The sequence below is a fragment of the Schistocerca piceifrons genome, chromosome 7 (assembly GCF_021461385.2).
Source record: "Schistocerca piceifrons isolate TAMUIC-IGC-003096 chromosome 7, iqSchPice1.1, whole genome shotgun sequence".
Classification (NCBI taxonomy): Eukaryota; Metazoa; Arthropoda; class Insecta; order Orthoptera; family Acrididae; genus Schistocerca; species Schistocerca piceifrons.
The window spans coordinates 72,926,648-72,998,736 of record NC_060144.1 but is presented as its reverse complement, the minus strand read 5'-3'; the positions used below and the strand labels follow the sequence as shown (position 1 = coordinate 72,998,736).

The following is a 72,089-nucleotide window of genomic DNA, read 5'->3' as shown; positions in this document are numbered from 1 at the left end:
TCAATCCCGTCTCCAGCCATCCTGATTTAGGTTTTCCGTGATTTCCCTAAATCGTTTCAGGCATATGCCGGGATGGTTCATTTGAAAGGGCACGGCCGATTTCCTTCCCTCCGTCTCTAATGACCTCGTTGTCGACGGGGCGTTAAACACTAACCACCACCACCACCACCACCACTATCTGTAGATTGTTACGTTAATGTCATTAAATCCTCCTACTTTCTATTGCAGTGAGTTTCTGTCATGAATGAGATGGTATTTCGTAAGTAGTTGAAGGTATTTCCTCCTTCTATGTTCTGATCATTTATTATTATTTTGCTGGGAACTGGCTCTTCGCTCCTCATAGCCATAATTTTTGTTTTCTTTGAAGATACTAAGGGTATATATAATTTAAACCTAATAGGTAAAATACGAGCGACCAATGGAGTGTATTGCCGGTATCAGCGATCATAGCTTTATCATCAGGAAATAGTGAAATCGTAGAATAATCCCTTTCGTTGAAGTCATAAGTACTTACATAAATTTAATTTAATCATCTCTTAGTAGAAATAAAAAGAATCGGTGACAAATTTCATGCTCCTCTTATTCCCAAATTTGTCCTGGTTTTAGATATTCCATTTCCTGCAATGTCAATTTCACATCTGTAATACGTCTTCTCTACTACCTTTATAATGCGCAAAGGTATTCCTGTTCCATTATGTCCATAGCATTTCGCTATTTACAATATAGTAAGCTTTTAAGTAATCTATGAATAGTAAATGTGTCTCTCTACTGCATTCTGCGTTTGTCGATGGCTTTTCTAGTAGCGAACGGATTGTTTGTGCACGATCTTCCTGTACTAAACCCCATTTAAGCTTCTAACAAATATTTGCAATAATTACAGCTAGTCTCTGGGTTACTCTTTTACAATATATTTTGTGCCCTGTCCTTAGCAGAAAGATGCTCGTACAGTTTTCGCAATTACTTCTAACTACTTTCTTGTGAACAGCTATTGTTGTACCTAATTTCCAGTTATCCGAAATTTTATTATTCGTCCACTCGTATATGCAATTGATATGATAGAGAAATAAAGACTTCGGTGTGGGAGGTGCACATTTAATCGCTTCTGTGTTAATTCCATCACTGTCCAGAGTTTCTCTGCTTTTAAATTTACTCATTTCATATTCTAATCCCTTCATTTACTTTTTTCGGTTTCCGCAATGAGGGCAACAACATGCTCCTTGTAGTACATTTCAGCCTACCCATTACGCGATGTTCGCTTCTCGCAGGAGAAGGGCAGATTCGTCTATGCGTTTACGCCCTCATCTAACTGGTCGCCACATTAGATTTTTAATAATGGACAATACCGCAGTTCGCGGTTCTCACTAGACTTCTTGTTCTTCGCACTGTTACATCCCACAAACTAAAGAGTCCAACTGCATGCACAACTATTTCTGTCTCGTAATGTTATTCAGTGCTGGCACCAAAAGGCGCCATTTTAATATTTAATGTTTTAATTTAGATGTACCAAAAGAATTATCAATTTTTATTATTTTACGATTTCTTGTATTGTGGATTGCGCCAACGTTGGTCATACGTTACAAGAATTTCCCGTGTTCATATCGGCACTGATTCAAAGATATTCTTCGATCTCTTGTAATGTTATGTTTTCCGAGCGTCACAAAAATGGTTCAAATCTCTCTGAGCACTATGGGACTTAACTTCTGAGGTCATCAGTCCCCTAGCACTTAGAACTACTTAAACCTAACTTAGGACATCACACACACCCACGCCCGAGGCAGGATTCGAACCTGCGACCGAAGCGGTCGCGCGGTTCCAGACTGTAGCGCCTAAAACCGCTCGGCCACCCGGCCGGCCCGAGCATCACAGGCGCCGTTTTAATACTTACTGTTTTATTTTGGATGTGCCAAAAGAATTATCAGTTTTTCTTGGTTTGCTAGTTCTTCTAATGTGGAATGTGTCAGCGTAGATAATATGTTATATAAATTTCCCATTTCCATATAGGCGTTGATCCAAATATTCTCCTCTATCACTTTCTATGTTATACAGTCTTAGCACCAGAGGACGTCATTTTAATATTAATATTTTATTTTATATGTGCCAACACAATTATTAATTTTTCATTTGATAATTTTTTCCACTCTGAAATGTTTCAAAGTTGTTCATATGTCATTTAAATTTCCCATTTTCATATCGGTATTGACTCAAATATGGTCTCCGATCTCTTGCCAACCTTCTGAATTAATTCAGATTCATTTTGTGTTATATCAAATCGCTTGATAGTGAACATCGTAATATACCAAAAAAGCTAGAAATTGGTATGTGTACTCGTCAAGCGTACTAAGAGACAATAAAAACTTGTACTTACTGCCACCTCTTGTCTTCATTCGAATCACTGTCGTAATTGGAAGGATTTGTTCACCACTCACAGGTTTTTATGTTTACGTAAACGACAATCTCGACGTGTACAAAACCAGAGCCTAATGTGATATCCATCGATGAAGTATTATTGGGTATATTTCAATATTACCCTCCAACTGAACAGGCCAGGAGGTCTGAAGACTACGGTTAACTACATAATGGTATAAAGTTGGCGATTCTTATATCGCCGATATGAATTAAAAGTAATCACAATATAAACTGACAGAAGAGGAGGTCATTTCAAAGGAAAACTAAGAAAAATAGTAGACAGTGATGTTCGTAACCTAGACGTACGCTAGTAGCAGAAAAGAGGACACCCACCGGTAACCGCGATCCGGGATTAGGGAATTGATGGCTGCGGCCGCAGATGTCCACAAACAACAAGAATTAAAAGCACTCTCAAATTAAGATCCATTTAGACAAGCGCGAAACGGCAATAAGAAACTCCAACAAAGGGCAAAGAAGAAAAACGCAGAGAGAATACACATGATAATGTACAGGAATTAGTTTAATTTAAATTTATTAACTAGTATTTTACCATCCCCTTTGCTCTCTTTTTACACAAATCTTCTAATAGTTACTTACTAACAGCTGGAAAATCGGTAGTGACACTACTTACGTGATCCGGGGCTAAACCATATTCAGATTTTCCGTGATTTCCCAAAATCGCTTGAAGTAAATGCTGGGGTCATTCCTTTGAAGGGTTGCTGCAGATTTTTTCCCCATTTTTCCCTAATCCGAGTTTTTCCCCAATGCCTAATGAGGTTAAACGTTAATTTTTCTTCCTTCTGAGGCTAAGTAACACAGTATAATAGTTTATTTTTTACAAATATTATGATATCTACGAACCAAGGAGTGTAAGCAGAATTGTGTAATGTATATTTAGATACCCTATATAAGGCAGAAGATTTGATGGCAGCATGAGACAAAGAGAACAGGAAGCATTTTGAATGGGGCCGCAATCTCCCAGAAAGAGATTGACTGAGTGGTGTAACAAATGGTTCAAATGGCTCTAAGCACTATGGAACTTAACGTCTGAGGTCATCAGTCCCCTACACTTATAACTACTTAAACCTAACGAACCTAAGGACATCACACATCCATGGCCGAAGCAGGATTCGAACCCGCGACCGTAGCAGGCGAGTAGTTCCGGACTGAAGCGCCTAGAACCGCTCGACCACAGCGGCCGGCCCACAATTCTCACACTCTATGAAGCAGAGATGCACTGTCATCCATATAGAATATCTCAATATACGCGAGCGTTTCTGGAGGTGTTTATTAACCGGGTATTGGGTGATGGGATAATAAAAGAGAATAATAATTCATGGGTAGAAGGACTTGCGATTGTAGGAGTAGGAGATATTTCCATACAGTTATTAAGATCATTGGGAGAACTAAGGGACAATGGCATATCTGTAAACGTCATACTTCAAGAAACATGAATAATCTCAATACTGCTTGCAGTTGGAGCTACAACAGGACAACTAGTTTAATAATCCGTGGTTCTTACGGACTAACAAGACTTATCTACAGAATAGTGAAACAACAGATATATGTTGAACATACGATCTATCGTAGAAAACAGTTTGTGGATATGTCAGCCTAATTTTATAGCACTGTTAGTTTTAGAAACTCTGGCGACAACGTTCTCTGCAATTAACTCTTCGTAACTTTCAAGTTATAACGCATAAAACAGAGGGAGCGACAACGTTATCTTCACTTAGTACATAAATCAGACTCCAGTTCTAGGTCGAAGCACAAGAAGAGAGAGTGGTGATAGTAGAGAGGTAGCATTTTGCATCCGTGACTGCCTTGTGTCGTTCAATGTGTACACAGAGTAAACAGGAAAGGAAACCGAGGAGAAAATTCGAAAAGCAAAAGAACTCCAGGGAAAAGAAACAAAAACTTTGTATTTCGTTCGTGGCACTGTGTGAGATGGCCAAAAACGTGGAACATCTGCTGAGAAGATCGGATAACTTTTCTGCATACAGACCAAACACCTGAGGCTATACTATAAAACTCCATGTGGCTGGAACTAGTTTATAAGTCGACATCTGGCATACTTGGGCATAACGCATGTCAAGGCGCATCCGTTTCTGAAGAAAAAGAAAAGACATCTGCCTGTACAAAGCTGTAATCGTGTCGTATGGTAAAGTACTTTAACACTGAAACTTCCGTATACCACATATCCACGATCGCACGGTATAGTTAAAGCTGTGGAAACCAAAGGGCCTCTAAAAGCAAACTCAACATGAACCAGAATAGTAGTTTTATATATCAGCGACATCTACTTTTACCCTGAGTCACAAGCTACCTCGTGTATTGCATGACATCATCCAAGACCGGAATGCTACTGAACTGGGATTCGCCGATTATTTGTGTCAGACAGGCCGCTATAGGAGAGGGGGTGCCTAGAAGCTTCGATGGGTGCCTTTGCTTTAGTCAGAGTTTCTCACAAGCGCACAACACAGGTATGCGCAATGATGTAAATATTTTGAAACATACAAAACAAGCCAACAGCCAACATCTATGTCGCTGGCTTAGCATATCGTTCACTGTTGAGAGCAAAACAGCGTCCCATTCCCCTACCAGGACGCGACAGATTCAAGAACTAGAGTTGTACGTCAGCACGTCCCACTTATTTTCTTTATCTATGCATTTTAATAAGAGGTTGTTAGCAAGCTGACCGTTAAGTTTATGTTATGTGTTGGCGGTGTTGTAAGTGTTGATTGATGGAGCATAGATAAATGAATTTAATGAAAGTTATTTATTTCACTCCAAATTATTTCCTGCGGTCAAGCTGTGTAGTTATTATTATACTTTTATGTAAAACAGATTCGTTTCTTTTTGTGAGTTCTTTTAGTTAGATCTACTTTCATTCACTTGTACCACTCTCAAATAGGTCTGTGGTTGGTGTTGGATTCCAGTATTGTTGACTATATTCCTTCTGGATGTAAAGGGATTCTGTGTGTTTTTATAACTTTGTCAGACAGATGTCACGTGGAAGAAAAGTCTGATACGAATAATCAACTGGTTCTGTAGATGACCGAGCTGATGTTGTTAGGAAGTTAATTTCTTGTAGACTAAATTGTGTAGACTAATGGTGTAAAATATACTGTTCCGGTTTCAATGACGTTTGTGCTCATTCAGATTATTTATTTTCACAAACCTTAAAATTTCATTGAATATCAAACGAATGATAGTCCTTCAAAATGTCATGAAATGTGTCATATTTAAAGAAAATACCGTTGGTGAAAGAGGATAATTTATCGTCTGTGATTATGTTATGATTACTGTCGCTTTAACTACTCCAGGGTATCTGATACAATTAAATTTACCTTGTGACATTGGTGCCCCTTCGATAATGGTAGAAGCTGAGGAAATGAATTAACATTTATGCAACGTCCGGGATTTGAACCAGGGTCTCCTTGCTTACTAGGGAGGTGTGCTAGCCATTACACCGCCATAGCGGTAGAGGCAAAACAGGTCCCTAACACAAACTTCAATCCAAGTCTTCGGTTTATTTTCCCCTTCTTAAATCGTCACTATTATCAGTGCTCTTCGGTATTGGAGTATCACCCCAGTATTGCGAGTAATGGGGAAATCTTGCCTGAATCTCACGCGTAGGTGATCTGTAGATGATACTTTTTGCCACAGAAATTGACTGACTGTGGTAACTAACTTTACGAGCAAATACATTAATAATTACTGCTTAAACGTGTTTTCCTAAAAATCTGGAACAAAATGTAACAGTGATTTTATGTGGTATGTATTCGACAAGCCCATGGTAGTTTTCCGGATGTTATGTGGCACCACAAGGCTACACACAGACCACGAAAATGCAAGTTAGGGTCGGGTGGTTTCTGGGCGCAGTGTAGATGCTCACTGGCACCCCTGGTACATTCCGCAGTGCTCGAATAAGATGAATTTGCTGGTGAAGTCATAACAGGAGTACACTATCAAGTTCGTCAAACTAGACGCATAGTACTTCCCACTCCCACTCCCCCTCCCGCCTCTCACAAAACCCATCTCCTCACCGCCGACCCGCATCCATAGAACGGTGCCTGTTTCGAGCAGCGTCGATTCCAGAAAAGACCCTCGAATTAGTACAAGAAGATGTGTGACCCATCGAACAGGCGACGTGCACGTTTCCAGTGTTCCCCGGACGAGTCTCGATTTTCCCGCTCCCACTACAGCCGTAATCGACGCCTGTCGTTGAGTCAGTATGGTAACATGTGAGAATTGTCCGCTGCGGTGTCCACGTTCAACAATGAGCACTACACTTTGTCTTCCGAAACAATAATTTCTGTCTGCACCGAAATTGAACTCTGTCGACGGATCGGCCACAGATAGACGTCTATCCTGCTTTACTGAGCGGCTAAGCTTCCGATATCCAGTTTCTGTGGCGAGGTAAGGGTGTCCAGCACCTTGTAGACTAATGGCGGTTTCACCGCCCTTCAAATACTTTTCATAACTCAAAAAAAAAGAAAGAAAAACGAAAAATGAAATGGCTCTGACCACTATGGGACTTAACATTTGAGGTCATCAGCCCCCTAGAACTTGGAACTACTTAAACGTAAGTAACCTAAGGACATCACACACATCCATGCCAGAGGCAGACTGAAGCGCCTAGATCCGCTCGGCCACTGTGGCCAGCTTTTCATAACTCTGCACGCGAATAGCCGAACAGCTTTGCCGTTTCCGAGATTCCCGTTCCCAAGACCCGAGCCGTAACATTCCGCCTGTCGATGTTGCTAACGTCAGTGGATTTTCCCAACCGCAGCACTATCATCGCTAAAAGTACTCATCATTCGTTTCTCCTCCGCTTAGGTACTTTTATTACCGCTTAAGCCTTCACGCCACGAGGCACCACCGAGTCTCGTGATGGCCAGTAGTCATAATGGCTGGGCTGATCAGTGGTTACCTACAAATCCCGTCTGCCAGCTTCTGAGACAGAGTGAAATTTAGTGCAGTTAACGAATTAACTGTGTAAAAAGAGGATCAGTACAAGAGTTTTTTTATGATGATTCGTGTAACCAACTATCTACATCTACATCTACGTCCATACTCCGCAAGCCATCTGACGGTGTGTGATGGAGAGTTCCTTGAGTACCTCTATCGGTTATCCCTTCTAATCCAGTCTCGTATTGTTCGTGGAAAGAAAGATTGTCGGTATGCTTCTGTGTGGGCTTTAATCTCTCTGATTTTATTGTCATGGTCTCTTCGCGAGGTATACGTGGGAGGGAGCAATATACTGCTTGACTCTTCGGTGAAGGTGTGTTCTCTAAACTTCAACAAAAGCCCGTACCGAGCTACTGAGCTTCTCTCCTGCAGAGTCTTCCACTGGAGTTTATGTATCATCTCCGTAACGCTTTCACGATTACTAGATGATCCTGTAACGAAGCGCGCTGCTCTCCTTTGGATCTTCTCTATCACTTCTCTCAACCCTATCTGGTACGGATCCCACACTGGTGAGCAGTACTCAAGCAGTGGGCGAACAAGTGTACTTTAACCTACTTCCTTCGTTTTCGGATTGCATTTCCTTAGCATTCTTCCAATGAATCTCAGTCTGGCATCTGCTTTGCTGAAGATCAACTTTATATGATCATTCCATTTTAAATCACTCCTAATGCCTACTCCCAGATAATTTATGGAATTAACTGCTTTCAGTTGCTGACCTGCTATATTGTAGCTAAATGATAAGGGATCTTTCTTTCTATATATTCGCAGCACATTACACTTCTCTACATTGAGATTCAATTGCCATTCCCTGCACCATGCGTCAATTCGCTGCAGATCCTCCTGCATTTCAATGCAATTTTCCACACCTCAAATCACTCTTACTATGAAAGTTTTTTTTTTCTCCGCAGTTCGAGATAACTAAGATGAAGGACGGGCACATCCCCTGGTCAGAGACGGCTCTGTGGATGAACGCCCGCGTTCTGGCGCTCGGCGGCTCCTGGCGCCCTCCCGGAGTGCGCGGCTTCACACTGTACCGGATCTGGGTGCTCTTCACGCAGTTCAGCTTCCTCATCGGGCAGCTGCAGGGGCTCTACTACTTCTGGGGAGACGCCAACAGGATCATCCAGGACGTGTGCCTCCTGGTCACCACCATACTGGGCCTCTTCAAGTTCTTCGTCTTCGTCATCAAGCAGGAGGACGTCTTCAAGATCGTGCAGACGATCGACGACCGCAGGCGGGAGCAGGGTAAACTGGAGAACCCGCGCATAACGTCGATCCTGGACGCGTCGTACAGCTCGGCCAAGACGATCACGGTGTGCATGGCCGGTGTGGGCGGCACCGCCCCCGCCGTCTGGGCCATCATGCCGCTAGTCATGCGGAGCTTGGGCGTCGGCCCGCCAGAGCGCGAGCTGCCCGCCATGGCGTGGTACACCAGCCGCGACACCGTCTCCCCGGTCTACGAGCTGCTGTACATACTGCAGTACTTCAGCATGCAGTACTCCTACTTCGCCGCCATGTGCCTCGACTTGTTTTTCGCGTGTCTCATCATCCACGTAGCTGCCCAGCTGGAGGTTCTCAACGTCAGGCTCAGCCAAATTCGAGAAGACCTGTACTGTAAAGACCGTACGAGTGAGCCGCTAGGAGATACTAAGGACGAGGATGTAGGGGAAGATTCAGCGTGGAGGGAAGTCTCTGAGTGCGTGGAGCATCACAAAGACGCCATAAAGTGAGTCTATACCCAAATCAGTGGGTATATCTTGGCCAACGTCTAACACGATAACTGTCCTACACTTACTGCCTGCTGCTATAAATTCATGTCACTCCCACCACTACTGTATGTCGGAGAAAAGCTAAATTATAATGCCACTGCAGGGTGCCGGCAAGAGTGGCCGTGCGGTTCTAGGCGCTACAGTCTGGCGCCGACCGCTACGGTCGCAGGTTCGAATCCTGCCTCGGGCATGGATGTGTGTGATGTCCTTAGGTTAGTTTGGTTTAATTAGTTCTAAGCTCTAGGCATAGTGCTCAGAGCCATTTGGACTACTGCAGGGTAGAAGATGTCGAACCAAGTAACATGTTTCCAAATAATTGTTATTGTTGTCGTTTTTGTTGTTGCTGTTACGGGCTTCAGTCAGAACACTGGCTTGATATAGCCTCTTCAGCTTCATATCTACATCCATTTGTCCCTACTTACCGTAACCTTCGCTTCGTTTCACTCTAAAAATTTTAAAATAGTAGGAAAGCCACGATCGCTTCAGTCGTATATTATATGACCGGTTTCAGCACTCTGAAAGTGCCATCATCAGATCTGAAACATGGATTAACATTTATAAAACCATATGGACATCATGGCATATGAGGCAGACCACCTGATAAAAATCATTGTCACAACCAATAAAAAATAATAAAAAACTGCTCTCATGGTCGTTCTTTAAATAATACATAAAACTGAAGTCACCAGATGTTAATCCACGTTTCAGATCTGATGATGCCACCTTCAGAGTCCTGAAACCGGTCATCTAATAAACGATTGAAGCGATCGTGGATTTCAATTATTTTAAAAACAGAGTGATCGTCCTACGACACACCAGGTGTTCACTCCAAAATATTTACTCACCACGCTTCCTTTCATTATCAAGTTGACGATTTCATCATACCCAGGGATAAACACTATCAGCCCGCCTGGTTAGCCGTGCGTTCTAACCCACTGTTTTCCGGGTGGGAAGGCGTGTCGGTACCCGGCCCGAATCCGCACGGTGGAGGCCAGTCTGTGGGTGGTTTTGAAAGTGGTTTTCCACCTGCCTCGGTGAATGCGGGCTGGTTCCCCTTATTCTGCCTCAGTTACAGTATGTCGACGATTGGTACGCAATAACTTTCTCTACGTATCCTTACACCACAATTACTCGACCACACAAACATTGGGGTTGCACTCACGCTCCCAGGGGGGGGGGGGGGTGTCCACTGGGGGTCGGACTGCACAATAACCCTGCGTCCGGTGAGAGGCGGCGGTGGGGTGAGTGGACTGCTGCTGTAGCCTGTTGTGGGGTTGTGAACCACTGAGGGCTACGGCGGAGACGAAGCCTCTCCGTCGTATCTAGGTCCACGGTTCCAAACAATACGATACAATACAAGCACTATCAACCAATCCTTTCGTTCAAGCAATTTCAAAAATAAATTTCGTGTTCCCCAACCCGATTTGTCAGTTATTCAATCTACCACTTTAATCCAGCATTATTCTGTAGCATTACATTTCACATGCTTCCAATCTCTTCTTGTCTCAACTGCTTATCGTCCACGTTTCACATCCGTTCAAGCTTACATTCCAGACAACTACCTTTAGAAAAGACTTAAATATTAACACATTCCTCTTTTTTAAAAAGCTTTTTCTTTCGACAGCCACACTGCATTTACATCCTATCTGTTTTGACCAACATCAGCTACTTTGCTGGCCAGGTATAAAAGTATCTACTACATACAGTACCTCATTTTCTAATCTAACTCTCTCAGCACCACTTGATTCAATTCAGCTATATTTACATCATCTTTTCAAGACAGTTTCTATTCAGACTACCTGCTTTTCTCAACCACTGCTTGCCCTTCATACCCTTTTAATCTTAAAACTGCTATCTCGTTTTTATATGAACTGTAGATAGACGTCAGTTCTTCGTATTTTATTTTTGCTACCTATGCATTTTACTCCAGTCAGCACTGTGAAACGTTATGTCTAAATTTATGAATGATGTAGACGTAGGCTTATCCTTCTTCAACGTGTCTTCTACGATAATTCGTAGGTTCAGTACTGCGTCGCTGGCTCCGTTATTCCTCTAGAATCGAAACCGAGGTCGGTTTCTACCAGATTTTTCTATTCCTGTCTAATTAACTCGTGTCATTATTTTGCAGCCATGTCTTACTAAACTAGTAGTTAGATAACATTACATCTGTAGGAAGACGTCACCTGTGCTACTGAATTTATTACTTACTTCCTGAAGTCTGAGGATCTTTCCAAACAAATCTTTGTGCTGCTACGGACGTAAAATGCCGGCCAATCAGCGACAGTCTTGCGGCGATGTGTACATTTAAGCTGTTTTACCCCAGGTAAATACCGGTTATGCCGAACAGCGACGTTATGAAGTAAACTTACAGCAGGTAAAGTTCTCAACTGAATTTGTGAAAGCGAGGCAAAGTTTAAATACCAAGCCGAGAGTGGTTTCCAAAGAGAAGAATTTTCTATGAAGTGTACTGGGTAAAACTTTGCTATTAAATCAACTACGCTAAAAGTACCGTACTGACATTATTTGCGAAGATAATACGCTGTACTCCATAAATAGCACTGTAGTAAGGCAGTCAACAAGTTGTATTGCATGGTGCAGTGTTATTAACAATGAGAGCAAAGGACATACGTTTTAATTTTTGGTAGTGTAGAGAATCCATGGATGAATTTTCATTCCAAAACGTACAAAACAAACTTTTTGTATAAACTCGGACAATGGTGAAAAATATAACATGAGTAACTTTTAAACAATCTTTTCTTCTTAACTAATATTTCTAAAGAAAGTGCTCTAAATTATTTCCCTTAAAAGGTATGTAGAGTAGACTTCGTCGAAGAAAAACAATGGAACTGTATGATTCAGCAGCACCTTAGTAGGACAAAACCGCACTGCCCAGTGAACACACCCACACATATTTGCTTGCGAACGAACATACGCGTGTTCGTCGCTGGTTGGCTTTTTTTTCTTCTCCGCAACTGTGCTGCGGTGCATTTGTGGCCAACAGTTATCTCGTGAATTTGGCTAGATTCCCCTATCCTGCTTTGACACTATCGAATTGCTTTTCTCTCCATATTTCCAACAAATTATCACAATGTACATAAGAAAGTTTTCAGATAACGACAGTAGGATAGTAAGATGATCGCAGATATCACTTGATTAATTGTATGGTAACTTCCTCAAATGTACAAAGTATAGGATAACCCCAGTAACCAAGAGAAACGACTCAATAGCGCCTGATTACAATGTTGACGGTTAACATCTAGAGTCTGTGATATTCCTGATACTAAATGCGATAATACTCTGAACGGAGTAGCATGGAATAGTTTTACTGGAAGCGTTGCGGGTAACCGTAATTGGGCCGTAAAGGAAATTCCTTAAAGAAGTTACTGCGACCTATTTTCGAAGACTGTTTCATAATTTGGAGTCGTTGTGTCTTATGATTTGGGGGCGATATGGGATGAATTCTGATAGATGTTCGTATGGCCGCACCAAGTGGGTACAGCTCAGTGGAAATAGAAAAGAATCATTCTAAAATTTAGGACCTTGGCGTCGCGGAACCATTTTCTTCAGATTTAGTAAAGCAGTATTTGTCTGATGGATCGGAACAGCTATAATGCCTCTGTAATTTGGTTGTTATAGGCATTAACGTCGAGCTTGCGGAGCATACCAAGGTGTATAAGTGCTCATTTTTTCCCTCCGCGGGTACTCGAAGGGTGTGTAGAGTCGTTAATACCAATACGGCCTACGATTAACACTTGCGCAAAAGTGCCATTTCTTTGTAACCTACCTAGAAACATTCGTTCTATTTGTATATACATACACCGATCTGACATTAAAGAGCAAGTTACAACATCGCTCAAGTGTGCGATGCGCTAGTAGCTGTACATCGTTGCCGAGACTGGATTGTGTTCCATACTGCTTCCATTCCTAATCTTACAGCATTCATCACAGTTTCATTAATGATGTCAATTAGCGTTTCTCTCGTAACCACTCACTACGCAGATGATGCTTAGTACTTAGAACGGGTAATCTCATATAAGTTCATACATCAGCTATAAAATGAGCAGCCATATTGTTTCTGATTTAATCCACGCTCATAGGTCTTAACTATTGCATAATTTTATTCCATTCCCAAAAGCCCAATTTCGCGTCCTCCCAGTCTGCCCGTATAAATCACTCACTCCAAACAAATGCGGTTTCTCCAGGGGCTGTACTACCGATATAACAACGATTTCACAGTAGATACACAGCACCCTCTGGTATGAACTGTAAATTGGTTTTCGGATTGTGTATTTGGATTTAGGTCACTCGTATGTATCCTCGTTCTTTATAAAGCAAACAAACCAACCTCGTCAACGATATCAAGTAGGACATGCTTTTGATATAGTACAGTCTTTGACTGAATGGTAAAACATTCCACTGAATTCTGATAGGTACAAGATGAAATTCAATTTAAATTTTTTTAGAAAACATGGAAGATGTGTTTGTCGATTTGTGCGCATGTCCGAGTACAGCGCAACAAGTAGACATCTACCTAAAAAGCAATATTCCTTTCTTTCTGTAGATGAGTGTTATCTTTATGACACAGACTCTGTAGGATTTCGTACAGTAGCCTAAAATTGTTTCCATAAGTGCTCGTATTCCTTTTACCATCGACGAGTCTTCGTTCCCATAACTCAAAACAGGGACAAAAGCCAAATACGCACTATTGTCTGCATAAAGTGAAACACTTAAAAACAGTAGCATGTAACACGCCACGATTAGTGTAAGTGTAGAACTTCAGAAAAAGTTTTGCATCACCCCTGTTCCCAGAACTCGTGAAGATATACGTTGACTGCGGATGTTATCACAGACACAGTCCCTTTGACTGTTCAGAGATATCACTAAACCCACCCAAAGATGTAAACAACCATGCATAAGCAGCGCCTATTACACGGAGGGGGTCCGACAGCCGATCAGTTCCAGTCATTCCACGAGGAAGAAGGTCTGTAGTTCAACCATGCCTAGACGGACAATACCGCGGTTCGATCGCATCCGCATTGTTACTTTGAGCCAGGAAGGGCTCTCAACAAGGGAAGTGTCCAGGCGTCTCGGAGTGAACCAAAGCGATGTTGTTTGGACATGGAGGAGATACACAGAGACAAGAACTGTCGATGACATGCCTCGCTCAGGCCGCCCAAGCGCTACTACTGCAGTGGATGACCGCTACCTACGTAGGGACCCTGACAGCAAGGACACCATGTTGAATAATGCTTTTGGTGCAGCCACAGGTCGTCGAATTACCACTCAAACTGTGAGCGATAGGCTGCATGATGTGTAACGTCACTCCCGACGTCCAATGCAACTTTGCAACCACGACCAGCGCGGTACAAATGGGGCCAACAACGTGTCGAATGGACCGCTCAGGACTGGCATCACGTTCTCTTCACCGATGAGTGTCGCATGGGCCTTCTACCAGACAATCGTCAGAGACGGGTTTGGAGGCAACCCGGTCAGGCTGAATGCCTTAGACACACTGTCCAGCTAGTGCAGCAAGGTGGAGGTTCCCTGCTATTTTGGGGTGGCATTATGTGCGGCCGGCGTACGCCGCTGGTGGTCATGCAAGGCGTCGTAACTGTTGTACGATATGTGAATACCATCCTCCGACCGACAGTGCAACCATATCGGCAGCATGTTGACGAGGCATTCGTTTCCATGGACGACATTTCGTGCCACCATCGTGGACATCTTGTGAATGACTTCCTTCAGGATAACGACATCGCTCGACTAGAGTGCCAGCGTGTTCTCCACACATGAACCATATCGAACATGCTCGGGACACACTGAAAAGGCTGTGACCAACCAACCACTCTGAGGGATCTACGCCGAATCACGATTGAGGAGTGGGACAATCTGGACCAACGGTATCTTGATGAACTTGTGGTTAGTATGCCACGACGAATACAGGCATCCATCAGTGCAAGAGGACGTGCTACTGGGTATTAGAGGTACCGGTATGTACAGAAATCTGGACCACCGCCTCTGAACGTCTCGCTGTATGGTGGTGCAACATGCAATGTGTGGTTCTCAAGAGCAGTAAAAAGGGCAGAAATGATGTTTATGGTGATCTGTACTCCAATTTTCTGTACAGGTTCCGGAACTCTCGGAACCGAGGTGATGCAAACCTTTTTTTGATGTGTGTATAATAATTGATTTAAATAGCAGAGACGTGGCGGGTACGGAGGCCCAACAGTGCCCACTTTTGTGTGACCATACAGGTCAGTGTTCACGGTACACTAAATACGTGTGGAGCTGTCGTTACAAATTTCACTGTGACTCGCAGACATCATAGGGTGGAACACTGGAATGTGCTTTCAAAGAGGGCAGAATAACTGGTCTCCGGGAGGTGAATCTATCGTTGCATGACACTTCAGTTCGTAGAGGGCCAGCGGCTTCAACAGTGAGGCGTATATGGGACCAGTGGAGAGAAGAGGGACGTACGCAGCATCGGTAGGGTATTGGAAGACAAAATTTGACGACAGCAGGAGATGACCACCATCTTGTCGTAACGGACAGACAGAACAACTTGTTCCACAGTGTTGGTGCGACTTTGAAGCACTGAAACGGGTGAAACGGGTGCGGATATGCCTGCGTCGACGGTTCGACGCCGCCTTCTGTGGGCTGGAATGGTGGCAAGTATGCCATTGCGTTGGCTGTCATCGGCCAAAAGGGTCTACGCCGCAGACTGCAATTGCTATGTAAACGCCGGCAGTGGCGTGCTGAATGCCAAATGCAGTGTTTTCTGACTAGTCCCGCTTCAGCTTGTCCTGCAGTGATGGCCTCATACGCGTTCGATGCCGAAGTGGCGAACGCAATCTGGCAGATTGTTGAGTAGCATAACGCACATATCCGAAGTGTGATGGTTTGGGTCGCCATTGGCTATCACACATGATCTCGCCTCCTAAGTCTTGAGGGTAATCCGAACAGCTATCGCTACGTAACAGTGGTTTTACAGCCGAAGGAACTGCCCCTCCTGCGGACGTTCCACTTGCCGTATTTCAGCAGGACAACGTCTGGCCGCAAGTGACGAGAAATGAGCAAGCTTCCTTGAAGGCCATTGCTACCCTGTCACCCTCGATAGCTGAGTGGCAGGCGCAGCAGAATGCCATGCGAGGGGTCCGGGTTCGATTTCCGGCTGGGTCGGAGATTTCCACCCTTAGGGACTGGATGTTATGTTGTGTACAGTCATGTCATTCTCATCATAGACACGCAAGTCTCCGAAGTGGCGTTAAATAAATAGACTTGCAACATTCGGCTGGTCTATCCGACGGAAGACCCTAGCCAATCAACATTTCATTTCGTCTCACTGCTTCCCTTGCCTGCCTATTCGCGTTTACATGTCGCCAATCGAACTTGTGCGGTATATGGTCAGTCGGCAGCTTCTTCGTTCAGGTACTCCTGCAGCCTCAGGTGACGCTTCATGGACACGCCTGCAAAACGCGCCGTATAATATTCCCCAGCAGCATGTTATCGTCTTTTAACTGTTTATGTATCGTAATTTCCGATGTGGAGATTCAGGAGCTGGCCAGTATTTGCGTAACAAAGAAAATTGCCTAATAGTCACTCACTGAATGGCCAGTTTACCAACCCAATGCTCGTTAAACGACTACAGAGACCTTTCTGCAATTCGGTTGCTCTACCACCGAGGCTTTATGGATTGCCCAAAATTCATAAAGAAAATGTGCCGTTAAGACCGACACTAAGTGCCATTGGTTCGCCCACCTAGTCGTTAGCCAAGTTTTTGACTACGCTGTTAAAACCACATGTGGGCCGTTCGGACTCTTATATAAAGAATTCGACACATTTCATCAGCAGGTTGAATGGCATAGTGGTCCAGCCGGAGGACATATTGGTCAGCTTCGATGTGGTATGGCTGTTTACCATGGTTCCACTTAATGATGTATTGGAACAGCTGGATCGAATTTTTCCTGCCGACATTTCAGAACTGTTTAAGTGTTGTTTGACGACCACGTATTTCAAGTGGAATGAACAGTTTTATGAGCGAACAGATGGCGGGGCTATGGGAAGCCCCCTAAGTCCCGTAATTGCAAACTTCTTTATGGAGAACAGGCCTTAGGTCCTGCCAGCAAAAAACCAAATGTTTGGTTCCGATACGTGGATGACACGTTTGTACTGTGGAGACATGGTAGGGAGGAACTAAGCCGGTTCCACGAACATCTGAACAGTATAAACACGAGAATTCAGTTTACAATGGAGGAGGAGGTAGACGGCAAATTACATTTCCTCGATGTGCTTGTTCTTAGAAACGAAAATGGTAGTTTGGGCCACTCGGTATACCACAAACCCACGCACACGGACCGTTATTTGCACCGGGATTCGAACCACCACCCACAACAGAAGCGGGGTGTTATCAAGACGTTAGCGGACAGAGCTAGAAATATTTGTGAACCTGAGTTGCTCGACGCTGAGATGGAACATCTCCACAATGCACTAATGAAGAACGGATATTCGTCCGCCGAAATAAAACGTGCGTTGAGGCAGCCACGCAGAAGTCATACCGACGTACAGGCTACTGCGAAATCTAAGGTTTTCCTGCCGTTTGTTAAAAATGTAACGGAAAGAATAGGGAGGATCTTGACGAAGCGGAATATTACCGTAATTTACAAGCCCGCCAGGAAGATACAGGAATACCTTAAGCATGCCAAGGACGCTCGCAAACCATTGGAAAAAGCTGGAGGTATAGGATCCCATGCAGCTGTGGTGATGTTTATGTGGGTACCACTAAAAGAACGGTTTCTAAACGTTTGGAAGAGCACAAGGGAAATTGTAGAAGTAGAGAAACGGAACGATCAGCTGTTGCGGAGCATGCTTTCCAGCCAGGGAACCACAATATTCGTTTCGAGGAGACACAAGTACTAGCGGTCACAAGCGGATATTACGAATGGCTCTACAGGGAGGCAATCGAAATAGCTAAACACTCAAATAATTTCAACCGAAAGGAGGAGGGCGTGAAATTAAACGGTATATGGATGCCGGTGTTAAAGAAGATGTGTACCACCCGTCCACTACTGGGTGAAGGCAACGGCGATCGACGGAGACGGACAGCGGCCAATTGCTCTGACGTTTTCAAAACACGTGACGTCACGCCGCGGCGTGGGAGCGCGCGGACACGGAATTTAGCGGCAGTCAGTAGCGAGCCAGTGGGTGTGTTGGACCTTCCATCAAGCTACGGACCCCCTTATGTCTCCCGCAGTCGGAGACGAAACGTTGGGAATCGACACAGAATTCATCAACCGATCGCGGCACATTAGCCCGGATAATTATAATGGACATAATATGTTGTCTGTCAGTGTTTACAACAGTGTGCCAACGCTGGGGTAATTTTCGATTCCGCGACTGTAGAAATGTGTTTTTGAGACGAAGAACTCGTCGAGCCATGTTTGAAGCACATTTTTCCCCGAGATGGAAGTTCCTTGAAGGTTCTTCGATAGAGTTGGGTAAAGGTGAAAATCTGAGGTAGCAAGATCAAGCGAATAAGGTTGGTGCGGAATGACTTCCCAATCCCATTCCTAAATAATGTTTTTGTAAGGCTAGCAGAATGCGGCCGTGCATGATCATTGAGTAGCGTCACTTTATGGAGTTTCCCGGTGCTTTTTCTTCGGTTACGTCTGAGAGATGTCTCAATTGCTGTCAATAAATGTGAGCAGTGATGATTACACGTTTGTGAAGCAATTCATAGTACACCACACCGTTGCTATTCTGTGAGCTGCATAACATTATCTTTTGTGGCGCCGCGCAGTTATTGTACGGGCAGCTTCTGCTTCATCTGGGCTCAGCCATTCGTCTCTTTTCTAAGGTTACCATGAAGACACGGTTTATCGTCACCAGTCGCTGTACATGATAGTAATGCTCGGTGTTGTCCACGAACCAACTGATGACGCGCAGGCACAATTAGGAACATGGCCACCCGATGATTTTTTTGAGTTTGGCTAAGAGAGTACACTCGATTTATGAACCTTTCCCATAGCATGCAAATGTCGCACGATGGTGAAATGTTCAAAGTTCATCACATTTGCAAGTTTTGTAGAACAATGACGTGGATGATCGTTGCAGATTAATGCATGTAAACGATCTTCATTAAACTCCGAAGGTCTTCCTGAACATGGAGAGTCACTAATGTCAAAATCATTGTCCTTAAAATCAGAAAACCATTTTATTGGCGTGCTATGTCAATGGCATTATCCCCACACACGGCTCAAATGTTTCTGGCTGCCTCCGGTGCTGTCAACCCTCTACTGAACTCAAACAGAAGAATATGTCGGAAATGTGCGGCCGACTCAACTTGGCACTCCATTTTCTGATGTCCATAGCTCCACTCTCTACCTCCAAATGTCAAAATGACAATACGCAATGCAAATAGCAACAGTGAACTTCAAATAAAAAGTGATAATCAATAACTACAAGTACACACATTGCAACCGGATTAGCAACATGAAAAATGAAAGCGCAACGAACTTGTGTACCAAACTAATATTTAGATTTCTTCAGTCCTTATCGTCTTAAGTGATAAACTTGCGTTTTTTCTAATCTTTTCTCACATAGGCTGCACTTCTTCCCTTGGTCTTTAGTTTGAGTTTGTAACGTCCATTAAAGTAAGAGTGCTTGTATTCTTCATTGGGACGAAAGAGAACAGAGCTCTCCAATTTTTCCACCTAAGAAAACACAGTTTTTTGAGGAACATAGTCACCGTCCTGGAGTTGTGTCTCCATATTCGCTCAAACTCATAAACTGGAATTTTCCTTGAAATTTAACTTCTGCACTTGACTTTAATGAAAAAATAAGTCAAGCAAGTACAATCTGTATTCTCGTTAACTTTGCAAGAAGCTGAAAGTCAAATTAACCAGGAACTATGGCAAATCGGCCGTCCAATAAATGAGCAAAAAGTTAGGTAATCACTTTTCTGCTCCTGCAACCATTTCATTCACATTTCTATTACGTCACGTTATCAGAAATACATAATTATTTAATTTGCCTGTATATGCACTTCACGTAGTAATATGATTTTATAGTATGAGATGGAGGGAGGAAACGACAACTTTTCGAGCAATAGTAACACACATTACTATAAGTCATCTTAATACATTATCTAGAACTAATAAACATCAAATTAACGTAACTGGTCCTACATTCCGTTATCTAAGTAGACAAATAAGTTTTTTTTTCTTTATATGTCGATCATAAACGTCTAAGTTGAGAGTAGTTAACACAGGATGGAAACTCCACGCCTCTTATTGAGTATGTAACTCCTGATTTTGATACGTCATTCCTCGACCACCATGCTTGCAGAATTTGGTGTGCGACCAATTACGACCAATATTTTCCCTCGAAAAAGTCATGCATCTGAGTCAATTACATAAATATAATATCACGACTTACCACTGTAAGTGCACGAAATTCATGGCTCCATTCACAACTGCGCTGTAAATTAAGCACAAAGTAAAACTGTTGTTGTACACGCTAGCGGACCGGTTTCATTAGGAAATGTTGATGTTTTTTAAAAAATGCTTAAAATGGCTCTGACCACTATGGGACTTAACTTCGGAGGTCATCAGTCCCCTTGAACTTAAAACTACTTAAACCTAACTAACCTAAGGACATCACACACATCCATGCCCGAGGCAGGATTCGAACCTGCGACCGCAGCGGTCATGCGGTTCCAGACTGTAGCGCCTAGAACCGCTCGGCCACCGCAGCCGGCGACGTTTTTTAGTTCAGGACCATATCTTAACATGCTTTATAGTACCGTGTGTTATCATTACTTGAAAGCTTATTGTTCGCTTCAGCTATCTCATATTCTAAAATCATGTTGCTAACTGAGATGTATGCTTAGACAATACACACACACACACACACACACACACACACACACACACACATAGTTAAATGCTGGATTTATAGTCAGAGTGAACAAAATATAATCGGTACCAAATTTTGATGACACAAATGACGAGATAATGAACAACACGTAATGCTGTTACGATTCAAGGAATTACAGAGCGCTTTTAGTATAGTGTCGAAGCATACGGTTTAGATCTTTGCGGTAGTGACTGTCCAATGGAAAAAAATAAATACTATAATGTCTCGTCGACGTCGAGGTCATCAGCAACCCCACTTACGCTCGGATTGTGGAAGTCTGTTAACTGTGGCGTCCTCAAGCGAACAGTCTAGAATTTTTAGCAAAATATCTGAGGAAACTTCATGGAAACTGTATGATGATAGAGCACAATAATTTGAACCTCTGTCCTCCCGTTCCTTACCACTGCTCAACCTCACTCGGTACTACCAATCGCTCGAACTAGAAATTTTCCATTTGGGCGCTCCTGTAAATTCTACGTTATCACCCCATGAAGGAAGGATCTATTCCAGAGGCAATGTTTCGTTGCAGAAATAAAAGATTGCAGTTGACTGCGTAACTAGAGAAGCCTTTATTCTGGGCACTGATTTGAACGCGATGCTTTGCCTTTGTTTGGAAATGGTCTACCAACTGAGGTTTTCGAATACGATTAGTAGCCAGAATAAGGACTTCAGTAGTGAAGTGTCACCAAAAGGGTTATGGCAACTGTTAAAGGACTGGCTATTAAATCATGAAAGAGCGGTGTTGAAACCTTCGTCGGGTCACGAAGATTTACGTTTTACTTGGTTGCTCTAAATGGCTCAAAACAAGTTTCAAAGTGGTTCTTTTGCGAAGCAAAGGGTCTATATCCATTCTTATTCAACTCTCATATGCGCTTGTGCTCCGTGTCAAATTCCCTCGTCGCCAGCGGGGTCATAAACCATAACTTTACTTCCTTCCTTCCGTCTGGCAGTGGTGCTACCTCAGTTCGTGAAACTACACAGAGGTTCTTCTGTGCGCAGTGACTGTTTGGTATGTAGGGTGACCGAGAAATCCACCGACAAACTATCACAGGTTGTTCAAGGATACCTTCCGAGTATCTCAATAAATAAATACATTGAACTTGTCTTTCGGAGTCCTTCTGCATCTGCAGGCTAATAGAGGGAAGTGCTGTACCGATTTTGATCTGGTTTCCACTAGTAGGTACACCGTTTCACGAGTAAGGCTTTTTGTATATAATTTATAAATATTTCGAACAAATTGTCTGAACTAACACGAATTGAAATTAAATTTAGAAAACGACGGCTGTGGCACCTAGGTAGCAGCCGCCATAACCACAGAAAGAAGAAGTGATTGAAAGCACGACGGAGAAGTTTTGGAATTGAATTCCACCTGCGACAGATTTTTTTTCTTTGCACTTTTTAACTTTGCGTTCACCTCTCAATGATGTGGAGATTCGCCAGAAACAAAACGGGGCTCGGTTTCACGTTACACAGTAGCTTGCCTTTCCCCTGGTGAGTAACTGGTTAGTGATGTGCAACTAGTCTAAGTCACATCCATCTCTTTCCAGTCGTTTGGGAACAACTGAAGACCGACATAACATGCGAATCCACAACCAGTGGTTTTCAATTCTTTAGGAATAAAATAAAACCAAAAGCTAATTCAGCAAGGGATGCAGTTTAGCTTCGTTTAGATTAAGGAAGCAGCACATCAGATGACTCAACTTTAAGTTTTTGCTTTCCTTGGCTCAAACGTAGATGCGAACACAATTCTTTGCGCGGTGCGGCGATATATATTGTTTGGATACTTGCAAGTTATGCAGAAGACTAGTAAACAAATCTCCACTGGCGAGAAAGAGATTTAGGCTTTTTAAATGTCTTAGAGACATGGGCTCGATTTTATAGGATGGGATAGAGATATTTCTTGCGGATGAATTCACAATGTTTGGAAATGCTTCAATAGATTATTGAGGGGCGCATTTGGAAAGGTGGCGACAATTTCAATTGCCAATTTCTGGTTCCGTCAGATTAGTAACCGCAATTCGCAGTCTTAATTCACTGCAAATTCTTCGAACAACGGCAGTGAGCTACTCAAATTTGAAGTATCGTAATAAATATGACCAATAACGAAAATATAAACACTTCGCAATGTGAGAGAATTTGAAATAATCAAATTTTTTAACGAATAGTTTTCCTGTAATCGTTTGAGAATAACTGCAAACAGAAATAACATGCAAATCCAAACTACACGGTGCTTCATATTTTATGCTAAAAGTAAAACGTTTTCCCAAAAACTGCTTCACGACTTTGTATCGTTTACATGCAGTATGTACTTTAAGCAGCAGGTCAGGTGACTCAGATAACACTGCTTTTGTTGAATCAACCCAGATGTGAGAGTGATTCATTACGTAGCACGGCGAAGAAGTCTACCGTAACAAGACCATGACGAATTAGTCTCAACAACATATCACAGTGTATACTAAGCATTACAAGAAGAGCGCTTTAGCACCATATAAAATATACCTCATTCAAGTTTTCTCCTTCTTTTTGCTTTACTTGTGTCCACTCAGCCAGGATCCCATACATATTGAATCATTAACACAAAAACACCCACAATTCCCAATCAGTACTTACTTTAGTTTTGGACTTTTTTTTTAAACAACACGGTTGTGTGGAGATAACAGCGATTAATTTACTTATAATCAATTATTCAAAATGACAGTCAGAATCGCATTATATATTATGCCGCCAACCGGTTTCAACCCACGATGGGGTCATCTTCAGGGCAATTTACACCATTTAGTCGCTCGCTGGAGTCGTCACCCTGCTTGTGCCTTGGCATAGTTACCAACCGTGTGCAGTGACGACTCCAGCGAGCGACCAAATGGTGTAAATTGCCCTGAAGATGACCCCGTCGTGGGTTGAAACCGGCTGGCGGCAAAATAAATAATGTGATTGTGACTGTCATTTTGAATAATTTTGGACATATTGCTTACGTCACAGTGTGTCCCCACCATTGCCATGAAAAGCCACTCCAGACTCCAATTCATTATGGGAGACATAACATTCATACCTCCCGGCAAGTTTTCTGGCCTTTTCTGCTCACATCGTGTAAGCTGTATGAAAATAATGATGTTCATTTACTATACGTTGTTCTCTGAATTTTGTTCATAAGTCTATACACTGGCCGGTAAACAAGTCGCGTGGAATAGACACGTGGGGAGTGGGGACGGATAGCTGCTTCTTGTATAAGGGATCCACGGTTTCCGGCCGTTCGTTACAGAGTTGGACAGATTTACTGCATTACACCAAATACTCAGAGGCTATCCCTGAGGAACTTCCGAAAGTTTGCCAGTGGAGTTGCTGTTGACTCTGTATACTGGTTGATTGAATTTCTTAGTTTAACGATGTTTTGCGTGTCCATACGGATCTGGTTATAAATTTTAATTGCTCTTATTTCTGTCTTCGTATGGTAATATTTATTTTTCTGTCAGCATATTTCCTACTTTATTTATATCACTCTTATTGATATGGAAACGATTTGTATGAGTATGTTCCACAAAGCCCGAAACTTATCTGTAGAGGATATCAGAAATGTTTATAGCCGTGGAAAATAAATACAACTGTGTATTCTAATTAAGAGCTAAAGCATAGTAACAGAAGTGTAAAATTCGGAGGATTGCTGGAAAGAAAAAAAGCCTTTGTGAACAGGTAGGCAAATTCAGACAGCACATGCATTTCACCAACACTGTTAGTAATTCTGCCCGAATAGAAACCTACTTCCAGGCCACAAAACGGTGCAGATACACAGAAGAAACTGATGCCCTGGAGTTCATGTAGAACCCTGATGCACATTTTTTTCCTCTTTTCTGAATTTTAATTTTATTGATTTACATTTCTGTTTGTCTCATCTATGCGTAGGAAACCGTACATTAATATTTAAAGATGATGATGAGGCCCATACTCTGAGGAGCTTAGGGAACGATGCGGGAGACCCGCACCGCCGACTAGGCAAGGTCCTAGCGGAGATGGCTTGCCATTGCCTTCCTCCGACCGTGATGGGGATGAATGATGATGATGAAGACAACACAACAACACCCAGTCATATGGAGGCAGGGACAATCCCTGACGCCACCGCGAACCGAACCCGGGACCCCGTGCGCGGGAAGCGAGAACGCTGACGCCACACCACGGACTGCGAACATATTTCAAGATACATGAATTAATACGATACATGCAGATATTTCTCAAATTTAATCATCTGCCGTCCTTATTGAAACCATGACACTTGGTTCTTCCACACACTTCGTCAGGATACTGTTTCATGTAGCTACTACCAGTTTTGTGTGCTGTGGAATCTTTCCTTACTGTTTTTATTCTCTTTCAGGTTGGTAGACGACTTGGAGACTTTAGTGAATCCAATTATTCTTTCCCAATTCATGGGAGCCACAATTATAATATGCGTGACGTTATTCCTAATTACAACGGTAAGTCACTTCAATCTTTTTGCTAAATAATACAGTAACTTACAGGAAAAATTCGTGTATGGATAAAAATATAACATTTCCCAACGTTCTTAATGCTGCTATTATATTGAAACACATAAGTTTAATCTGAGTGGCCGTAATTTATGGTGTGTAAATATATCTGTTTACAGAACAAACAACACTTCGTAGCACTCGTGAGACTACAGGCATATCTTGCAGTCGTCGTGTACGAAATATTTATGTACTGTTGGTTCGGTGACGACATTATGTACCAGGTACAGCTGCTTATTTCATTTCTCACGCACTTAAGTGCCTGTAGCTTAGGACGAGCGGTGACGACAGTAACTTAAGTAAGTGTCTAATAATGATTGCTCAAGTTCTCTCAATTTTAATAGCTTCAAACACTTCTCCTACCATAAATCAGTCGAAACTCCAATGCACGTTGCAAATTACATCAATAACCTACTGTGACGTAACTGTTTTACTGATGGAACTGATTAGTTACTCTCTCATTCTGAATTCGCTCCACTTCCGATCTTCACGCTTTGCATCAAGCGATTATAGCCGAGAGAATATAACAAAATTTAGGAATTAGCGTACGATTACACTAAGCTTTATGAAATGGATGCTGAGGTGTACAGTACTCCATGTAGAAGTGCATCATCTTTCCTTTCTCTTATAGAGGTCATAAAAACGTTTCTTAAAATTTAATTCTGACAATAACTGGTGTTATCAGGTTTGTTTCCATGTGGAAGCAGATGACCCAGTAAAGGATACAGCAATCAGACGGAAATAATATTTATTGGATATCCAGATTGCAGTCACTGTATATCCGTTTTCATTACTGAAAGACGTATAAAAACAAGTGACATGCATACCTTATTCTATATACAGTTGTATAAGCCTTAACTGTGAGTCAACAATAGAGAAACATAGGAGTAAATGGAAGTTAAATCCTTAAAAGCACTTAGTCCCAATTGGTCTACTCATTTCAATGTATGCGAGCACACTGAGGTCACAGTGAGACCATTGTTTATATATAATAAGTTAAAACATTTAAACATTTGTTTAAGTTTAAACACTTATAAAGGTTAAATCTACCGGCATTTGGTTTATCATTGACCCCCTTTAAAGATTATACAGTTGTACATATAATAAAGCACGTATGATACTTATTGTAACTCGTTCTTTGTATGAGTTTTAGCACTGAAGATGGCCACTCATTGACCTAAACCTCTATTTGCAATAAAAATTATTTCGAACTTATTACTGTACCCTTTACTACTTGAGACCCTTTACTACTTCAAATAACTGGTCTAGTATGGATAGTAGGCACTCTACGATTGTAATGTGGCCTTATCATACAGCTTCGTTTGTACGATTATATAAGAAATATGGTGACAATTGTCTGTTTACTGTAAGTGCGTAGTAATATGATCACACAATTCTGTTATATGCAAAACACATGAATATAATATATGGTTACATGTGACCTCTTCATAAATGAAATTAATGCAACACAGATTTATTGCAATACAGAAAGTATGTAGTGAAAAGAAATGGTGATGACGTGCAACAGAAAATGGTGGGATGTTTTTCACTCAGTAACTAAAGAAATTCTGTTATATTCAAAACACATAGATAAAATATATGGTTACATGTGACCTCTTCATAAATGAAATTAATGCATCACAGATTTATTGCAATACAGAAAGTATGTGGTGAAAAGAAATGGTGGATGTCGTGCAACGGAAAATGGTGGGATCTTTCTCACTCAGTAACTTAAGAAATCACAGAATGTGGTATACATGCTCCATTTGTCACACAAGACAAACTGTTTGGCGCAAAAGTTTACTCTCAATATTAACGATAAGTGATAACATTGTTCGGCTTATTACTTTGACTGTATCATATTTACATAACTTGGCTCGATTTATTCGAAAAACAGTTTGTACCTAGGTATGTGAATGGGTCATTTATGATTAAATTGGTTTACGATTGCTTTAACCTAATTGTGGTGGTGCTCTAAAAAGTGGCCGCATGGATTACGTGGATACGCTATTTTCTGAAATCAAGAAGCCGAAGAATATGAAGTTTGAAAATTTTTGATGCAGTGTGTAATATGCTATCCATAATAATGTTAATTAAAAATGCGAACACTATTTCCCCATATTTGCAGGGAACAGCAAAATTTTAGGAGTACATCACAACTTTAAGTAAATGACGTCACTGGGTTTGAGTTAAAAAGTACATTTCTGAAAAATACTAATAGACTCGTGTTTTTGGAACAGAGCATACTGTCGATCTTGGAATGATCAGTGCAAATGAGTTTAATACAGACTTATCGAATATTTCTATTTCAGTTTTCCTGCAGTTTTAGCAGCAACCAACAGAACCCCTCTGTGCCGTTCACAAAGTTGATGGCTAACGTATCACTAGGAGAATATTAAGAAAGTATTTTGTTTTCAAAAACAGGCTTCGTGGCAATATTTTTGTAATCTTTTGTCGTCCAGAGGCTACAACCAAGCCACAGACAAGTCAAGAAAAAAAATCCCGACTACGAACAGCAACGTAGTTTGGCTTCGCTATACAAATGCAACTAAGACTCAACAGATCGTAAGGTACAGCAAGGGCCATGTTCTTGAATTTCTAGACAGGTCGTAAAGTGGTCACGTCTTATCAACAGGATCCCCTCCACTCTTCGCACGGTTGTAAATGTTATTAACTCAGGTGTTCCATGAGCTTCTATTGTGGTATGAATTTTAGCGTCATTGTCGACTTCTTAATAACCATTTTGTCAGGCTGAATGTTTCACATCTCTATCTCTAGGGTATTTATTATTGACACGGTTATTTTTTACGTCTTTTATGTTTCGTTATGAGATGAATGATTCTATCTTGCAAAAAAGAAACATGCTGTCTGCAAAAGCAGTTTTCATTCAGGCAGTTCACTTAGGCTGAGAAAACACGTATACAGTGTAATGGCTTCAAATTCTTGCTATCATCAGAGGAGAAGTCTTATCAGATAGTATGTATAGCAGTGTAGAAATCAACCTTCCTACTTCTCCATGATAGTTCATAATACCCACATTCTGGTCTGTTTACATCTGCCTCACCAGGGACTTTTCTCTCTTGTTCAAAGTCAGGCTGATGGTCCCGCTCTTCCAGAACATTAGCTTCAGCACTAGAATTCGTCTCACAAAAAAAAGAATTCAGTCGCCTCCAGCCGCACCAGAACTCGAGCTTCTCGTCTCTCATCCATATTGTTTCTAAAATTTAAAGAAAGTACATGATTATTTCACATGTTTATACGTTTAAAAACAATAGTTAATTAATAATAAACGTTTCTTTATAATAAAACTGGAGAGGAACATTAAATAAAAATAAATTACTTTTCGAAAGCACGTGTAAGCAGTTTGTCGCGCGGACCAGAGTGGTAGATCGCCGAATTCGCGGAACGCCTGTGGCAAAACCAAACGTTAACGGCGCATTTCAAAATGCCCGGAGGATCTAAACATTGTCGTTTCCCCTATTTCAAACTAATTTTAAAATTTTTGCAGATGGGTTACGTATGTAAACCACGCGACCACTGTAGGGTTAATTTGTAAATGGAGTGGCCTAGCGGTTCTAGGCGCTGCTCTGGAACCGCGCGACCGCTACGGTCGCAGGTTCGAATCCTGCCTCGGGCATAGATCTGTGTGATGTCCTTAGGTTAGTTAGGCTTAAGTAGTTTTAATTTCTAGGGGACTGATGACCTCAGAAGCTAAGTCCCATAGTGCTGAGAGCCATTTGAACTATTTTTTTACTTTCTTTGCACGGCAAATTGCATCGGTCCTATTAATAAGTAGGTATTAAAATTGTCATCATAGACCGACATTTGCAACCTATTTCAAAATATTGTGGTCCATAATTCGGATGAATACAAAAAAGATCAAAGCCCCAACGGAAAGGATGGTTTAACTGACGGCCTTCATGTCACCCACTGAGACGTATTAGCGTCGATACTGAGTGTGTTTGAAATGTTTTATCGGCCACCTTAAGATAATAGCATGATTTCAAAGCTGGGAGTCGCAGTTTTGAACTCCATCGCAGAAGCGTCAAAAGAAGGGGTGAAAATGTATATAGGAGACGGTGTGACGACCTTCCCGTAAAACGTCCACAACGACTTGGGCAGAGCTGAGGTGAAATTTGATGCCAAAGCAGAGCTGTGGCCTTTCTTTCGCATGTGCCGACACCTTTCTGTTTGAAGCATCGCCGACCTCGAGGGTGACGTCACAGGGTGACACCCTTTTGCACCATGGCAGAAGAAGATTGTACGTACCTTTGAGCCAAATTTCAAACCTATGCATTCTAACGAGAGAAAATTACGGGATTTAGAAAAAAATGATTCTTTATATTTGGTGCGCACTGTAGTAACTTAGTCGGTAGCTCGTGTCTGATGTGCTGTTGTATTACACTCCTGGAAATTGAATTAAGAACACCGTGAATTCATTGTCCCAGGAAGGGGAAACTTTATTGACACATTCCTGGGGTCAGATACATCACATGATCACACTGACAGAACCACAGGCACATAGACACAGGCAACAGAGCATGCACAATGTCGGCACTAGTACAGTGTATATCCACCTTTCGCAGCAATGCAGGCTGCTATTCTCCCATGGAGACGATCGTACAGATGCTGGATGTAGTCCTGTGGAACGGCTTGCCATGCCATTTCCACCTGGCGCCTCAGTTGGACCAGCGTTCGTGCTGGACGTGCAGACCGCGTGAGACGACGCTTCATCCAGTCCCAAACATGCTCAATGGGGGACAGATCCGGAGATCTTGCTGGCCAGGGTAGTTGACTTACACCTTCTAGAGCACGTTGGGTGGCACGGGATACATGCGAACGTGCATTGTCCTGTTGGAACAGCAAGTTCCCTTGCCGGTCTAGGAATGGTAGAACGATGGGTTCGATGACGGTTTGGATGTACCGTGCACTATTCAGTGTCCCCTCGACGATCACCAGTGGTGTACGGCCAGTGTAGGAGATCGCTCCCCACACCATGATGCCGGGTGTTGGCCCTGTGTGCCTCGGTCGTATGCAGTCCTGATTGTGGCGCTCACCTGCACGGCGCCAAACACGCATACGACCATCATTGGCACCAAGGCAGAAGCGACTCTCATCGCTGAAGACGACACGTCTCCATTCGTCCCTCCATTCACGCCTGTCGCGACACCACTGGAGGCGGGCTGCACGATGTTGGGGCGTGAGCGGAAGACGGCCTAACGGTGTGCGGGACCGTAGCCCAGCTTCATGGAGACGGTTGCGAATGGTCCTCGCCGATACCCCAGGGGAAGTGGCGGTGCGGTCCCCTAAGGCACTGCGTAGGATCCTACGGTCTTGGCGTGCATCCGTGCGTCGCTGCGGTCCGGTCCCAGGTCGACGGGCACGTGCACCTTCCGCCGACCACTGGCGACAACATCGATGTACTTTGGAGACCTCACGCCCCACGTGTTGAGCAATTCGGCGGTACGTCCACCCGGCCTCCCGCATGCCCACTATACGCCCTCGCTCAAAGTCCGTCAACAGCACATACGGTTCACGTCCACGCTGTCGCGGCATGCTACCAGTGTTAAAGACTGCGATGGAGCTCCGTATGCCACGGCAAACTGGCTGACACTGACGGCGGCGGTGCACAAATGCTGCGCAGCTAGCGCCATTCGACGGCCAACACCGCGGTTCCTGGTGTGTCCGCTGTGCCGTGCGTGTGATCATTGCTTGTACAGCCCTCTCGCAGTGTCCGGAGCAAGTATGGTGGGTCTGACACACCGGTGTCAATTTGTTCTTTTTTCCATTTCCAGGAGTGTAGATAACACACTTGTACTTTTGATGATGGAACCAGCAGATTTCTGTCAGCGCGCCGCCTTCCTAGGTGGAGACTTCGGTGCCGCTTGGTTTCGCTACCCGAGTCTTATGTTGTGGCTGAACTACTCTAAGGTCTCGCTTACCAAATCTAGTGGGTTCGCTTATACCATTGCAACAAGTGGGTTCGCATATACCATACCATTAAGTGAGCCTGGTTTCCTGTAAACACTAATTCTCTCAGCACGACACACAGTACAGACACAAATAGCGTCCTTTGTTTTTTTCTATGCTACAGAACATTATCAACGATTTTGTTGAGCAGAATTGTAAAAGGTGTTAGACATTTCTTGGAAGACTAAGAGGTAAACATTTTGAAAGACACAGTCTATTGCTGACAACACATATTTTTGATACAGTTACTGATTAAGGATTAAGAGCATAATATGAGTATTTACACAATGTTCCTTTACATAAAAAGGACATATGACAGTTTTCGCTGCTGAACATATAAAATGTAGAGGCTGGCTTAATGTAGCCTAAAAGTAAAGCAATCCAATAGGTATGTCCGTTACAATGTTGGCAGTGGCAATGGTGTACTTCTGAGAAGTGGTTGGGATATTGTAAATGAAGTGCAGGCTTCGGAAGGATGATGCAGTATCCCCATTTCCATTCAATCAATTGCTGAAAGCGATCTAGAGACACGAAAATATCGACAGTGGAATTCAGTAGTAATGAAAGGTTGCCATAAGTGGTAATGCTATGGAAATGAAATGGTGCTGACATACACCAACGAGAAGAAGGTAAAAACTTCAGAAGTCAGCATCATTGAATAGGCTGCGAAAATGTGGTAGTAGAACAGTTAAGGGAAGATGATGTGCATGCTGATGTTTTCAATGCAACTGACTGTTCGCAGGGTAAGTAAGATTCAATTCAGTGTAAGAGAAAGGCTAAATGGGTGTATGATTCACAACAAGCAATGAGTGACGCCTCGATTAAAATGAGAAAATACATGAAGGAGTAGTATGAAACGACAGCTTGCCTAGCACTGATCTAAGATCTCGGTTGCCCTACTAAGTGGGTTCGCATATACCCTAGTAAAATAATTAACTGAGCCAGTGATTCTGCAGACATTAATTCTACTCCCATCTCCCCATACAAACTGCATCCAGAGCCCTCTTAAGCCAAAAACAATTGTCCATTACCACAATTCTTCCATGAGTAAGAAGTAACTTATATTCTCAAGAAGAAAGCATCTAGCAGTGTGAGTGAAAGTATCTACTCTGGAACGTGGGTGATTATGAGTAACTTTTTACCTCTTAATGATGTGGACATAATGAAAAAAATAACTCATTATATGGTGGATTCACGGACATAAGAATGTTTACTAATTTAAAACGAAAATTATTCAAGAGCACTGAAAAAAGTAAAATTTGTAGTGGTATGTCTTCATATAATGATTATCCTAAAATGTGAACAAACTGAAATTATGAATTCTTCCAAGTCTGTTCATATTGAGAAAAAAAACTGAAGTAAATTGGCTAATGTTAGGTATACATGAGGCGTGTAAAAAAAAAGTACTTATTCCCAAAATTGGGAGCTATAAGCTTGAAACTGTGCAGATTAGTAAGGCATGGAAATTCGTTGAAGGCGCTATAGAACGGAAACGAAATGTAATCGCTTCAAAATACGAGACAAATTTTGAAATGTCGACAAAGGTATGAAATACAAACGAAATTATACTATAGAAACTGTCCAAACGTTTCCTGAAAGTATTGCGAATTTGATATACCTTCAATTACGTAATGTATAAAATTTTCTGAAGAAAGGACTAAAATATAATTTCAAAAGAAATCAGAATTTACTGATGAAAGAACGACAGGAGAATCGAAGGTTGAAAATGATGTTAATAGCAAGAGACATGAAAAGATTTAAAGATCTCTAAAAAGTAAGCAAATATTATAAAAAAATGCAAAAACCTTCGGTCAGTAACGTAATAAGAAATAGGACCACAAAGATATTGTTAAAAAAGCATATAGAGCTAATACAGCCATTCAAAACTAAGGTAGCAAATATATACGCTAAAGAGAATGTTTTACATCCAATAACAGAAAAGGAGGAGCCAATTAACAATTTTCATAATCTTATAACAAGAACATAGATTACCTAAACTTTCTCTTTTCACAAAAACACAAGGTACACAAAGCGGAGAAAGATATTGACCCACTGTAAACAGTAAATGTAGCCCTACACATTTGTTAATTGAGAGTTGAATAAGAACTGGAAGGATCATTCCGCTTTCGCAAAATCATAGGATATAAAAACAGGTCAAGCTTTGCTCATGACATTAATGTTGTGAGTGTACCATAAGATGCCATCTTGACATCCCTGGATACTCTAAGGCTATATATAAACATTCTAAAAGACCTAATCATAGCTGTTATACAGTAAAATCCACTGACTCATTAGACTACGCCATTCATTGAAATCATAGAACTGATCAAATGTTGCAGTTCATATTGTCATATAATTATTTTATGTTTAGTAGTAAATGTTATTAAAATGATAGTCTCGCTTGGAGAACCCCTCAGCGAAGAGAAGTCTGAAATGTATGTGAAACATCTCGATAAAAAAGTTTTCAGGGAAAATAGAGATCCAGATAGCAAGAGGTGCACCAGTGACTCCAATATGCTACTGAAAGGCGACACGTCACATGTATGAGAAATAAGATACACGTTAAGTGGAGTGCACATTTAAGTACAATTTACAATAGATCTCAATGTGGAATGGAAGATAAATTATGTAGGGCTATTTGTAGAGTTACCAGTAAATTTTACCTATGATCGAAAAACAACATGCACAGAAATTATAAATCCACTTTCACATCATCTGTCTTCACATAGTTGTGCCTTTCTCTACATGATTATACAGAACATTTGATTACTCGCTTCGAATGGTGCCGAAATCAGCAGATAGCACTTGCTAATAGTTAAGACACACCGGTTGTAATAACATGCACAGCAAAATCAGAAGTGGACTCACCAGTACTTTTGAACAATATAAAATAAATGTAAATAAATACAAATTATTTTCAATGACAAACATCCGTTCTGTGTCAGGTAAAATGGAACACCATACACAGAAAAATAATATAAGAATGACCTTCGAAATGACCTGTAGTCAGAAATGAAAAGCACAACATAATGTTACAACACAAAGAGAAAAGTTCTCAGAAACTAAGGTGTGTTAAAGGGTATGTGAAGACTGAAAGACAAAATACGTATGGAAGACTGGTAGATCAGGCTGTCGTTTTTCATGTAGAGCGTGTGATTGTGCTGTGGTGAATGATGGTGGGCAAGGTTAAGTCAAAAGCTTCTCAATTAGAGTAGAATCCCTTAATTTCTTACGATGAGTTCATACCAGTAGGTCAAGCCCACGTTTTGTGTGGTTTGGATGGCGGGCATTGACCCACAGACATCGACAAAGAGGTTTCGTCGTGAAAACGCCTGTAGCCGCGATGCCTAACACAACCCAGACGTTGTGCGATGTTGGATGGCAGACATACCCCGCCGGTGGCCACGCTACTGCAAAAACTGACGTGCCACGCTCGTACGGCTAGGCCAAGTGTGGGAGAGGCTGGCAGCCAGAAGCTACAGTGGCGGGTGACTGGAGTGTAGATGTCCCAGAAGTGAACGACATTCTTATATGTAATAGTCAGACTCTGTCATTAACGGACAATCAGTGGCTCGCTTGCTGGGAGGGCTTCAGTTCGACCCCAGCCTATCATAGTTGGATCCGCATGGCGAGGAGACGTGTCGGAACGACCATGGGGTGGTAGCATTCCCACGGTTGAATCAGTCTCACTGTGACAGATGCCAGCTGGGTGACTCGCCAATTCGATAACCTGCCTGCCGGACGGGAAAATATTTATATCAGCCAAAGCAGGTGTTTCGTAGTGTCGCTGTGATAAATACCACGTACGCCACGCTCTGAAGTGTCCATGCTTACTGTAACTGGCTGGGCACTGATTGGCAAGTGGGCGGCACTACGTAGCGGGTTCCATGGCGTAATGCGGTGCCGGCGTATTGCAGCAAGCGTCCTTTACATGGGCATAGGCTCGCGCCGATAAGCAAGCAACATACGGACAACAGCAACAAATCGGTATTGAAGCTTTACCTTAGTAAAGGAAAACATAGTATGATGCAGTTTCACCAGAGAAAGACAGGGCTGTGCACCGTGGGTGTTGTATGAAATAGACTGTTGATGGTGTACAGCAACCAGCCAAAAGTTCACTTTAGGTTGTTTCATTTAACAAGTACTGTTACCGGTTTCGATTTTCATTCAATTCATCATCAGACAGTTTTTTCATGCTTTCGTCAGAACAAATTATACATCGGTTTCCTACGAGTTGCTCCAGGATGAGCATTAATTCACAATTATAAACGTGTAATCAAATACGTGCGCGAGATATTTGTGTTGGGATGCAACTCACATGAAATGTAAATTTGCTAGGTACATGAGTGTCAAAGATGTTCTAATGCAGTGATACAAAGTCGTGGTATTTTTTGCCATATCCTTGTATCATTGTTCTGCAGCATCTTTGATACTCATGTACAGCATCGCGGAGTGGCCGCGTGGTTTGAGGCGCCGTGTCACGGACTACGCTGCCTCTCCCTCCGGAGGTTATTGTCCTCTCTCGGGTATGGTTGTGTGTATTGTCTTTATCATAAGTTGGTTTAAGTTAGTTTAAGTATGTGTAAGTCTAGGGACCGATGGCCTCAGCAGTTGGGTCCCTTAGGAATATACACACATTTGAACACTCATATACCTTGCGCAGTGTGTATTTGTTTTCGTATATTGTGAATCAGAATATGTGGTGCACATTGAAAATTCGTTTCGTGTCTGAACGAAAGTGGTTTACAATCCAGTGCAACCTTTGTGACTGTGAAAACACAAACGTCCTTGATAGCGTATTTCATTGCTAGAAAACTGCAAGAACAAACGCGCCAGATGGAAATTTCATGTAAGCTGCATTCCAGCATTTGGTTACTCGTTAATAATTTTGAATGATTGTTTATCCAACTCACGTGAGATCAACGTATAATTTATTTTGAAGAAAGCATTAAAAAAACCGTCTGATGATGAATTGTGAAAAATTCGAAACCGCTTACGAAACTTTTTAAATAACGTAACCTAAAATAAATTTGTGGCTGGTTGCTGTACGCCATCAGCAATTTAAGACATAGTATTATTAGCAGGAATGAAAATTTAAAAATCCTGTTCGCAGTACGTAAACGGGGCACATGATCCCATTAATAAACTATACACTTCCGTTTCCTAAAGGAAAAGACTCGCATATAGTGTTAAATATACACGATGGTTCGCACGGGGAGCTTATTTTTAATATTTTTGACGACATTTTATAAAACGTACTATCCCACCTGTCATCTCCTGCTGCATGTAAACGCCATGTGTGCATGACCGGTCGAGTTCGCCTGGTGCCTGTCCATGCTATCTACACGAGGTCGAAACAGAGCTGTACGCCAGGATCTCTATGACCCCTGATAATCAAAAGCAAATCATATACATCATAGAACTCCCTGAAAATGTTCAATATTTTCTTTTATCAGTAATATTTCTGTGTAACGTACTTCTCTATAAATGCGTAAATTGTAAAACATGTTTAAAAATTTAAATTTAAAATGTGTTGTCTTATGAGTGGACTGTGATATCATTTTACGTAATGTACCTGCTTGTGACAGATGCACCACATCTGCGTCAGAACATAGGTTAATGTAGACTTTTTAATGAAGCTTTACATATACCAACTGAAATACGTATATAAAATATATTTGCAATTTTAAACATTTATTGGAAAATGTTTCAGTTATGTATGTCGACAGAATGTGAATGGATAGTCAATAGCATAGTAAGGGATTAACTTTTATGTACTTGACCCTCTTCTTGTATATTAATTGACAACACGGCTTCCGCATTGATTGGACGGAACCACAGCACCTATTTTACGGTGTAGCATCACTTTATTTTACGTTAACTTGATTTTAATGCAACCTCCGTAACTTCTCGGTTAATCTTTCAGCTTACATTCTAATGTTAATTGGAAAGGCATTTTCCAGTCTTCTGTAGAAGCGGAAGCACTGTAAACGAGCACCATTGGAAAGCCAACTCTAGGTTGCTATAGTGAACTGAGGAACCGATTATCGTCATTTGGGTGTTTCAGTAGTGCTGGCCGGAGAGCAAAATTAGGGCAGCAAGTTTGACCGATGAATTCTGCTTGACGAACAAGTACATGCATTGTCGTCTCACATTGCCACAACGTATCTCCCTCATCACTCCAAGTGTTCCGTACCAAATGTGACGAGATCTACAATTCTAGCAATGACTTATTCATTGACGAAATGTAGCAGTAAAGTAAAAATCCACACATCCATTTTCAGAGCGTCTTTTCGTATTTACTGTTTCAAAGTCACGTGTTTCGCTCAATTTACTTGCCATACCGGCAGGGTCACTTCAACACCTGAATTAAATGTGACAAAAGTCAAGAAGTCAGCAGTTTTATCTTAAAACTATTTGTTGCTAAATTCCATGCATTAGTTTCGAAGGCAATTATGTTTCGATTTTTTTATTTCCAGGCTAAGAAATAACCTGAATTTTTTAAAAATTTGTTGTTGGAGTTTCTTTTCTCAGGGCCCTTTCAGGTACTGCTGAAAGATTCTCTGGTCGATGTTCTGAATGTTGGCGTTCTGGAGAATGGGATTGGTGTAACAGCACTAGTATACATGGAGAAAGAACTCTATACCCATAAAATTAGCTACAACAGATTTCAAGTGACAAATTGAAGTTCTCCGTTATATTGTAAGATGCAACCGGAAGTAGCGCCTGTAACATATCGTCCGTTGGAAAATCGACATAGGTTGAAATGACGCATATTGTGTTGTGGAAGTCACAGTATGTAACCTGTTGTGGAAGTCACGGAATGAAACGTTCAGTTAAATTAACTGCAAATCTATTCCTTATAAACGATGGACCTTTGTGGTGTGGCTTGCGTGCTTCGGCGATACAGATCGATTTATCGCAGGTGCAACCATAATCTGTTGAAAGGCCAGACAGACGTCTGGTTCCTGAAGAGGGGCAAGAGCCTTTTGATTAGTTGCAGTGAAACAAAGACTGATTGATTTGGTCTTGTAACATCAACCAAACACGCTTTGCTGTGCTGGTATTATAAACAGCTGAAAGCACGGGAAACTACAGCCGAATTTTTCCATAGGGCATGCAGCTCTACTTTCCGGTTAAATAATGATGACATCCTATTGGATAAAATATAATCTAGGTAAAATAGTCTCTCATTCGGATCATCGGGAGTGAACCACTCAGGATGATGTCGTTATCAAGAGAAATAAAACTGGAGTTCTACAGGTAGGAGCGTGGAACGTTAGGTTGCTTATTCAGGCCGGTAGATTAGAAAATAAAAAAAGGAAACGGATGGATTTAAGTTTGATATAATGGGAATTAATGAAGTTATGTGATACTGTATTGTAAGGCGCACCCAGGAGCAGATATAGACTCAGATCACAATATAGTAGTGATGAAGAGTAGGCTGAAGTTCAAGACATTAGTCAGGAAGAATCAATACGCAAAGAAGTGGGACACGGAAGTACTAAGGAATGACGAGATACGTTTGAAGTTTTCTAACGCTATAGATGCAGCAATAAGGAATAGCGCAGTAGGCAGTACAGTTGAAGAGGAATGGACATCTCTAAAAAGGGCCATCACAGAAGTTGGGAAGGAAAACATAGGTACAAAGAAGGTAGCTGCGAAGAAACCATGGGTAACAGAAGAAATACTTCAGTTGATTGATGAAAGGAGGAAGTACAAACATGTTCCGGGAAAATCAGGAATACAGAAATACAAGTCGCTGAGGAATGAAATAAATAGGAAGTGCAGAGAAGCTAAGACGAAATGGCTGCAGGAAAAATGTGAAGACATCAGAAAAGATATAATTGTCGGAAGAACAGACTCAGCATACCGAAAAGTCAAAACAACCTTTGGTGACATTAAAAGCAACGGTGGTAACATTAGGAGTGCAACGGGAATTCCACTGTTAAATGCAGAGGAGAGAGCAGATAGGTGGAAACAACACATTGAAAGCCTCTATGAGGGTGAAGATTTGTCTGGTGTGAAAGAAGAAGAAACAGGAGTCGATTTAGATGAGATAGGGGATCCAGTATTAGAATCGGAATTTAAAAGAGCTTTGGAGGACTTACGGTCAAATAACGCAGAAGGGATAAATAACATTCCATCAGAATTTCTAAAATCATTGGGGGAAGTGGCAACAGAACGACTATTCACGTTGGTGTGTAGAATATATGAGTCTGGCGATATGCCATCTGACTTTCGGAAAAGCATCATCCACACAATTCCGAAGACGGCAAGAGATGACAAGTGCGAGAATTATCGCACAATCAGCTTAACAGCTCATGCATCGAAACTGCTTCCAAGAATAATATACAGAAGAATGGAAAAGAAAATTGAGAATGCGCTAGTTGACGATCAGTTTGACTTTAGGAAAAGTAAAGGGACGAGAGAGGCAATTCTGACGTTACGGCTAGTAATGGAAGCAAGCTAAAGGAAAATCAAGACACTTTCATAGGATTTGTCGACCTGGAAAAAGCGTTCGACAATATAAAATGGTGCAAGCTGTTCGAGATTCTGAAAAGAGTAGGGGTAAGCTATAGGGAGAGACGGGTCATATACAATATGTACAACAACCAAGAGGGAATAATAAGAGTGGACGATCAACAACGAAGTGCTCGTATTAAGAAGGGTGTAAGACAAGGCTGTAGCCTTTCGCCCCTACTCTTCAATCTGTACATCGAGGAAGCAATGATGGAAATAAAAGAAAGGTTCAGGAGTGGAATTAAAATACAAGGTGAAAGGACTTTTAATCAGGTGAATACACAGATATAAATACAAAATAAAATAGGACTAATACAGGAGTAGGTTCAATAAGGAATAACAAAGTAGAAATGTGGGTAAGATACTATGAAGAGCAAAGCGAACGCATTTTCACAGCCAAGTTGGATACTAAGCCCGTATCGACCACTACAGTACAATTTTATATGCCACCTTGTTTTGCAGGTGATGAAGAGATTAAAGAAATGTTTAATAAGACTAAAGCAATTATTCAGACAGTTAAGGGAGACGAAAATTTTATTGTGAGTGGTGACTTGAATTAGACAGTAAGGAAAGGAAATGTAGGAAAAATAGTAGGTGAATATGGTCTGGGAGATAACAATGAAAGAGGAAGCCACCTGGTAGACTTTTGCACAGAGCATAATTTAATCATTGCCAACACTTAGTTTAAGAATCATGAAATAATATTGCGTATGTAGAAAAGATCTGGAGACACCGGAAGTTTCAGACCGATTGTACAACGAAAACAGATAGATTTCGGAACCAGATTTTAAATTTTAAAACATTTCCAAATGGAGATTTGGATCCTAACAATAATTTATTGCTTATAAGCATCATACCTGATCACCTGCATCCGTTCATATCCACTGTGCATTCCGATGGACTTGGGAAATTCCAGAAGGACAATGCGAAACCCCACACGTCCAGAATTGCTACAGAGTGGCTCCAGGGACACTATTCTGCTTTAAACACTTCCGTTGGCACCAAACTCCCCAGGCATGAACATTATTAAGCGTATCTGGGATGCGACGTGCTGTTCAAAAGAGATCTTACGGATTTATGGACAGCTCTGCAGGATTCGTGATGTCGGTGCCCTTCAGCACTACGTCAGACATTAGTCGAGGCCATGCCACGTCGTGTTGCGGCACTTCCGCGTGCTCTCGGGGGCCCTACACCATATTATGCAGATGTAACAGTTTCTTTGGCTCTTCAGTGTATGTTCCTAAGTGTCCACCACGAGTTGAATTATGAATATGTTTAAACACTGGCGAAATTAACTCTACAGGTAAACGAATCTTGTCCTGGCATGTGCTCCAGCGCAGGAGTCCATTCCGGAGAGAATATCCTGTTACTTTGGCTCCTTCCTTAATCTGTTGTTTAATTTGAACTAACCTACAATCACTCTTCTGTTCGCTTGCTAAGCAACTTCCCCAAGGTCATCGACATTAATACTTCGTGGTATCCGAACTTCCGAGTTTGTCTTGCAACATTCGACGAAGCAAATAGGCAATTCAATTATACGTGACCTTGATGTGTTTTACCTGGAATCTGAAGACCGAAATTCAAGTGGCCCATTGGGCTACCCTCTGGTTTTTCTACGACATACCAGCAATCATGTAAGTGCCTGCTTACCTGTTCCAAATTCGAACTCTATTTGCTCCAAATCGAAAAGGATCTTTATCCAGCCAAACAATATAACAAGAGCCTCCAACTCATACATGGAGTATTTCTTTCCAGGTATTGAGAAGGACCTCGGGCATAAGCTACAGTCCTCCTTTCTCTCTCAATTTCCTACAATAATATGGCGCCGACACTGAACTGGAAGTGGCTACTTCTAATACAAACTCTCGCTCAGTGTCAGGAACGACCAAGACTCAAGCTAAGGCGTCTTTTAACCCGTCGAATGTGGCCTATTGGATGTCCGTACACTTAGGCGGTTCTCGCTTATGTCCTAATTGGTTTAAAGATTCAGCCAAGTGCGCAAAACTGTACACGTACTTTCGGAAAAAGTGTTTTTTCCTTTTTAACAATTTCACGTGAGGACTGGTAAATCACTTGATATGTTTGAGGTCTACTGTTGTGGATTGGCAAGAGAGCCAACCCACAATGAGAGGAAGCCGAAAGGCACGCGTTTTAGCTTACGCAGGCTGGCGTGAGGTCTGGAACAGGTCATGGAATTAGACTAGCAAAAAAGGACGTAGCTGTGGAATACTTAACTTTAATCCATAAATGGTGAACATCGCTTTCGACGGTACATGTTTTAGAGCATCAATAGTAACTGGTAATGGCGCCTTGCTAGGTCGTAGCAAATGACGTAGCTGAAGGCTATGCTAACTATCGTCTCGGCAAATGAGAGCGTATTTTGTCAGTGAACCATCGCTAGCAAAGTCGGCTGCACAACTGTGGCGAGTGCTAGGAAGTGTCTCTAGACCTGCCGTGTGGCGGCGCTCGGTCTGCAATCACTGATAGTGGCGACACGCGGGTCCGACGTATACTAACGGACCACGGCCGATTTAAAGGCTACCACCTAGCAAGTGTGGTGTCTGGCGGTGACACATCTACTCTCATTCCAATAGGGGAAACAATGTGCCCAAGAAAAATATCTGTCTGCAGGCTAAAACTACTTTAACCGTCTTCACTGTTAGGGCTGCTAGCGACAATGACTTCTGACTCACCCGATACGGAATCCAACAGTCTGGATAAAACTGCGGCACCAGTTGCCAGACTGAATGGAGACCTATTTTGTGCAGACAAGTTTCAGCCGGTGTTAAATGCTGTCAGTGTTTCAGAGTACTCACACAAAGGTACATGATGGTAGCAGTGGTTTAAATCAAAGAAGGTAAGAACTGCTATGCAGGTCTTGTAGGGCAACTGACTCATGACAGCTTTTTGGTTTAACAGGTGATAATCGACAATAGGTCGATACCCCTTCCCATAAAGTTTAGAATGAATAAATCTGGGAAATCATGTGGGACATTCACGGCCTCTAAACCCCTTTGGCCAGCTTCTGATCAATTGCTTTTGAGTTCCGCTTCTCATGGGTAGATAATGTGCAGCGTGATACCAGTAGAGAAACCTGATAGGATAACTGAGTTTTATACTTATTTTATTCAGTACCTCATGCTTAGCTGTTGGAACTTCCGGGAATTCAGACAATAACTTTAGCAGCTAATACGCTTGCTCCTTTTCTAATTGACCTCCATTAAATTGTGATTTTTTCGCCTTAACGTTATACAGAGTGAGTCACTAACTATTGCCACCAAGAATAACTCCGAAAATATGATAGGAGCTGAAACGATTGTGGGACAAAAGTTGCGTGGAACAACGGGGGCCATATTTTGACGTTAGTTTTCTATTGCTAGGTGAGGTTGCTTCAGAGATATGAAGGTCAATTTTTTTTAATGGGATGCTATAATTTGGTACTTATTTTCTGACAGCGGCTATCGAGACAAATCCAATGAGGTGTAGCAGTAAGCTCTTTGAAGGTCAACGAAGACCACAAAGTTGGCATGAACGTCCATTTACAGAAGGTGTTCCAAGTGACGACCATTGGTATCAATGCAGTGCTGCAATCTTCTTATCATGGATTGAGTGGTATTGCTTATCACATCGGCACTTATCGAAGCACATGCTCTGACCACTCTCTCTCGCATGTCTTGAGGAACTGTTGGAACGTCTTTGTAATCAATGTCTTTTACGAATCCCCACAAGAAAAATTCCAGAGGCGTCAAGTCTGGCGAACGAGCCGGCCACGACACATCTCTCCGCGGCCAATGCAGTGATTTGGGAATTGTCTCTGCAACTCATTTCTGCCGCGCCGTATTAGCCGAGCGGTCTCGGGCGCTGCAGTCATGGACTGCGCGGCTGGTACCGGTGGAGGTTCGAGTCCTCCCTCGGGCATGGGTATATGTGTTTGCCCTTAGGATAATTTAGGTTAAGTAGTGTGTATGCTTAGGGACTGATGACCTTAGCAGTTAAGTACCATAAGATTTCACACACATTTGAACATTTCTAGCCATCATCGAAAAATGTGCCGGACACCCATCGTCTTGATACCACATTCTGTCATTGTTACTAAAGGCATTTCTTCCAATAACAGTCCTAATGTTTCTTGCAGGATTGTGGTGTGGTTCCTACCATTAAGATTTTCTTCGATGAAATAGGTGCCTATAATTCTGTACTCCAAAATCCCACACCATACATTCACCGACCACTGTTTTTGGTGTGCAACTTTGCCGCAGCGTGTACGGATTTTCACTTGCCCAATAATGCACGTTATGCAGACTGACATTTCCATGGTTTGTGATAGTAGCCTCGTCAGTAAATAAAATCAAATTAATAAATGTGTCATCCTTCTGAATTTGAAGTTGATCCCATCGGCAGAATTGCATGTGACGCATACAATCAATACTAGTTAATTCTTGGTGGAGACAACACTACTCTGGCTCATGCCAGATTCCCTTGCGATTTGACCACAGTGGCAAGAGTACCAATTTCAGTTTCCTCGTTAGCAGCTTTCCTTTGCCGTATATGTTGCCGATGCGTTAAAGATCGAGTTGTTCTCAATTTATCATACACATATTTATATATACTACGTGTAGGGTGAGTACGTTGAGGATATCTTTCAGCGTATAAGTCTCTAGATCTCACTGAATGTTGTTGGCATTCTCCGCAAATGAGAAGGGATACATCATTCACATTCGCTTGATTCAACGATACTAGTCTTACTAGTCTTACTAGTCTTACCGTTCCTATTAGTGTTGTATTGCGAAAGCGTCAGTAGCGTTTACATGTCAATGGCACGTTAGATGGATACGCCTTATCGGCGAATATTTACTGTTTGCACGAAATACGTGAGAGAATTGTCAGAGCATGATAAGGAATACCACTCAATCCAAGATAGGAAGATCGCAGCACTGTATTGATACGAATAGTCATCACTTCAAACACCTTCTGTAAATGGACGTTCATGTCATCTTTTTGCCCGTTTGCCTTCAAAGAACTTACTGTTACACATCATTGGATTCGTCTCGATATCCGCTATCAGAAAATAAGTACCAAACTATAGCATCCCATTAAAAACAAATTAAGTTAACCTTCATATCTCTGACGCGACCCCACCTAATAACAAAAAGCCAACATCATAATATGACCTCTGTTGTTCCATGCAACATTTATCTCACAAACTTTTCAGCTAGTATTATACTTTCGGAGTTATTCTAGGTAGCAATAGTTAGTGATTCACCGTGTATAGGATGTTGTGGGTGTAAATGCAGATATTGTGACCTTTGGTACCTTAATGCGTACCCACTTCAGTGGTTTTTCTCTGCTTCTAATAGTCTTCCCGCAGACACGTCACATAGTTTAGTACATGGTGTTCGCTGCGCACCACTAAGTGCTCTATGCCTGACAGTATAGACTCCCCGTTTTGCGTCCATGAGTCCACACTTCAACGCTTGACCTGCTGCTCAAGGTGAAGTCAGCAGTAATGGCCTGCTCTTGGTGTTTAGTACTCTTTCCTCAGCACCAATAAAGATATCTCCACTTATACCCCTAAATCCTTTTATGAATATCTCGCCGTCCCATGCTTCAGAGTCTGAACATTCTTTCTGGCTGAAATCGAACCACGGAAGTCTTATCTCGGTCGAGAATGCACTCTGTTATCTGTATGAAACCACGACCTAACAGTCCCCCTGTTGACAATCCTAGTATGACAATGAAATCATTGGCCACGTGACATGATGAATGCCTAATGTAATTCTCGCTGTTTTTAGGAGTATTGAATAACACACGGCTACTATGACAGCTGACGTGAAGTAATGCGGTGTGCCAGAGCTTCTAAAAAGGCACTTAATCAGAATATCGGGGAACCAAAAAAGGAAGTAGAACTTAGATAGGGAAGTAGTAATGACAAAATGGTTGCAATCCGTAGAAGATACTGGTTGGGAAGCACGAGGGAAAGTAACAGAACTATAGGAGGCCATGCGGCAGGCTGTAAGGTGTCAGCTAGGGGTAAACTTGTCGGCGGTATTTAGAGGGTCTAAGGAAAGTACAGAAGGAATTTACGCTGGAGTTGGGGTTGGTTTTAGAACCCGAGCAAAATAGTACCCTTTTTAGCCACAGTATTAGTGAGAACTGATGGTGCGAAACTTTACATTTTCGTTTCTATGCCAGTAGCAGGGAAACAAGCACGTTACGAGTGCCACACAGTTCGTGGATATCCTGTCCAGTGGGTGATAGTGAAGAAATTTGTAAAAATAAAACGCAGCGACTATTATTAATTGCAAAAGACAAGGGAATTCATGTGGAAATGGAGGAGTGAAAGTTTCAAAAATGCCGCCGGGGCGATATCACAGTTTGTCTTAATATGGTATTAACAGAGGGGCAGGATTCCTCTGCAGCGAAATTGTCAATGGGGAAAGAGGAGGTAAGAGAATGCTATGAGAGATGGTAAGGCCGGAATTGTAGTTTCAGTAGGTCGAGGCACATTGGTTATACTCTACTTTTGACAAATGGTAGTAGTGCCTAGTTGTTTCGATCAGGGGAAGCTTATGTCAGCAATGAGGCTAGAATTGAAAGGGAGTGGATTGTTATTAAATGGAACAGCGTGCGAGATAATAGGGCATACTTTCCATCTGCCCATCGTGATTTCAAGGATTACTCACCTGAATATTTCGCAGCCTCATTTGTATTGGCCAGAGGAGCCCATGGAAGTGCTACCTGCCACAGATCTAACCAGTTTCAGTCAAACTCTTGGGCCGGAATGAATGCAGTGTAGAAAAACTTTTCTGAACCAGAATAAGGGACGAGTCAACCTGGGAAGATTATTGCAGTATGTAAATTTATATTTGGAAAATCAGCACCGGAAAGAGACAACATAGCACAAACTCAGTCAACATCTGATCTGCCCGATGTACGATCCTTTCTTAACTGCAGTAATTTATGAACAGGTAAGAACCGCTGATACAATTTAAAATCTAACAAACAAACATTACTACCTGAATACACCTACATGCACACTGTTTTATTATTCCGACCCGCACACACAAATGGTAAGAAAACTTTTGCAACCTTATTCCAACCTATCAATAGCCGATGGAAATCTTTTGTCTGAGCTGTCGTCCTTTGCCGTCAGCTCCGTCTGGGGGACCTGAAATCTCATACTAGACGACTGACACGATTCCCCTACCCACCCCCGAGGTTGAACTTCTGTGTTCAATGATTCGGCTTTATTTTGCCCAACTACACGCTTCTCATCACAAAACCTAATATTCTCGACTAGGGATGCTATTTTATCGAGATCCACTAAACTCTCTTCTTTAGTAACACAAATGAGGTGAGAGCAGTTTTCTGGTCGCATTCCTTACAAGATGTGGCTAATCACTCCGTCCACTCTAAACGCACCGCCATAACTACTCTCCTAACATTATTATTGTAGTGCACATGGGCCTTATTCGTACCTTATACTCAGTGGCAATGCCTGATAGTCAAATCATTCCTCAATCTACTCGAAAGCTCTGCAACACGTTTTTTCAGAATTCACCGAAAAGATCATATATGTCAAGATCTCACTAATTACCATTGTTAACCTTCCTTTGCCTGAAAGACAGACAAGTTGAGTGACTGTACGGTCATCAACATGCAAGGCCCTACCTTAATCTTCCAACCACACAGACAACCACAACACCTGCAATATTTGTTCATTAGTATCTGTGGCCAGTCACGCAGTCTTAGACAAACAGGAAACAGATGTCTTGGCAATTCTCCAAACTTTTTTCCATCTTTCACCATCACCTACCCCGAAGTGTTTCAAGAGTACTTCTTGACCGACTATTTCAAAAAGCAAACCAATACCTGGTCTAAAGTTACTTCCCCAACGAAGAAGGTTTCCTTGCATTTGAAACTGAATATTCTTCTCACTCAAGTCTTCAATATCTGGATTCAGTTAGCACTCCATATTAACCTTATACATATCCGGAATTCTATTAACAAAATCAGACTGAATTCTAAAAATCTGAGTACGATTTGTGATCCTAACTTGTAACAGTTCTATATTCACAAGCACACTGAAGATCCAGCAATCACACGCGGAGATAAAAGCTGTTATCACGAGAAGGTGATGCACTATACCGGGTAAACATCGGCCCAGATCAGCCACGCTGCCCTACGTTGGCATGATTCGAATTGCTGACTCATACCGCAATTCTACTCAATACTCGTCTCTGATCCAGGACCTCATCTATTAAAAGTCTCGGAAATACAAACAGAGCAGTATCCACAAATATAAAAAATCCTGTGACTTTTCGGGCTTACCCGACAGATAAGTTGCAAATACATTTCTCGGGTTTGCGCAGGATCGTATTGCGTAAATCGCACAATGTTTCATCGATGCAGCTGCTCGCCATCTTCAGGTGATGGTGCTTTTTACAGCTAACACTGCTGCAAGACGCGGCTAATTATAATCGCGCGGCGGAGTCGAAATTTATCAGCGCCAGAGCGTGCGCGGGAAGTCGCTAGTAGTTCGAGGAAAGTGGCGATCCTACTCGAGTGCCCGCTGCTAGGAGCCGCAGAAAGGCCTTCCGTGCGTTCGCTATGGACGATGACTGTGCTCCCTGACGCTCCTGTGGTTGAAAGCTGAGTTCAGTCTCAGATGTGCGTTGCGTTGCGTCATGAATCGGAAGTTCTCGTTACATACAGTCCTCCCCACCTATACACTCCATCAGAACCCGAACACTCGCACACTCAGAAATCACGCTCACTTCTTGGATGGTAGAGAGCTAGGTGCCACAGTGGTAATCTGATGAACTCTAATAAAACTCATAACACTTCATATAACCGCATTAAAATATTCAATAAATCCTGGTTGTGGAAACAGCTTTAATCCCTTCTTTTACAGTACAAAATGTATAGAGTAGATGACAGGAAGTAATTTTGATCAAAATTAATTTAATTAGAAACAACTCCATATGAAAGGAATCATTAAACTCCGTTTAAAAACCTTAAAGTGTTTAAATCCTTCTTCAGCCAATGAAATTTGTAATATTCAATGTGAAGTATGAATCTTACAACAATAACTTTCAAAGTTCAAAGCATATTTATCGAAAACAAATACAACGTTTACAATTGTAATTTCCTGAACCTATGACCATGCAAACTCTGCTGTACAAAGTAAAGGCCCCAGCTGCTACAAAGTTGCCAGCAACCACCTCCGTTTAATAGAACATACACTACGGCCTCCACATAAATGCTTCTAGTTTCAAGGCTTCCGCAAAACAATAAATAAGCCACCAGTAACGAAATACATACATTTAAGCACAAAAACTGAACAAAAATGTACAATAAAAATACCAGTCCAAGCGTCAACAGCCGAACTCACTTAAAACTTGAAGAAATTCTTCAAATAATGACACAACTGCCACAGCTAAATGTGCTACCGAACTTTAAAGTATTTTGCTTGACATAGTTTTCTAACGTATCGGGAAATTTACAGGCGAGGAACAATGAAGTACCGATTAATTGTACTATAACATAATCGCAACGTGAGTCACCCATCACTCGGGTAGGAATTACACAGCCATAGTTGGTAAAAGGCAACAGTTCCTTTCGCGCAGTGCAACGGAAAGTATGTTTATTCTAAACACTGGTTAGATTGTGCAACGCTCTAAGTAACCTCTTAGTAAACTATAATACGGCCGATTGGAAATCAGGATGAGATGCACTGATAGGCTACCTAGAACGAAATGGTTAACTTCTTAAAGAAACTTAGTAAAGGCGGATGCTTACACAGACGTAGTCTAATATAGAAGTAACCACATTATGAAGGAATGCAATTCTGAATATACCGCCAAAGTGTCGTGCCGTTCTCATCCTGCAAAGGCTCACAACTATACAGGTAAATTCGTCCACTATGCCGCTGGCTAGTGCTCCCTCTCGAAGAATTCGCGCCTCGTGACGGGAGACTGAGCCCTGTTGTTTACTGCGAGCTATCAGCTGCACTCCACGCTACAATGGAATGTCGTGCACTAGACCAAACCAAGAAATTCAGTCGAGCGGTCTTACCAAGGATACGGCGCTCACGTTGCTTGCACGCCCGAGGCACCACCACCTGCTACCGCTCTCACAGCACTGTCCCTAGCGACTACTAGCCGAGCACGAGCGCCTTCGTATCCACACATTATCCGCCTGCCCATGGTGACAATCACCAAAGATCCTACGTATCGACAGAGAGCAAAGATCGTAAGCGTGATGGATAACCCGCTCACCATGGCTTTTACAGATGTCTATAGCTAGTTTTAAACAACTGGTACCGAGATACAATGGCAATGTTATACATAAGTCTCTGCCGACTTATTTCGTCAGCTGGACTCATATTTTGGAACCATATCGAAAATATACAGATATGAACCTATCGGTTACGATAGTAACAAGTTCAATTAACAGCAAATTTACATAGTACACTCCTGGAAATGGAAAAAAGAACACATTGACACCGGTGTGTCAGACCCACCATACTTGCTCCGGACACTGCGAGAGGGTGTACAAGCAATGATCACACGCACGGCACAGCGGACACACCAGGAACCGCGGTGTTGGCCGTCGAATGGCGCTAGCTGCGCAGCATTTGTGCACCGCCGCCGTCAGTGTCAGCCAGTTTGCCGTGGCATACGGAGTTCCATCGCAGTCTGTAACACTGGTAGCAGGCCGCGACAGCGTGGACGTGAACCGTATGTGCAGTTGACGGACTTTGAGCGAGGGCGTGCGGGAGGCCGGGTGGACGTACCGCCGAATTGCTCAACACGTGAGGCATGAGGTCTCCACAGTACATCGATGTTGTCGCCAGTGGTCGGCGGAAGGTGCACGTGCCCGTCGACCTGGGACCGGACCGCAGCGACGCACGGATGCACGCCAAGACCGTAGGATCCTACGCAGTGCCGTAGGGGACCGCACCGCCACTTCCCAGCAAATTAGGGACACTGTTGCTCCTGGGGTATCGGCGAGGACCATTCGCAACCGTCTCCATGAAGCTGGGCTACGGTCCCGCACACCGTTAGGCCGTCTTCCGCTCACGCCCCAACATCGTGCAGCCCGCCTCCAGTGGTGTCGCGACAGGCGTGAATGGAGGGACGAATGGAGACGTGTCGTCTTCAGCGATGAGAGTCGCTTCTGCCTTGGTGCCAATGATGGTCGTATGCGTGTTTGGCGCCGTGCAGGTGAGCGCCACAATCAGGACTGCATACGACCGAGGCACACAGGGCCAACACCCGGCATCATGGTGTGGGGAGCGATCTCCTACACTGGCCGTACACCACTGGTGATCGTCGAGGGGACACTGAATAGTGCATGGTACATCCAAACCGTCATCGAACCCATCGTTCTACCATTCCTAGACCGGCAAGGGAACTTGCTGTTCCAGCAGGACAATGCACGTCCGCATGTATCCCGTGCCACCCCGTGCTCTAGAAGGTGTAAGTCAACTACCCTGGCCAGCAAGATCTCCGGATCTGTCCCCCATTGAGCATGTTTGGGACTGGATGAAGCGTCGTCTCACGCGGTCTGCACGTCCAGCACGAACGCTGGTCCAACTGAGGCGCCAGGTGGAAATGGCATGGCAAGCCGTTCCACAGGACTACATCCAGCATCTCTACGATCGTCTCCATGGGAGAATAGCAGCCTGCATTGCTGCGAAAGGTGGATATACACTGTACTAGTGCCGACATTGTGCATGCTATGTTGCCTGTGTCTATGTGCCTGTGGTTCTGTCAGTGTGATCATGTGATGTATCTGACCCCAGGAATGTGTCAATAAAGTTTCCCCTTCCTGGGACAATGAATTCACGGTGTTCTTATTTCAATTTCCAGGAGTGTATTTTATTTGATGATAAGCATGCAATATATTTATGGTATCGACTGCATGAACGTCCTACATTTAGTAGGTTGCAAAATCATTTCATTACTTTTTTGGGCTGTAAGCGAAAGTTTAGAAAGCGTTGGAAATTTGTTGAAAGTAACTAAGTCCACTCTTTATCAGACATTGGATGAATAGTGTGTGGCTAATTTGCAGTCCATTGTACGAAGAGCTGGTTTCTCAAGCTCTTCAATCTCGTGACGTCATATCTTAGTATGTGTAGTACATCGAAAGAATTTAGAACGTAGAATCAGACTGGATTTTTTGTTCATAATTTATTGTGACTAGAGTCAGTAGTAAAGAAACGATAAATGCTTGATGCTGAAGTTCTATTACGTGAAAAGTAGAAATGTTGTAGACAACAAACTTACTTCCATTCGTTATTTTGTGAGGGATCTCAGCGAGAAGCAGCTATGTGCTCTCACTTACAAATACTGACTGAGTATACTTTGGGCAAGTCTCACGTTACGCGTTTCACAGTGTCAAGATGTATACATATAGTCCCTAAATTTAATACGTGGTTTATAGTGTTAAGCCCTTAATGTACGATTGTGTATCTCAATGTATAGATTATGAAAAGATTTCAATTTTTTTAAATTCAGTCAGTGGTTGTATCAAATACTGAAAATCAGATTTCTGTTGCCGCTGGAAGTTATCAAGTAGGCAACTTTTAACTGCTACCTGCTTCAGCCGTTTAGTCATACAGGATGATTCAAAACGAATACCACAACTTTAAAAATGTGTATTTAATGAAAGAAACATAATATACCCTTCTGTTATACATCATTACAAAGAGTATTTAAAAAAATTTTTTTCATTCAAAAACAAGTTCCAGACACTCGAGCAATATCAACCCGATACTTTAACTCGTTCCACACTCTCTGTAGCATATCAGGCGTAACAGTTTGGATATCTGCTGTTATTTCTCGTTTCAAATCATCAATGGTGGCTGGGAGAGGTGGCCGAAACACCATATCCTTAACATACCCCCATAAGAAAAAATCGCTGGGGGTAAGATCAGGGCTTCTTGGAGGCCAGTGATGAAGTGCTCTGTCACGGGCTGCCTGGCGGCCGATCCATCGCCTCGGGTAGTTGACGTTCGGGTTTCATAACTAACCTTTTTCGTAGGACTCTCCATACAGTTGAATGTGGAATTTGCAGCTCTCTGCTAGCTCTGCGAGTCGATTTTTCTGGGCTGCGAACAAATGCTTGCTGGATGCGTGCTACATTTTCATCACTCGTTCTCGGCCTTCCACAACTTTTCCCTTTGCACAAACACCCATTCTCTGTAAACTGTTTATACCAACGTTTAATACACCACCTATCAGGAGGTTTAACACCATACTTCGTTCGAAATGCACGCTGAACAACTGTCGTCGATTCACTTCTGCCGTACTCAATAACACAAAAAGCTTTCTGGTCAGCGGTCGCCATCTTAGCATCAACTGACGCTGACGCCTAGTCAACAGCGCCTCAAGCGAACAAATGTACAACTAAATGAAACTTTATAGCTCCCTTAATTCGCCGACAGATAGTGCTTAGCTCTGCCTTTTGTCGTTGCAGAATTTTAAATTCCTAAAGTTGTGGTATTCTTTTTGAATCACCCTGTATACTGCAGATCAGTCGTGGTGAGAAAACAGGCTTTTTCTATTCCTTCTGGCGTTTTATCTCAGTAGTGTGGCACACTGTGTATTCGCTTGTTATGAAACAGTAAGCATGAAGTTACAGGGAGCGCTGTTATGGTCTGCTGCCGACGTACTTGTTTCTGAGCCAGTGAGAGTGTCTGTACTATTCCGCGGCGGAGCTCTTTCATCAGCAGACTTTCTGTTTGCAGAATTCCCGGCTGGTGAATTCTGTGTACACGTGCGGCTGGCCGGGAGCGCCGCAGAAGCTGCAGAAGGCTCTCATAATTATTCTACTGCGAGCCCAGAGGCCCCTCGGAGTCACGGCTGGCAAGTTCTATCGCGTTTCCCGAGAGACGTTTGTGAGCGTGAGTACCATTTCGTTGTTGTCATAAAAATAATGTTTCAAGGAATTCAGGAATTCTCGTCGAATTTCTGTGATGGAACCCTCTGGGATTATCAGCCGGGTCGTGGCGTCACGTTGTTGCAACGTTTCAACGAGTTTCTCATTCGTCATCTTCAATAAAAGAGGCAGATTCATCTGCGGGCGATGTGGCAGAGCGGTTCTAGGCGCTTCAGACTGGAACCCGCGACCGCTACGGTCGCAAGTTCGAATCCTTCCTCGGGCATGTATGTGTGTGATGTCCTTAGGTTAGTTAGGTTTAAATAGTTCTCAGTTCTAGGGGACTGATGACCTTAGATGTTAAGTCCCATAGTGCTCAGAGCCATTTGAGCAGGTACATCTCCGTGTTTGAGCCGAAAGAGGTGCTGTTTTGCGCTAACTGTCTCTGAGATTCTGTCATCACAGACGCGGTGGATGGTTCAAACGGCTCTAAGCACTATGGGACTTAACATCTGAGGTTATCAGTCCCCTACGCTTAGAACTACTTAAACGTAACTAACCTCACACGCAACCATGCCCGAGGCAGAATTTGAACTTGCGACCGTAGTGGTCGCGTGGTTCCGGACTGAAGCGCCTAGAACCGCTCGGCCACACTGGCCGGCAGACGCGGTGGAAATACGAATACATAATTCTGTTGTCAAGCGGGAGAGCAGTTTCCTGCTGCGCTCCGCTTGATATGTAACGTTAGCAAAAATACGTCGGGAACCCTTAGAAGTGGAAGCGGCGGAGGAATTGGGCGGAATAGACGGGCAGCAGCACGACTTGACGCTCGAGTCCCTCACTCCCAAAGCGGGGACCGACGTGTTTTCTAGAGCCATGTGACGGGCCTATCCGGGATCTCCTGCTTACTAGCCAGACCTTTCTTTTTTACGCCGCATGGTAGCTCAGCGTGTTGGGTCAGAGAGCTGGCTGTTGTCTCTAATACAAAAGTGAGTGAAGGGATCAATAAAGAACTTCCACGGGTGTCATGTGACGTCCGCTACGACCAAATACAACGAACAATAGCGAACAAAATACTAAAAATGGAAGAAAAAGCCCCTATGCCACCGAAGACAAAGGAATTAGCGTGGTTGCTTGGACTTTTCCCAAGCACGACCACCCCCCCCCCCCCCCCCCCCAGTAAAGATGCATTCTCAACTTACTCCACACACTACGAAAGTATTGCTCCCTCCCCATTTTGGTTCAAACGGCTCTGAGCGCTATTGGACTTCACTTCTGAGATCATCAGTCGCCTAGAACTTAGAACTACTTAACTCTAACTAACCTAAGGACATCACACACATCCATGCCCGAGATGAGATTCGAACCTGTGACCGTAGCGGTCGCACGGTTCCTGACCGCAGCGCCTAGAACCGCTCGGCCACCCAGGCCCACGACCATTAACCTCAATGCTCGTGGCAAGGCCTATTCCTGCATGAGTTCGAGCGTACGTGTGCATCTGCACAGAAATGATTTTAGGCTTCGTATGTGTGTGGTGTCCGTTCATTCGGACATGTCCGACACAACAGGCACCACACACATCAAATAACTGTGTTAACGAAGGTTCGCGATTCTAGTTCTTTTATGTCAAGTACCAGCTAAACAGAACGCCTAGTGTTAATAACGGAAACACTGTAAAAGTACTTCACTCGTGCGCTCACAAAATTGATACATCACACAAATCTGAGAAAAAAAAATTTGGAAAATTACAACACTGCCACCGTTCACTTGACTAAAGTTGTTGACACACAATCACCTGACAGTCTAACCAAAAAATAGCGCGTAAAAGAAACAGTGTCGAAAGCTTCACTTCATGTACAAGAGTTAAAGTCCTTGAGTGAGTGCAGTGTCGATGCTCTGGTACGGCTGATGGCACGTCGAGAGCGTGTTACGGTGTAAGAACTACTAATGTACTGGGCACCTGGGGCGCCGGCCGATGGTGGCCAAGCGGTTCTAGGCGCTTCAGTCTGGAACTGGGCGACCGCTACGGTCGCAGGTTCGAATCCTGCCTCGGGCGTGGATGTGTGTGATGTCCTTAGGTTAGTTAGGTTTAAGTAGTTCTACGGGACTGATGACCTGAGATGTTAAGTCCCATAGTGCTCAGAGCCATTTGAACTATTTTTGGCACCTGGGCCAATCCGCTGTCTCCGACGAAACTATCGCACTGCGGGTACTGTGGATAGTGCGTCGGCCTAAACGTAGCTTGGTTGGCAGGGTATATGCCGAATTATTTGTAGCACGTGATCTGGTGCAAGGAAATAGTCCTGCGCTGTCGTTGGTGGCACGACCACCGCCTGATGACCTGGTGGTGGACCACATCATTCGTCGAACCTCTCTGTCAAAGTTCTGCTGGCAAAAGACGAACAGTAACTCGTACTGTACGGTGGCAGTGCTGGCACTTGACGGTGATGCAGTTCCTCAGCACCACAGCACTTGATAAATCTATGGTATAGGAGAAAGGAATCTTGTCTGTCCCTTCATGATCTGCCACTGCCGATTTATCCACGTAAACAGTCTGGCATGCTGAGCTCATCTAAGTTTGGAATTGATAACTTAGTGTTTACAGCCTCTAATGATGTCTTTAGAATTTTGAGACGGAACTTTTGGTACAGACATATACCTTCAACCACGGCGTAGCGTCTGTAAAACCGAAATCAACAGGAATATAAATACAGGAGTGATATCATGCATTGTGTGAATAATGTCTCTTAATCCCCGATTGTTGGAATAGAGTTCCCGCCGCGCGGCATTAGCTGAGCGGTGTGAGTTGCAGTAGTCCTGGACTGTGCGGCTAGTCCCGGCGGAGGTTCGAGTCCTCCCTCGGGTATGGGTGTGTGTGTGTTTGTCCTTAGGATAATTTAGGTTAAGTAGTGTGTAACCTTAGGGACTGATGACCTTAGCAGTTAAGTCCAATAAGATTTCACACATATATGAACATTTTTTGAATAGAGTTCCTCATTGTATAATGTCGTACACTACGTATTAATTGATTATAAAAACGATTACCAAGACAACCTAAACTAAAAAAAAGTCTGTTACCTAGGACGTTTGTTTGTAAAGTTCCAATTATCGCCTCGAAAAGACGACATTACGTAGGTATAATTTTTTTTTGTTTACTCGTACATTTCAAGAATCTTGGTACGCATTGAAATCACTGCACCTCAGTATCGTGACATGCCGCTGGAGAGCCCAAAAGAAAATTCTGCACTCCTCTGGTAAACTGCAGAACTGCGTGATAATAAGTCTTCTGCATCCGCGGGACAGAACGCTGCATCAGTCCAGGTTGAGTTGCGTGAGAGAGATCAGTAAGCGTGCAGAAATTCTCAAAAGTAATATACATCTCAGGCGAACAAATGATTACAATTTCAGAAAATATGGATGATTTATTCAAAAGCAAGATCTTCACAACTTTAGGATGTCAGTAAAAAGCTGTTCCACGTGTGGCCCTTATGTAAGCAGTTACGCGCGTAGCATTTGCTGATAGAGTTGTTGAATATGCTTCTAAGGGCTATCGTACCAAATTCTGCCCAAATGCCACGTTAGATGGTCAAAATCCCCACCTCGCTGGAGGGCCCTGCTCATAATGCTCCAAACACCCTCAGCTAGGGAGAGACCTGACGATCTTAGTGTATTGTCATGCACGAAGACAAGCAGTAGAAGTCCTCACCCTGTGTGGCCGAGAGATATGTTGCTGTAATATGAGCCCAGATGACATGCCAATGCCGGTTAGAGATACAAACTGATCTTTGAGTTTTGCGTTGTATAAATGCAGTGGCAAATGCATGAATGTCACAGCCCTTTATCTACGACATCTTCATTGCGGTTTCATAAGCGACACCCGTTTCTTGGAACGGTGGTGACCATTAAACAGGAAAACACATTCCAGTATTTTACCGATTACTGGAATGAAGCAGACAATCAGAGTGTAGCCCTACAGCCTCCAGCTTGGCTGTATTGAAAAGTATCCGAACGACCTGAATATTTTGGCATCTTCAACTGCATTCGACAACTAATTTTATATTAGTAACACCAGTCCACATTCAACCAGAATGATACTTCCTATTTGCATTTGCAATTCTACGATCAATTCCTAACACGTTAGGAGGTGTTATTGCACTATTATTATCAATTAGAAACTTAATAATTTTACCATTCTATAACAAAACACCATTCCAGAAGTAACTTATTGAATTCCCATGCCTAAAATTAATGACAATAAATAAATTAATTACGTGAATGAAGTGTCTCATTGTTACCTTCATATTAAAATTGTTTTCAAAAGAACTGTAGTATTTCCACATCTACATCGGTGCATAACTGTACAAAACACGTTAATCTGTTAAAATATCATGCTAAGCAGGCAGATGTCTGTTTGTCTTAGGCCTAAGAGAGACTGGGCACAAAAAGAAACTTAACCAAGGAGCATTTTGTGTGTAGGAGGGGGGAATGGGGGAAAGGAAACGTTTTCACGAGATCATGAAAGCGCTGTATCACTTAAACTACATATTCTTTTCATAAACAAGTAAAACTCGATAGTGTATGAAATAAGAAATGTAAACAAAAAGTATGGTCCACAAAAATAATAGAGAAGATCCAAAATCTGAGTAAAATTCGGTCCATGTTTAGACATGGGCCGAATTTTACTCAGATTAACACTTATCAAAATTCATGAAGACGCCGAAATTTCGTTCCTAGGCCTACTTCGTGAGATGTAGTCACGGTATAAAGATCAAACTGTGATCACATAACGTTTTTAGAAGTAATACTTCATTCCATCAGTCGCCATTTTTGGGAGGAAGAAGATAAGGCATCATGTTCTAAACTTTAACAATGTAATCCATGTTACTGACTAGCTAATAGAACTTTTTAACTATATTTAATGTCAAATGTTTGTGTAGTAGCTAGAATATCTGCAGGCATGACATTTTCCAGTACACTAGCACAATACACCATATTGAAAATTATGCATTTTGATGAGATCATTAACACATTGTATCACTTAAAACACATATTTTCATTAAATGCAAGGAAAATTCCACAACACATGAAATAAGAATGTAAACTCACAACCTGCCAACACAACACCACAGGGCTACATGCAATGATGGAAAAGTTGCTGCACAGAGACAAGTGTTCGATACCTCGAAAGTGCGATCTCCTCACCACACTAAGTTACTTTTGTGAATTGTGTAAACACTTTGAGACAATACATAAACAGGATACTTATCACACTTTGCAAGTACAATTATACATTTTTGATTGCGAATGAAACTTGAACCCCTGCACCAAAAGAGAATTGTCTGCATTATTTACAAATTCACATGTTGCAGACTGGCATAACTTAATTGTTCAATAAGATATAAAGAAATAAGTATCACATAGCACAAACTATTCACATAACTTACAGATTAAGTTTTAATTGTTGACTTGTATTGCACTTTGCAGCGTACAATGGAACATCAAATAAACTGCATCTACACCTAAACTGTCTAAATATCTTAGCCATACGTGCACAGCTTACTTAGTGGCACTGCTGAAATAACTTGCAAGTTACTTGACTATTGTTTGATTATTGTATAGCATTTTGGAAGATACAGTTAACCCTAAAATTAATTATTTCCATATCTTAATTATCACTATCACATATTAAAAATACACACTGACTGCTGATTTAACTTACAGATTAATCGATGAGCTTAGTTCGTCACTGTACTGTGCAACAAAGAACACAAAAATTCTGTATATTTATATAGCAATACACGTAAATGGGTTAAATGTCATTAAAAAACACTAATTGCATTGCTGCTGATCTAAAATGTAGATTAAAGAGCACTTATTGATGAGAACAGGTCGATCTTCATACAAAAGGAAACATTAGTTTCCACTTACAACTTTTTTTTGCCAAAAACTCGTCTTATTTCAGCTAAAACCGATAGTAAAGTTATCCCAACATTATAGTGACCTCCATGCTGAGGTAAAAAATTCATCTTGTCATCTACTACTGATAAAGCTTGATCATGCAACTACACAGTGGAGACTACATGACACTTCACCAGCTTATTTCGCAATCTTATAGCAAAATTATAATGAATTGTCCATTACATCATTATGTTGCAGAGAAATTGCAGTAGAAACTGCCATATACAACGACTTGTAACAGTAGAATAGTAACACATTGCCCCATATATTGTCATGTGACAACAATGTTGTTTTCCAATATGAATATGTAAATGAAATGTATTCAAAATGCATCTGACAATAACTCTATGCCAGCAGTTACTAAAGAAAGAGTCTGAAGCATGCTGTCTCAATGAATGTTTTTATAGTTTACTAATAGTATAATCGTAAAGGAAAACTAATTGTTGGCACAACATACATAAATTTAGTCATCAAATTATTACACGACAATGTTCAAAAGCAAATTTTAACAAGGCAGCATTATACAGGAAGAAAGGAAGTTATATACTGTAGGTTTTAGCACACTGTCAAAAAAAACCTTAATGTATATTTTACAACAGTAGGAACTACCACCAAGTGCCGTAACCAAAATTAGGGTGTTTTAGTGTAGAATATGATATATTCAATAATTCTCAGTTAATTGACTTCAGTAACCAAATATTTCAGTCACTAACAAGGTTAATGTAGTGAACTGCGATACCTTCTTTACTGTGTATATGCCACTGAATTTGAATCCTTATATTTCAGCTGATGAAGGCATCCTACTCCTATTACGCACTGCTCAACCAGATGAATGACTGAAGTGTGTGATGCTGAAAGTATAAACATGCTACACATTTATTTGCTTAGATGCCTGACATGCTTAGTTTCAAAGTAATGTGTTTATTTAAATATCATTAAGCAAGACATAAATAAGCATAAGAAGTTTCAATGTAAACAGCTTTAGTTAGGCACATCAAAAGATGTTTTGTAGACAATGTTATTATGATGTAACTCACACTGATTGCTGACATATCTGAAAAACGATGTGTAGAAATTACAGTGAATTTTGTGTGTAACAGTGCACAAATAAAACTGTGAAAAACTATAATAATACTCATGTAACTTATTTTAAACATTGTCGTGTAGTCTGCTGTCACTTTGCTTCACAGTGTACTCTGCAATTTTGGTGGTAGGAAATTGTAAAACTGTAGCTCATATTATTGTGTGACTCTTAATAATGCCATGCATACTCTTTGGTTTACCATTTATGCCTGAAGTAAATTCAGTTTTCAAATACAATACTGAAATTTCACAAAGCTGGGAAAAACTTAGTAAAACAGGTGAGAGAAATTTGTATAGAATTGGATTACCGTGAATGTTATTATTTTTCCAAATTTTGTCTGTCGGATTAAGCTTAATTCTACAGCTTTTATGGTCCCACTGTTCATGATCCAGAATTGAGAATTTGACATGATGATCTCTACATGCAAGCAAAATTTGATCATTATGTCTATGTAAATATAAAGCAAGTATATTTGTGTCCACTAATACTGAACTGTACTAAAAATACATCACAATCTTCTAGAAAATCCTCTGCCATGCAACGAGCAGGTTCTATCAGAAGGTAAGTGTTGTACATAATCCCAGTTATGTAATGGTATTCTTGAATTATGTCACTCTAACCGCTAATCACTAACTATTTCTTACGTGGTGTGAGGATGTATTGAGTGTTATTCTCAAACTATTCAAAATACAGCAGTTAACGAAAAGACAAATTCAGCAAATAACTCTAACATACCTCTCGAAGGGTACCTAGAGTAATATCACAAACCTTGATACTAAGGTTCAGTTCTGTAAACTATGCTAGGTATAAATTTTAGCTCTATCCCTAGTAGAAGAGGAGAAAATAGAGAAAGTGTATGCCACAACAGAACCGAAAATTGGCTACATAGATGGAGGTAAACATTCAATGATCTTGGGCAACTGAAACACTATAGCAGAGAAGGAAAATCCTAGACTGCAGCCTTGGTAGTCGGAATGAGGTGGATAAAGATTCATTGTGCTCTGAAATAATTTCAGTTAATAATAGCAAATAATCCGTTCAAGAATTTCGAGAGAGGTGCATATACTTAGAAAAGACCAGGATAGTGGAAACATACTGTCTAAATAGATCATGGCGAGAGAGAAACGAAGAAATCCGTTATCGGATAGTACAGCGAACACGGAACTAGAAATTGGCTAGGGACACAATTAGAAGTTTAATAGAGTCGTTATACCAAGATATCCATCCAATGCTCAGATATACGCTACCACTTCTTGGTCTGCTTATTAAGTGCTACGTATATCTGAACTTTTCTTTTGGCTTTTGTTTGTAGTCGATTCAGATCAAAATAATCTCACACTAATAGACTCTTTGTGCATTATTACTTCTTGTAATGAATCATAATCCCGGTACATCGTTTTCAGCTGACCTTGATATTACCCTACATTAACTGGACCTGAAATTGTTGTCTTCTTTTCGTTTCACTTCACTCATACCCACAATATTTTCATTGAAAATTTTTCGTAACATATTTGGGGACAGCGATCTCGTAATCTATATATCATCAATGAAAACACGATGTATATAGCGATGAGTATTTTGTTAAAACGGCCGGCTCCGGCCTAGGCTTAGACAGACAGACAGTATCATCAGCTGAAGTTGACGATGTGTAAAACAGTCAGTTGACCTCATTCGCTGAAACTGCTAGATTGTTTTTTCACTGATTTTATTTACACTGAGTCTCTGCATTTGTCTCTTCGTATTATCTGCCTTTTCTACTTACTTTCTGACTTTCTAATCTATGACTCGTAGAATAACCCATCATTTCGTAGCGATCACCTCAACTTTGACTGATCACGACTGATGATCCGAATGGAATTTTTCCCTAAGGAGTGGTCTCAACGACTTTTCAGTGGCAGGCCACCTTTCTTGTAGAATAGCCATAAGTGTCTTCAATGAGTTCAATGCATCGCCTTATGCTACATGATGCCATTAATTGCTACAGATTCAACGGTCTTTAGAATCCAGAGGGTGCCCCTTAATAGTCTTATCCACACCACATCTTCGTCCTCTCTGACAGTGTTGTGGCAGCATGAAGTTGACTTGTTATGCCAAATGCCTTCAAATGTTAATTCTCATTATATATTTTAGATCCGAAAGAAGTTGAGGTATCTCACAAATATTTTGCAACTCTCCAACATTATTGGGGACAGCATAATTTTTTCGAGATTTAGTTAAACCCAACTTTGAAGTTGAATTACTAGACACTCTTACGTTAGCTGTAGGTCTTGCAGTAATTACTTTTCAACGGTGCTTGTAGCTTCATCTGGGAGATATTATCCTGATGGACTTGTTATGTACCCTCTGCATTTGTCCTAATTAGATTTAGTTGATACGGCAATTGGGCAATTGGCCTTATCATGAGAGTGTTACTAGCGGTTCTGTTTAACATGACGGATTTCACAGCCACTACCTGAACCTGTAAGACACAGTAATCACTGGTAATTCTTGTGTACCGTGCAATAAGTACACAAAGAATGCTGCAATAGGCTGTCACCACACGGACGCTGAAATAATCAAGAATCAGCAGTCACACAGTTCGGTTCGGTGCCTGCAGCTCCCTCAGTACGGTACTTTGTAAATCGTTTCTACTTAGCAGTCGCCATTTGTAGAGATATGGAACCAGTAGCAGAGTGTTTGCAAACGTTACAATCAGTGGTAATCAAAATATCATAGATTGGTAGGAGACAGTAAATTCATTTAGGTACCGTTGTATAAGGTTAAGGGCATCAAGTGCACACGCCACACTGTACCAAAGTAAGTACCAATTCGTGGCATGCTCATAATGTATATTATTTGGCTATCAAACAAGTGTTAAGTAGCAAACGTTCAGTGCCTGAATTAATGAACTACAGCAGTTGTCTGCTATCATGGAATTTTGACCTCATTTAAGAATAGCATTCTGTTACTACATTCAGAAATATAATTTTGCGCAGTGTAAACCAGCAACGATGGAGAATGTGTACTGCAAGTTTTCCATTTTGGGTCATCGGTCTTCTGATTGGTTTGATGAAAGCCAACACAGATTATCCTCCTGTGCCATCCTTTTCCTCTCATGATCGTACTTGTATCCCAACTGAAGCCATTATTTGTTGGATGTATTCAAATCCCTGTCTCCTCCTACAATTTTTACTCTCTGCAACTGCCTGTAGTGGCATGGAAGTTACTTTCACGTTTCACGCCTGCCCTATCATCTGTGCGTTCTTGTAAATGTTTTCCACATCTTCCTCTCTTTGCCGATTTTCTCATTCTTCTACTTGTTAGTCTACCTAATTTTCAACATCTTCCTATTGTACCACATCTTAAATGTTTTGATTCTCTTCTTTTCCCGTCTTCGAAACTGTCCATGATTCACTTCCATAAAATTCTGTGCTCCACGCGTAATTTCACAGAAATTTCTTCCGTAAATTAAGGACGAAAAGATTTCTTTTAGGCAGAAATGTCCCCTTAGTCTATGCTATTCTGCCCTGTCAGCCTTCCTTGCTTCTCCGTAAAGTGTTACCTTGCTTGCAAGGCAGTAGAATTCTTTAACTTCGTCTAATTTGTGGTCCGCAGTTTTGATCAGAAGGTTATCAGTAATCTTATCTCTGCTGCTACTCATTACTTTCGTGTTACGTGCTTCTTCGGTTTACTTTCATTCCATATACTCTATTCCATTGATCAAGTCATGTATTTATTTTTGTTGTCCTCTGAAGATAGTAACGTCAACACAGAATATTTTCATTGATATCCAACAACGCTAAATTTTAACCTCACTTTTGAAACTTTTTTATATGTTTCTGCCACTGCTTCTTCGATGTATAGATGAAACAGCAGGGGTGAAAGAGTACATTCCTGACTTATACTTTTTTGTAGTCTGAGTATTTCGTCGTTGGCCTTTCATTCTTTTTGTTCCCTCTTAGTTCTTGGACATGCTGTATATCATCAATCTTTTCCTGTAGCTTACGTCCATTTTTCTGAGAATTTCGAACACCTTGCACCATTTTATTCTGTGAAACGCTTTTTCTAATTCCACAAATCCTATGCATTTGCTTTGATTTTTCGTACCTCCATTGTTAAACACTACATTAGAAATGTCTCTATGGTGCCTTTTCCTTTCCTAAAGCCTAACTTCCCGTCATCTAACGGGCCCTCATCTTCCACTTTCATTCCCATTTTTATTGTTCTTGTCACCAACTTGGACACATCCGCTCAAGTTCTCGTATTTATGCGCCATAGCTCTGGAGAAAATGGTGTGGATGAAGTTCTTCCGTAAGTCCAATGGTATGGTCCTACACTCATAAATTCTACATACTTCTCCCAGTGCCTTCACAAATTAGGAAGGATTGCTACGTGAACCTTGCACATTATTTAATCGCAAGTTTTCCAAGGCCTGTAAAACTCTGATTGTAATACTGCATCATCATTTTTGAGCCATCAGTCTCCTGACTGTCATATGCGGGCTGTGACGAATTCCTCTCTTCTAACACTCTCTCACCTCATAGAACCGCGTTTATTCTTTTAAATTGATCGTTATTTGATCTTCTACCTGAAATCAAACATTTCTTCACCATCGCCGAGGGGAATGTACTCATTCGCGTATCGCCTTTATAAACTGCATTTTACAATGGAAACGCCGTTAGGCTCTTAATCGGAGAGCCGTTGCATTTAATTCTCCTGATGTAGTCTTAGGCTTTCTACACCACTAAAAGTTTCTTCTACAACCATTAATTTTTGAATTCTCCGGCGTTTTTCTTAAGCCATATGGCCTTCGCTGTCCCTCCCTTCCTATTTGGTTCAAATGGCTCTAAGCACTATGGGACTTAACATCTGAGGTCATCAGTCCCCTAGAACTTAGGACTACTTAAACCTCACTACCCTAAGGACATCACACACATCCATGCCCGAGGCAGGATTCGAACCTGCGACCGTAGCAGTCGCGTGGTTCCGGACTGAACCGCCTAGAACCGCTTGGCCACCACGACCGGCCCTTCCTATTTCATTTATTGTTAAGGAACTTACATTCTGTATTCCTATCCTCTCCTGAACATTGTTGTACTTCCTTCATTCATCGATCAATAGAAGTATTGCTGCTACTCTCCGATGTATCTGCGTAGGTAGTTACATTCCTGGGCTGTCAAACTTTTGTAATTGCCCATTTGAGAGACGTCTATTTCTCTTCATATCATCTGCCTGTTGTGGTATACATTACCGTAGCATCTGTAGCCTAGAGAATCACGTCATTATTCCTCAACACTTAACTTCCCATTTCTGTCCAGAGTGATTCTTCTGGACGATTTTCTTCAACTTCAGTCTCCTCTTCAGAATTATTAAATTATGATCTCATGGGTAAGCATTAAAATTCGTATGAGGTTTCGGTATATGCCTGACCATAAAGTATCTCTGTGCCTTTCCTCAACATTCCTCCTCCTGTTGTGTATTTTATCAGTGTGTCCACCATTACAGGTGTAAAATGTATTGCAGAACGCAGTTAGTCTTCTTACTCCGTCGATCCTATTACCGAATCTATATTCTCCCAGAGGTCAGTCTTCTATACTCTACACTATTTCCAACATCCATAATTATTTAATTTTTATCTTTACACACTGAATTACAGTTCAATATCCAGAGGTACCCTAACTACCACTTCATCTTCTACTTGTGAGGTCTTCATACATGGCTGAACTGTTGTTGACGTATCATATTACGCTTCGAATAATGTATTCACTATTAAGAAACTGCCAGAGTAGCTACCACAGTCAGAATCTCACACATGCGCAACATCTCACAGAAATTACAAGTTAAAACAATTAATGAATAACAATTTGGTTACTGGCGTGGGTGGTAGTATGCATTACAATTTTTTATGTGGTAATGCGTCACCTGTGCTTTCTCTTATTCCTTTTCGTCCCTTTATCAGTTCAACCCAAGGTTTTAAAAATTAAAAATATAACAAATGCAGTTTAATTGCAGACTATTAATTTGTTCAAGGACATCTCTAAGCTGATATAGTAAGCCCCCAATTAGAGTTGTCTAACTGATATTTGAAAGGAGGCAGTCAGTTGAATACATGGACACAGTGAACAACGAGGTTTAATTACTTACTTACAAAGATTCCCTATTCTCTTAAAATTATGTAAACCTGGTAATTTATTAAAGAGATGTTACTGGGCTTGCAGTAAAGTAGCTTACGTCTTACAACAGTAGGAAATCGTGTAGAATGCTCTGTGCAAGACAAGGATGTTACCGTCCCATCTCCTCCTCTTATTATTATTATTATTATTTCCTTCTCATTGTACTCTCAAGACCTTATAGAGTTGCGGCGCTGGTTTGGAGGCATCCGAAGAACCCAAGCAGTTGCGTCGGGCTGCATATTCCAAGATGATGTGACTACTGCACGAATGCAAACATACTAATCGCGTTCATTGACAATACGTTTCTCACATACGGCCACATCTGGAAGCCATTTCTACCTACTCCTTAAGCTTAGTTTGCTCATCACTGCAGTCATGTGCACAGCAGAGTAAAGATAAATCTTACTGACTTTCAGTGAAACGTCTGTCTTGATTCGGAGAGGACTACTATAACTGGTATTGTTCCAAAAATTTCTATCCCTTTTGTAAGTATTTACACCATTCTTTTTGATTATGAGGGAATCAACACCGCAGAAAATATTTTTTCTCCGAAGGACGTGTTTCTGGAGATGTCAATCTCCACTGCACAACATAGTGTTATTATCTGCATCACCATCACACTACTTACTCAGTAGATATGCCACTGGAGATCGCAGTAAATAATTTCTATATGGCTAAACAACCTGAACCGTTTGTGTTCGTGAAGAGATGGACAACGTGAAATGTGTTAAAGACTTATTGCGGGAGAGGGTAACATTAAGAATGAAGACAGTGTCTCATATCTCCACTAAGAATGAAAAGATATGTTGACCACTGACTAGTAATGTAAAGTTAGTGGTCCAGTGCTAGGAACATCGTCACTTGAAGGTTTCACATTGGGTACCAATGCGCATACTGATCTTTGCTCTTTAAAATCAATGTCAACCCGTGATATAGCCACATCCTGACCAGCTCTTGTTCTTGGTGGAAATTCGCTAATCATTGTCCTCATTGTAATCAACGTACAGGCCGAAATAGCTGACGAATTCCAGCGCTCAGCGTCCCCAATTTATTCCAGATGATTATTTATCACGAAAGGCACTGTCCACCAGAACCATCTTTTTGTATCCGACGTTGTAAGTTATTTCAAATAAAATTCAGGATTTACGTAATTATTGACATTTATTGATTCATCATGAAAACAGGCATGGTTTGTGTCTGTAAGGACTAAAACTGGTATAGATGTCATCGACACACCTAGAATTCCTATACAGAAGAACAAGCCACATTATTAATAATCTACAAACTGACTTCTTTCCTCTGTTATGATTTTACATATATTATTTTGCAATTCTGTCATAAGCAATTGTTACTTGGTAAGATATCTTACGTTTCTATCAATTTCAAGTGGTAATTTTTCAGAATTATAGCGGTGTATGATCCGTCTTTAAAATAGACCGTGAACCAAAATTATTACTTAGGAAAATACGCTTTTCCGAACTCCCGGAATTGTAATTACTTGTTAAATTAAGTAAAAGAAAGGTTAAGAAGCTGCTATTATGGTTATAATGAGTTAGGAATGCAGATCGACAAAAAAATAAATCAAGAGGCGGAGATTTGGCTACATTTAGCAAACAAGACTATTTTCTAAAATGTCCACTGAGATATTCGAATTTCGAGCAGTTCGCGAAAAAAAATGAAGGTCATATCTGCTGGCAGATTAGATATCGTGGCCTGTAGCACATGACTTCGAGAGTTTTTTGTAACAGGATTTATTGCACTTCATTTACGGCCTCAGTTGCACGCAAATACAGGCAACAAAATGCGGAACGTCTTGCTTGTTGTATCCGGCACGACAAACAGGTCCTTGGAAAGGAATGAAACCACGTAAGCATGTGCGGGCAGACTACGCACACCTTTGCTGTTCGAAGATCGTTTCCAGTCCACTCAGCTATCGTCACTGGGTAAAAATGTAGTCATATGCTAAATTCTTTTGCGACATTTTTCAAATCTTTGCAAAAACAGACATAATGATTGATGGGATAGCAGCAATCAGTGATTATACAATGTTACTTATAATCCGTCTTGCTTGCAAAATTTTTATTCATATGACCGGTTTCGATTCATCCAGAACCATCTTCAGATCTGATATTTCGGTTACAGGAGTAATCCGTCCAAATCCAGCAACTTCCACATGCAGCATGTGAAAGTTGTTGGATTTGGACGGGTTACTCCTGTAACCGAAATATCATATCTGAAGATGGTTCTGGGTGAACCGAAATCGGTCATATGAATAAAAATTTAGCAATCAAGACGGATTATAAGTAACATTTTTCAAATCGCAATCACTTTTTGAAGTTAATCGTGTTATATTATTAATCTACGGTATGTATTAGATTTGTCGGAAGTGACATCATCAATCGATTGATATTATCAAACGTACCTTCACAAAGTCTCGAAACCAAGAATTCAAGAACAAAACGCAGGGCTGAGGTGATGTAATATTGCAATCAGCTCAGCTCCCGGGCCCGTCACGTTGTTAATTTTTGGTTGTAATTCACTATGAATTTTAATTTGTAATGATATTATTAACAAATTTCACTAAAATGCTGTATCAGCAAGGGACCGAGAACAATGTAAGTGTTCTCCAACCTTCTGGGTCGTATCCACTAACCTGGTTCGGTCTTGCCAGTGTTTAGAAATATTTTACCTTCACCTTTATGAATAGTTATATTTATGACGTTCTCTTTACTCATTATGACTGGTACTTCTTTCCTTCTTGTAGAATTGAACTAATGGGAGGAGAAAGTCCTTAAGCCTAAAAATTCTTTATCGTCGTTTGGAGTTTTTTTGTGTCTTTGAAACGTATAATTCTCTGTCCTTTTCTGCTCGATAGTTATGTCAGAGACCATTGTGTAATATAGTAGATGTGGTCTAACTGATTCTTGGTTTGTGTAAAGTTTTACTGGTTACAGACTTTGCAAGTTGTTTTATAATAGGATTAAACTTTAATGAATAATTATCGCAATAGTTGATGTATGCTTTTCCTTTGAGACCTTCGGATTACTAATTGTAATTTATTAATGCCAGTGATCATACAATGTAGGATTTCACGGACGGCGTTGTCTTCAGTTCAAACTTCCGGGCTGAGAGACCGTGGTCGATGTATGAAATTTTATACATTGACCACGGCCTCTCAGCCCGGAAGTTTCAACTGAAGAATGTCAATGATGTTCATAAAGTAACTGAAGTAAGCTATCTGGACACCACTATGTGGAGAGTGACCGCTAAATGTCACATGAGGGGCTAGTGTAAAACGGGGATGGATGTTTCAGAATTATGTTGCCAATAGAGAGGCAGTAACGGCAGAATGTGTGAGCCGGGAGCGTCCTATGACTTCCTACGTGGGCTAGTCATTGGTGCTGCCTGGGTAACAAATCCATCAGGGAAATTCTGGCGTTTAGGCCACATCGCTCCCCACGTTTATTACATTTTTGTTGCTCTATTTTAATTCAGAGTATAGGAAGATCTACATCTACATCTACATACATACTCCGCAATCCACCATACGGAGGGTACCTCGTACCACAACTAGCATCTTCCCTCCCTGTTCCACTCCCAAACAGAACGGGGGAAAAAGGACTGCCTATATGCTACTGTATGAGCCCTAATCTCTCTTATCTTATCTTTGTGGTCTTTCCGCGAAATGTAAGTTGGCGGCACTAAAATTGTACTGCAGTCAGCCTCAAATGCTGGTTCTCTAAATTTCGTCAGTAGCGATTCACGAAAAGACCGCCTCCTTTCCTCTAGAGACTCCCACACGAGTTCCTGAAGCATTTCCGTAACACCCGCGTGATGATCAAACCTACCAGTAACAAATCTAGCAGCCCGCCTCTGAATTGCTTCTATGTATTCCCTCAATCCGACCTGATAGGGATCCCAAACGCTCGAGCAGTACTCAAGAACAGGTCGTATTAGTGTTTTATAAGCGGTATCCTTTACAGATGAACCACATCTTCCCAAAATTCTACCAATGAACCGAAGTCGACTATCCGCCTTCCCCGCAACTGCCATTACATGCGTGTCCCACTTGGTAGATTGGCTGATTCTTTTTTTTTGGGGAGGGGGGGGGGGAAGGGGACGAAACTGCGAACTGCGTGGTCGCTGACCCCATCGTATTAGGTTGTATGGAGAAATAAGTCGGCCGTGCCCATTCAAAGGAACCATCCCGGCATTCTCCTGAAGCGATTTAGGGAAATCACGGAAAACCGAAATCATGATGCCCGGCGCGGGTTTGAAGCGTCGTCCTCCCGAATGCTATTCCAGTGTGCTAAACACTGTTCCACCTCGCTTGGTGGAAGATTTTGTCACGGAGACTGGTGAGCAGGTAGGATCACAAGGCGCACTCGTCAAACGACGGGTCGGATGGTCACATAGCGTGATAACGGTTTGGCGAGAGCGACACGTACCTAACTGGCACAGGGAGAGACAGTGGGGATTCGCCTGCAACGCTGAGAGCCAAGAAGCGAATCTGTTGCCATTTATATTTACTGTATACATATTAATATACAGCTGCAACCGTGATAATGACGTTACTTGCACCGAGAAGTTGTTAATAATTTCAGAATTATCCAATTCATCAGAAAGTGATAATTACACATTTTAATTTCTGTTAACGCTTGTTGATGGGAAGAATGGACCAACCAAATGTGCCCATTGACAGCTCACTACTACCCTACGATTGTCTTTGGTGGTAGTTGTAAGTGAATTCGCATGCAAAATTTGATCTCACTTTAAGACGGAATAATTTGTTAGAGTAGCCTCCGGTGACGTCTTTGTGCCAGTTTGTGTTAATCTTGTGTGAGTTCTAAAATCGTGTAGAGATTCTTATTGTGTTTTATACGACGCTCTAGAAATGATTATCAAATGGCTCTAAGCACTATGGGACTTAACATCTGAT

General features: G+C 41.8%; 1 protein-coding gene across 1 annotated transcript; it reads left to right on the top strand.

Annotated features, from left to right (window-relative positions):
- Positions 1 to 25,477: 25,477 nt before the first annotated feature.
- LOC124805432 (odorant receptor Or2-like) lies at positions 25,478 to 60,762 on the top strand. The gene is made up of 4 exons (XM_047265994.1): positions 25,478 to 25,525; positions 25,696 to 25,800; positions 53,826 to 53,981; positions 60,701 to 60,762. Exons 1-4 carry the CDS (start codon positions 25,478 to 25,480, stop codon positions 60,752 to 60,754), a joined length of 363 nt encoding a protein of 120 aa, XP_047121950.1. The 3' UTR covers positions 60,755 to 60,762.
- The last annotated feature ends 11,327 nt before the right edge of the window (positions 60,763 to 72,089 follow it).

What these genes read in the sequence shown, in the direction of transcription:
- LOC124805432 (XM_047265994.1), top strand. Translation starts at nt 25,478, where the DNA reads ATGGGAGCCACAATTATAATATGCGTGACGTTATTCCTAATTACAACG. An exon ending in CGTTATTCCTAATTACAACG is followed by an intron (nt 25,526 to 25,695) that starts GTAAGTCACTTC and finishes ATCTGTTTACAG; the next exon opens with AACAAACAACACTTCGTAGC. An exon ending in CCCGAGAGACGTTTGTGAGC is followed by an intron (nt 53,982 to 60,700) that starts GTGAGTACCATT and finishes CTTATATTTCAG; the next exon opens with CTGATGAAGGCATCCTACTC.